This window comes from Arachis hypogaea, chromosome 7, assembly GCF_003086295.3.
Source record: "Arachis hypogaea cultivar Tifrunner chromosome 7, arahy.Tifrunner.gnm2.J5K5, whole genome shotgun sequence".
In the NCBI taxonomy this organism is placed as follows: domain Eukaryota; kingdom Viridiplantae; phylum Streptophyta; class Magnoliopsida; order Fabales; family Fabaceae; genus Arachis; species Arachis hypogaea.
In genome coordinates, this window is record NC_092042.1 from 2,482,566 (window position 1) to 2,551,323 (window position 68,758).

At 33.5% G+C, this 68,758-nt stretch overlaps 10 protein-coding genes across 27 annotated transcripts in view; 4 read left to right on the forward strand and 6 right to left on the reverse strand.

The window, feature by feature from the left end:
- Positions 1–2,892, forward strand: part of LOC112701923 (endoglucanase 11) — a 4,040-nt gene extending 1,148 nt beyond the window's left edge. The window contains exons 3-5 of the mRNA XM_025752726.3: positions 158–358; positions 1,200–1,454; positions 1,992–2,892. Coding sequence (XP_025608511.1) covers positions 158–358; positions 1,200–1,454; positions 1,992–2,660 — 1,125 coding nt within the window. The 3' untranslated portion in view covers positions 2,661–2,892. The remainder of the gene's footprint in view (positions 1–157; positions 359–1,199; positions 1,455–1,991) is intronic.
- Positions 2,893–8,381: 5,489 nt separating this feature from the next.
- Positions 8,382–9,823, reverse strand: LOC112701924 (uncharacterized). Its single transcript, XM_025752727.3, has 2 exons — positions 9,408–9,823; positions 8,382–8,762 (listed from the first exon to the last, which is right to left on the reverse strand). Exons 1-2 carry the CDS (start codon positions 9,504–9,506, stop codon positions 8,562–8,564), a joined length of 300 nt encoding a protein of 99 aa, XP_025608512.1. The 5' UTR covers positions 9,507–9,823; the 3' UTR covers positions 8,382–8,561.
- A 5,016-nt stretch (positions 9,824–14,839) lies between these two features.
- On the reverse strand, positions 14,840–16,704 carry LOC140174540 (uncharacterized). The gene is made up of 4 exons (XM_072199833.1): positions 16,259–16,704; positions 15,643–16,138; positions 15,271–15,324; positions 14,840–15,169 (listed from the first exon to the last, which is right to left on the reverse strand). Exons 1-4 carry the CDS (start codon positions 16,702–16,704, stop codon positions 14,840–14,842), a joined length of 1,326 nt encoding a protein of 441 aa, XP_072055934.1.
- Positions 16,705–18,510: 1,806 nt separating this feature from the next.
- LOC112701925 (adenylyltransferase and sulfurtransferase MOCS3) lies at positions 18,511–21,840 on the forward strand. Its single transcript, XM_025752728.3, has 11 exons — positions 18,511–18,860; positions 18,956–19,048; positions 19,198–19,253; positions 19,388–19,452; positions 19,610–19,684; positions 19,832–19,910; positions 20,441–20,479; positions 20,577–20,685; positions 20,828–20,946; positions 21,124–21,240; positions 21,328–21,840. The coding sequence occupies exons 1-11, from the start codon at positions 18,617–18,619 to the stop codon at positions 21,718–21,720; spliced, it is 1,389 nt and encodes a 462-aa protein (XP_025608513.1). The 5' UTR covers positions 18,511–18,616; the 3' UTR covers positions 21,721–21,840.
- A 794-nt stretch (positions 21,841–22,634) lies between these two features.
- Positions 22,635–25,527, reverse strand: LOC112701926 (aspartate carbamoyltransferase 1, chloroplastic). 3 transcript variants are annotated; one of them, XM_025752730.2, is made up of 7 exons: positions 25,428–25,527; positions 25,240–25,326; positions 24,500–25,021; positions 24,264–24,403; positions 23,603–23,776; positions 23,186–23,422; positions 22,635–22,892 (listed from the first exon to the last, which is right to left on the reverse strand). In XM_025752730.2, the coding sequence occupies exons 3-7, from the start codon at positions 24,981–24,983 to the stop codon at positions 22,785–22,787; spliced, it is 1,143 nt and encodes a 380-aa protein (XP_025608515.1). In that variant the 5' UTR covers positions 24,984–25,021; positions 25,240–25,326; positions 25,428–25,527; the 3' UTR covers positions 22,635–22,784. The 3 variants fall into 3 exon arrangements, with proteins under 3 accessions (XP_025608515.1, XP_025608517.1, XP_025608516.1); XM_025752732.2 differs by having other exon boundaries at positions 24,500–24,990; positions 25,428–25,513; XM_025752731.2 differs by having other exon boundaries at positions 24,500–25,003; positions 25,428–25,513.
- A 959-nt stretch (positions 25,528–26,486) lies between these two features.
- LOC112701927 (probable WRKY transcription factor 31) lies at positions 26,487–31,009 on the reverse strand. Its single transcript, XM_025752733.3, has 6 exons — positions 30,562–31,009; positions 30,395–30,484; positions 30,161–30,301; positions 28,930–29,391; positions 28,155–28,268; positions 26,487–27,430 (listed from the first exon to the last, which is right to left on the reverse strand). Exons 1-6 carry the CDS (start codon positions 30,859–30,861, stop codon positions 26,816–26,818), a joined length of 1,722 nt encoding a protein of 573 aa, XP_025608518.1. The 5' UTR covers positions 30,862–31,009; the 3' UTR covers positions 26,487–26,815.
- Positions 31,010–31,889: 880 nt separating this feature from the next.
- On the reverse strand, positions 31,890–36,498 carry LOC112701928 (uncharacterized). 15 transcript variants are annotated; one of them, XM_072198950.1, is made up of 6 exons: positions 36,038–36,473; positions 35,488–35,671; positions 35,195–35,346; positions 34,835–35,044; positions 33,895–34,695; positions 31,890–33,432 (listed from the first exon to the last, which is right to left on the reverse strand). In XM_072198950.1, exons 4-6 carry the CDS (start codon positions 34,850–34,852, stop codon positions 31,975–31,977), a joined length of 2,277 nt encoding a protein of 758 aa, XP_072055051.1. In that variant the 5' UTR covers positions 34,853–35,044; positions 35,195–35,346; positions 35,488–35,671; positions 36,038–36,473; the 3' UTR covers positions 31,890–31,974. The 15 variants fall into 15 exon arrangements, with proteins under 15 accessions (XP_072055051.1, XP_072055054.1, XP_025608521.1 ...); XM_072198953.1 differs by having other exon boundaries at positions 34,947–35,044; positions 35,488–35,528; positions 36,038–36,400; XM_025752736.3 differs by lacking the exon at positions 34,835–35,044 and having other exon boundaries at positions 36,038–36,482.
- Positions 36,499–37,365: 867 nt separating this feature from the next.
- Positions 37,366–47,043, reverse strand: LOC112701929 (uncharacterized). Of its 2 annotated transcripts, XM_025752746.3 has the most exons (23): positions 46,810–47,042; positions 46,116–46,310; positions 45,994–46,024; positions 45,704–45,888; positions 45,104–45,263; positions 44,550–44,646; positions 44,017–44,186; positions 43,340–43,506; positions 42,901–43,086; positions 42,671–42,760; positions 41,964–42,044; positions 41,219–41,362; positions 41,009–41,091; positions 40,600–40,738; positions 40,410–40,493; positions 40,104–40,265; positions 39,930–40,017; positions 39,321–39,398; positions 39,157–39,223; positions 38,950–39,046; positions 38,580–38,696; positions 38,439–38,495; positions 37,366–38,084 (listed from the first exon to the last, which is right to left on the reverse strand). In XM_025752746.3, exons 1-23 carry the CDS (start codon positions 46,918–46,920, stop codon positions 37,932–37,934), a joined length of 2,742 nt encoding a protein of 913 aa, XP_025608531.1. In that variant the 5' UTR covers positions 46,921–47,042; the 3' UTR covers positions 37,366–37,931. The 2 variants fall into 2 exon arrangements, with proteins under 2 accessions (XP_025608531.1, XP_072056010.1); XM_072199909.1 differs by lacking the exon at positions 40,410–40,493 and having other exon boundaries at positions 46,810–47,043.
- A 2,936-nt stretch (positions 47,044–49,979) lies between these two features.
- Positions 49,980–53,358, forward strand: LOC112701930 (pentatricopeptide repeat-containing protein At4g37170-like). Its single transcript, XM_025752747.3, has 2 exons — positions 49,980–50,206; positions 50,322–53,358. Exon 2 carries the CDS (start codon positions 50,483–50,485, stop codon positions 52,484–52,486), a length of 2,004 nt encoding a protein of 667 aa, XP_025608532.1. The 5' UTR covers positions 49,980–50,206; positions 50,322–50,482; the 3' UTR covers positions 52,487–53,358.
- Positions 53,359–54,201: 843 nt separating this feature from the next.
- Positions 54,202–57,711, forward strand: LOC112701931 (cytochrome b561 and DOMON domain-containing protein At5g35735). The gene is made up of 4 exons (XM_025752749.3): positions 54,202–54,701; positions 55,220–55,643; positions 56,158–56,415; positions 57,196–57,711. Exons 1-4 carry the CDS (start codon positions 54,364–54,366, stop codon positions 57,499–57,501), a joined length of 1,326 nt encoding a protein of 441 aa, XP_025608534.1. The 5' UTR covers positions 54,202–54,363; the 3' UTR covers positions 57,502–57,711.
- Positions 57,712–68,758: the final 11,047 nt, after the last annotated feature.

The following is a 68,758-nucleotide window of genomic DNA, read 5'->3' on the forward strand; positions in this document are numbered from 1 at the left end:
CGCCGTACCGGCGCGTGTGATTAAATTGCTTTTCTTTTTTTTTCTCCTTCATTAATATTAATATGATAATAACCGCCGTTAATTTTGAGTTTCATGTAACTAAGGTGTGAAGCTATATTTAATTGCTGCTGTGAATTATAAAGCTTCAATTTTTCAGGTAGGTGATGGAGACACGGATCACTATTGTTGGCAGCGGCCGGAGGACATGACAACATCTCGGCGAGCTTATAAGGTTGATGCAAACAACCCCGGCTCGGATGTTGTCGGCGAAACAGCGGCGGCATTGGCGGCGGCTTCCATTGTGTTTAGGAGAACAAACCCGCACTATTCTCAACTACTTTTGCATCATGCAAAACAGGTATGTTAGTTAGCTATACCAAGTTACAATTTTTACATAGTACTACTATTCAAATCCCATAGATGGATTAGCTAATAGAAAAGTTATTTTAAAATCTAATCATGGTTAGTTGGTTTTAACATGTCACACACACATTATTACGAAAAATGATAAATATATTCATTATATAAAATAAAAAAAGTATAGGTAGATAATGAAAATACTAAACTATGTGAATAATGGATATATTGGATGTTTAATTCACTAGGTATACGGATGGTTATTCTAATATTAAAATTTACATGGATAATTTAGGGATGTAGTGTATTTTTACTTTATTGATCTCATTTTAAAATTCGTTATTCACAAAAATTATTGTCTATCTAACAAAGTTTAAATAAAATAACTGTTTAAGTTTAATTTTAATACACTGTGTATATAATATTATAATTTTACACGAATATCCAACTAATTTATACATTTAGATGACTTTGTTTTATTAGAAAAAGTAGAGCGACAAATAAACTCCAGAGAATTTACCATTTTGATAGAGTAGTAGTTTAAACTAAGACTTTTACTCTAATTATATAGACTAATTTAAAGATAAAGTGTCTATATTTATTATCTTAAATAATTTTATTATTTACTTTTTGAAAGACTAATCTGTCCAACATATAAATTCTCATAAATTTATTTGTCATTTTATTCTATTAGAAATATACGATTGATTGTGTGTAAAGAATTAAAATGAAATTCATAAAATAAAATGTAAACTTATCCAAAATGAAAATCAAAGAGTAAGTACAAAAAGTTAGTGAAAGAAATATTTTTGTACTTATATTGAATGGATTGTGTTTTGCAGTTGTTTGAGTTTGGTGAGAAGTACAAGGGGAAATATGATGAGAGTGTTGGAGTGGCAAAAAGGTATTATGCTTCAGTTAGTGGGTACATGGATGAGTTGCTTTGGGCAGCAATTTGGCTATATAGGGCCACACAAAAGGAACAATATTTGATGTATTTCTTGGACAATGCCAAACACTTTGGTGGGACCACTTGGTTCATCACTGAATTCAGCTGGGATGTTAAGTATGCTGGTCTTCAAGCCATTGCTTCCATGGTAACTGCTAACTAACAAACATCTCTAAAAATGTTCAGTTTAATAAAACAAGCCATTTGCTATCCTAAATAAATATATTTTTTAATAAAATTTTAAAATAAAAACATAAAATAGCGTTTGTTTTGAAGTATTGAGACAGAAACTGAGACTCAGTATCATATTTGTTAGTTTAAATATTGGTACTAAAATTTCTGTCTCTATTTCCAAAATTTTAGTATTTCAGTACCTCCAAAAAGTAGGGACAAAGAGGACTAAAATTTTTAGAGATGAAGACTGAAACTTTAATAATATTTTATACATAAAATACTCTCATTTTAATTAATTAATTCCAATTTTATCTTTTGTGCAAATTAAATTAAAATTTCATTCTTGTTTTAATTTCTGTCTTCCATTTTGCACTAAACAAAATATTGAGATTTATTTTAATTTTTGTCTCTTAATCTCTGTTTTTCTGTCTCTGTCTCTACCAAACGTTACTTAATATTTATTTATTTTTTTCCTTTATCATACTAACATTTTTTTTAACAAAATTGGCAGCTCTTGATGGAAGAAAAGCATAAGAAACATGAATTGATACTCAAAGAGTATCGATCAAAGGTAGAGCACTACCTTTGTGCATGTCTTGGTCTCAACCAAGACAACAACACTAACGTAGACCGCACCCCGGGCGGTCTACTATACATCCGCCAATGGAACAACATGCAATATGTATCGACGGCCACATTTCTTCTAACGGTTTACTCTGATCATCTTCTAGCCGTAGATCAAAAGCTGACGTGTCCAAAAGGAGTAGTGGGTCCCAACAATCTCTTAACATTTGCAAAATCACAAGTTGATTACATCTTGGGTTCGAATCCAACGGGTATGAGCTACTTGGTAGGATACGGTACAAGTTTTCCAATGAGGTTGCACCATAGGGGTGCATCCATTGAATCATATAGAGGGAACAAGGGTTTTATAGGGTGCACTCAAGGGTATGATAATTGGTATGGAAGGCATGATCCTAACCCTAACATTCTTGTTGGGGCCCTTGTTGGGGGCCCAGATATTAAAGACAATTTCAAAGATGAGAGATCAAATTACATGCAAACTGAGGCATGTACCTATAACACTGCACCACTAGTAGGGGTTTTTGCAAGGTTCCATGTATCACAAACTCATTTTCATCACAATTACAATGATACCTTTCTGGTAGCTTCTAGTTAAAATTAGTTATTGTTATACTCATTTTATATCGTATACTAGATCAACTTATTTTACCAAATGAGTCTAGGTGAAAAAAGTGTAAATTTTTACATTATACTTAGTTTGGCAATTAAAAAATGTTGCTCAATAGTGAGAGTATTTTGTTTCTCCTTTGGACTTGGACAATTTATACTTGAATTTTATATGACTTTAATTTTGATGCACTGACATTTTAAAATATTTTATAATTATAATAATTTTATTACGTTATTAACAGTATTTTTGATAATTTCTGTTAATTTTTGTTTATAACTGTATTTAATGAAAGTGTCTTTGTAGATGTGTCTAACAAAAATATATTTTTTATGACTGTGTCTAATAAAAATGTTTTTATAAATATATTTTTTAGATGTGTCTCTTTATACACGTATTTAAAATATAATAATTAATTATTGTTGGTAATAAGTTGATATATTGGTACTTTATACTTTTTCTCATTATAATCGTTTTTTGAATGATCATTCAGCAGTTAATGTAAAAGGTAGTTAATTTTACTAATATGACGTTATGTGATTGAATGCACGTATAAAACAGTTTTACACTAATAGTGTATCAACATTAAATTTATTTTTTATTTCCTTTTTTTGTTTATATTTTAAAATTTTATACAATGTTCTAAACCACCAAAATTATATTTTTTTTAAAGCTAAGAGATTTGTGAAGTAATAAAATAAGAATTAATTATTATTAAATTTATAATTTTATTATGTATAAACATCACTAATTTATTAAATATTTAATTTTTATTTTATTTTAGAGAATTTTGATTCATGCTATTAATATGTCAATCATATTTGTTTGAACTCAAAAATTTGAGAGTATTTATTTAGACATTTACTTTTGGCGTGGAAAAATATTATCAATTACTAATAAATTAATAAAATGTTGCAACCAATGTGAATGCAATAATTAAAATGAAAGATCTAATTAAATTAATAGAAAAAGTAACACCTACCAAGACAAAAAGGTGAGTCTAATTTGCAACACTTGGAGAAAGAATTGAGGATGAAAAATCATATAATGTTTCACGGGATTCATGGGTTTGTTTTCACAATGTTGGTGATTATATGATCAATTTCTTGGTCCCTTTAATTGCGGTTGCAACATAATGAAAAAGAGTAAAGCTAGGAACCAAAAGCATATCAGCCAAAATCTAGTCAAATACTTTTGGATGAATTCAAAATTTTTACGAGTTAATATATATGGATGTTTCTTCTACTAAGTATTAGAATGTTTCTTTTTCATATTAAATGGATGTTCTTTTATATATTTTTCGAATTTGTGATTGTTAGAAGTTGATAGATTAATGTGAGAAAAAAGAGGAAGGTTTTTATAGGTTTTAATTAGGTTTACTTAATCAATTTAAAATTTTTAAAATTTTGAATTTAAAAAATTTAAAATTAATTAATTATTGATATAAATTAATATAGTTTTGTTTAGTTTTTGGCTGATAAGTTTTTAGTTCTTTATACTTTTTCAATGAAAAAACAAAAAAGGGTTCAAACTTCAAACCTCAAAGGGCCTAAAAAGCAATATATTTTTATTTTTCTTTTGTGTGTAACTAAATTAGCGGGGGTTAACGGGGAATGGCTTTGAATTGAATGGAATAAGGTAGTAGAACGAAAATCAAGCAAAATTTAGTGGCAACATGCTTTGCTCGTTTTGTGTCCTCAAAATTCAAGCATTGGTCACAATCACATTTCACAAACAATGTTCAGAGTTGAATTAACACTGCACGTCAGACCAATGCCATGTTACCTTTTTTTTCTTATAGTACTTTGAAGGAACAAGCGTTGATGGCGCGTGGCAGTGCTAAATAGGTTAAGTGTGTAATCAATTTAGGTTGGTCAGAGTGGTCAGTTTACTTTGAGCAACATCCTCCATTGGCTATTGAGGTGAAAATGTTGCAGATAAATATCTTAATTAATACGTATTATGTTAGGTAATTTAATCAAATGTATGATATTATCTAATAATTTTTTAGTTATCATGTAAGTAATCACATTCTATAAATCTGTATATTTTTTTTAGTAACTTCCAAGAAATAAAGCAATTAAACAAGAATATCTCTATAATTAAAAATCGATTACAGAGTGTATGTTAATTTTCCTAATAAATCCAAGTTAACGAAACATGATTATAAAGAAAATACATGGATGTATTATTTTTTTAAACCTGAATATTATAAAAAATACTGTTTGAGATGTACGTTGATTTATCTACTAAAGTGTTTTTTTTTTTTTTTTATAGATATTCATGTCGTTCTAGAAGTGAAGTTGAAATGATAAAAACTCATAATGAAAAAGACAAGAATGCATTAGGATACTAGAACAAGTCTAATTTGCTTATTATTAGTGTACCAAAACAAAAAATAAATTTTCAATAGGGAATTTATGGTTTGAGTTTTGAGAAAATGATGCATTTTTTCTCTAACTACTATTTAATAGCCAATAAAAAGGAAAAAAAAAAGACATAACATAGTTCAACTAATGGGGTATGTGGTTTCTCATGGCACAAGGGAGTGACTTAAATATTGTATTGAATGAAGCAAAATAAATGATCCCGCAACAAAGTCATGACACTCAAGAAATTCTGAAAAACATGTTATCAAAACCACAGAACTCAAGTACTAATGTACTATAGTATAAGGCACTAAGGCAGAGAGTGTGACAGAACTCATAAGGTAAATTCAGCTAGAAACAAGGGACTAGGTTAAAGACAACAGTGAAATTGGTAAAGTAATTACTCGATGTGTTGTGATAAGGATATTATCACACCTTACGTGGATGTCTGTTTTTTATGAGGTGTAGTTTCTCAAGTATGATTAAATGACTACATTTAATATGAATTTAAAAAAGTTACCTCATCTACGTATATAAATACAGGCTTAAGTCTTGACAATTACACACAACAACAATTAATACAATATTCTCTCTCTTTTTTTATACTCTTTCTTTACATTCGATATTAATCATATTAAGTAATATATATATATATATATATATATATATATATATAAGTTACCTCTATTATATCAAAATAATTATATTAGTGAATATTAATACTAAAGTTTTATTTTTTATATTTATATTTTCCTATCTTATATTTACATCAACCTTATTTTTTTAAGTTGTTTTACAACGCAATGCACCAAATTAGCATTAAAATTTAAAATAACAATACAAACTAGAGGGGAGAGGGGAAAAGCCGAAAAGGTGATAAACCTGTAATTTTTTTCGAGAGAAAACTTCATACAAGTTTTGGCAAAAAAAGTTGGTGAGCCCAAGCCCAATGATCAATTCTTTTATCTACCAAAAATAAAAGAAAAAGTTCCTTTCTGATGAAAAAAAAAAAAACTAAATCCAACTGTTTTGGGCTCGTACGCAACAGTAGCTAAGGATGGATCAATTTACGTAAACGATCTTTAAAAACGTTCCCAAGATAAAAGACAACACATTAAATGTTTTTTTGGGGCCTGAGACCGTGTCCAAATTTTTTTTTTTTAAATTTAGTAACTAATATAAGTTGTTCTAATGGTTAGTTTACTATCTCGTTTAAATAAGTGTTAGATATTCATGCATGCAACAACTCATTAGCTAGCAGCAAACATTTAAATAAAGTTCAAATTTGTGACGAATTAGTCTTTAGTCTGCTGAACTAAGAATATCGTAGGAAACAAAGAAATATTTAGTTTAGTTAGTTGAGTGGTCAGCTTACTTGCTCGTTTAAGCAAATATCAGAGATTTAAATTTCACCTTTTGTATGAAACAACTCATTAGTCAATGGCAAATCGTTAAATAGAATTTTGATCCACAACAAATAAGTCATTGACCTACCGGATTATGAGATACCGTCATATTGTAAGGGAAAAAAAGATTCATCAATTGACATGTGGCACTTGATGATTTGTGCATTTTATGACACATGTAGCATCAAAATATTGGGGAGGCTTTTTAAGCTTTTGGAAATGAACAACTATGGAAGCAGGGAGTGTTGTTGCATTGCTAAATATTGCATATTATTACTCACTAACTTCCATGGAAGCTTTATTCCTCCCATCAGCTATATTAAACTTATATCCAAGGTTTTCGAAAATTAGATCAATACTAAAATGAAAAGTTCAACTGAAATTAAATCAGATATAATAAAATAATATATTTATATATAAAATGTAATTTTATTTTATTTTATTTTAATTAGTTTTTTTGTAAAAATTAGTGCCGGTTCAATTGGTTCATCGTTTTTGACCGGTTCAATGCTTTGGATGATAAAAAATCAATTTTCTTAGTTCTATGTTGATAACTAAGAATTTTGTTAGTTGCTCCATCATCTATCAAAGCACACACACCACACAAAATAGTAGTGAAGTACAAAATCCTACATTAAATTCACATTATATTATTTTCATTATTTTCACCTACCATTTTTGCAATCTATATCCTCCTACCAAACTTTCTTATATATAACCAATTATTTCCTTTTCTAGTAATGAAATATTCAAATATAATAGCTTTATTCCCCCCTTTGAATTTGAGTGCTCAAATGTCTGGCTGGCTTTTTGGTCCACTTCTTTATTGTTTGTGTTGCAAAACATCCTCAAAAGGTAGAATCAATAGGAATTGCTCAAGACATTATCTTATTAATTATTATTATTTTCTAATAAAGAGAATATATGTATGTATATGAATATAATGTCTTAATTAATAAATTGAAGTAGTACTTAGTAAACCCTAAACACAAGTTCTAAGGGTCATATCAATCAATTTCAAAATAGATGCTACCTCCCAACTACAAAGGAGTTGGATAAGAACAAATCTTTGATTGGATGGAGGGACCCTTTAACCCCCAAATTTCTTTCATAGCAAAAAGTTTTGTGGATGAGGAAGAATTGCTTAAATGGCCACAAATTCTCCTCCCTTTGCATTCAAAGAAAAAGCTTACCAAATTTTAATGCAAGGTTATTATTATTCATTACCTCCCTTTGCATTCAAAGAAAAAGCTTACCAAATTTTAATGCAAGGTTATTATTATTCATTAATAGAGTTTAATTTCGATATACTGTGTAAAAGATTTTACACGATCATTTAATTAGGTTTATGTATTTAAATAATTTTTGAAAGAATAAATTTGAAAATTGATTATTTTGTATTAAAATCATATTTTTATTTTATTCTGTATTGGATAAGATTTGAGAAAATATTCAGTTTGGTATTTAAAGTTACACTTGAGTTTTAATTTAGTTTTTAAAATTTCAATTGCCTCAATTTAGTCCCTGAACTTTTCAAATTCTAATCACATTAGTCTCTGCGGTGATTTTTGTCGCCCAGTCAATTAAAAAGTTTAGGGACTAAATTGAAGCAATTGAAACTTCAAGGACTAAATTAAAACTCGAGTGTAACTTCAGTGACCAAATTGAGTATTATTTCGATTTTCTATGTCCAAAATATTTCTTGTTGCAAATTTAATTCTTTTTCATGTGTGATTGTTGTTTACTTAATGTCTACCAACAATACAACATAAGCACAAGAAGTTTATGAAAAGAAGAGTCTCAAATCTCAATACTCCACTTGTTACATATTCCCCTGTTTTTTTAATACACTTTTTTTTATTGTTTTTAACACATTGAATCAATACATGTAACAACCAACATCAATGTGGAATTTAAAATTAGTTGCATATGCATAGACCAACATAATCATATTATTGATAACAAAGACTTAAGAAGCTTTCAAATGTTAACAATGAAGCCATTGAAAAACAAGACAACCTTATTCTGGCTTCATATACAACAGAAACATATCTGAGAATTGACAAAGCATGTTCCTAAGAACCCCATGTGCTGCAACCTTTGTGACACAGAATCTACCTTTTCTTAGAGGAATCAACCTTAGAATCACCATTTGTGGCATGTTTTGCACCACCATTATCACCATCATTTCTAGCTTCACCTTCATGGATTTTCTTGCTCTTCTCTTCAGCAACTCTCTCGAATTCTTCAGCTGTTGATGGTGCCCTTTCTTCCGTCAATCGGCCGCGGTTAGCACTGCTTGTTTGTCCATAATTCTGAAACATGCATCACCCAATTCATTCATTCATATGATAAATCAAAATCAAAGAAAGTTTATATCTTGGCGGAAACTCAGTAGCACAGTTAACCTCAGTGGTAGTTGAATTAGTCAAATTTATCAAATCATTTCTCGACTCTTAACTATTAACTTCACGAAAAATCAACTAAATTTTCACCTTATATCTTACATTGGTTACTCCAATTTCATTTTCCTTCTAGGATCATTCTTACCCATTACTTCCTCAAATGAACACACATGACAAATCTAGTACTTAAACTCCTACATATGATAAATCAAAATCAAAGAAAGTTTATATCTTGGTGGAAACTCAGTAGCACAGTAAACCTGGTGAAGTTGATAGTTGATAACCTTTAGTCAAATTTATCAAATCACGACTCTTATCTGTCAACTTTACGACAAATTTTCGCCTTATATCTTACATTGGTTACTCCAATTTCATTTTTCTTCTAGGATCATTCTTACCCATCAATGAAAAAATAACACAAAATTCAAAGCTATAGTAGGTCATGTAAATTACCAAGCAGGCAAGTAATTCAACAACAAATAAACAAACATAATTATATCTAGGTACAAAAATTAAATTAAAGGTGAAATTCACAAAATAAAATAAAAGGTATACCTTAGTGGAATTGTTGAAGAATGGCCTAGTAGTATTAGGCTTAGCCAAGGAGGATTTTGAAGTGGAATTGAGAATGGTAAGGAAATGAGAACCAGCCATGGATGATGATGGTTTGAGTTTGATGGAGACTATTTGGTAATTTTATAATTGAAATGAAGAATAAGGTGGAGACTCTAAAGTGATGTGGTGTTGGGTGCTGTATAAATATGCCACTTCATGCAAACCCAAAAAGCAAAAGGACAAAATTGCACATTACCTCCATACACATATCCATGCTTTGCCATTTGTTCCCTCTTCTTTTATATGCTAATCCACTTCTAATTGAGTCATCATCTATTTAACTATCAGATATTCTATCCGATTTTATAGAGAAACTAAAAAAAAAAAATCATTACAAAAATTGTTTTAATAATATATACTACTTTTCTTTTATTATGTATGTTAAAGTATTTTATGGTCATAAATTCATAAATCAATACAATAAATAATGACCTTTTTTAGTTTTCCCTTATCTCAAAGAAAAATTATATTTTTAAAGGTGTTTACGTTACCCTAATGAAATTACAATCATTAATCATCAATTAATTATTAAACATATACATATATATTTAATATTTTATAAATATTTTTTATTTTATTGTTATAAATAAATTTGATTATTTATTTGCTATATATTTAATTATTTTATTATGATATATTTAATTATTTTAATAATTAATTATTTAATTAAAAAATATAAATTAATATATATAAATATAAAAAATACATAATAACTATTTTTTTAGTGCATATGTAATATTTTTGATAACATTAAACCACAAATAGAAAATAACTTTTGTGGGTTTAGTGTAGGATCACATTAACATTCTAAGATAATATACATATAAAAAATTCAAATTAAATACTAAAATTTAAAAACCAACAAGACAGGTATCAACACAATACACTGATAAAGATGTTAAAGAAAAAGAAATATTTTGCTTTTCTTTTTATGAATGTAATTGACATCTACTTTGCTTACACCTTTAACCGTTGAAATAAATGAAGGGTTTATTAAAATTAACAAATGGAACCACACCAAACTTTAAAATCTTATGATTTATTCTCACTCCAAACGATTCCTTACTTATATAAAATGAAGCTTTTTTTTTTTTTAAGTTAGACATGAGAGTTAAACTCGAAATATCTATTTATAAAAAAGGGGATTATATTATTTAAATTATAATTTTTTGACTAAAATGAAATTACTTTGTTTTTCATATTTTTAAACAATATTATATAAAAAATATTTTAAACAAATTTTGAATATGATGAATATTCTTTTATTAATTTTTATAGATTTTTTTATCAAAAATAAAAAAAATTTAAATTTATAATTTATTAAATAAGTATGAAAAGACTATGTCATTTAAATTATAATTTATTGATTTCTAGACATCTTATTAGTAGATAAGACAATTAATTTTTTTATTGATTCTAGGTCAGTTTAAATATAATTTAATTTCTTTTTATATTATATTATAAATAAATCTATTTATAATCAAACCAAGGATTCTGTGACAAGACATGTGATTAAGGGTAGATAAACAGTTGATTAATGATTTCTAGAACGTGTCATGAGATGAACTAATGGTGTATGCAAATTATTGAAAAGTTTTAGATATTCATTAAAAAATGTAAAAGTAAGTGTTACATATATTTCGGAATTGAAAGTGATGTACTTATCTCAATTAAGTCATTTTATAATATTAATTTTTCATATGAGGCGGCATAAGGAAAAAAACAAATTGAATACTTGATAGATATAATCACTACTTTGAAAACAATGATTTTTGACTTTTTCATTCTCTAGATAAAGCTTGACTATCAAATGCTAAAATATAATCAAGAAAGGAAAAATGATTGAAAAATGCTTTCTTTATTTCAATATACCTGTCAAGTTAAATTCATCTATTTTGTTAAATTAAATTAATTTAAATGTTAATTTTCTTTGGATATATATTTATTAGGATTTTAAATTTTTATGAATAAAAATATTAATTTATTTATTTTTTAGATACAAGATTAATTTTATTTATGATAAAATTTTTAACATCTTAATCTTTTAAAGATAGTTAGTTTACTCATTTATTGGTTATTATCTATAAGGCCAGGAGCGCAAATGACCCGGTTCAAAGATCCGGCCCAGATTAATTTGATGTGATTTTATCGAATTTAAAATTGGGTATGGGTCTTACAAAATAGACCTCATTATTATTTTCGGGTCGAGTCCGAATCAAGGTAAATTCGACTTTACCCGACGAATGTACATCTTAAGAAAACTAAAAAAGATATATATGTTTTAAATTAATTTTAATATTATATTATGTTAATTAGAGAAAATACTCAGTTTGATCCCAAGTTATACTCAAGCCTCAATTTAGTTCTTGAAGTTTTTCAATTGCTTCAATTTGATTCCTAAACTTTTCAAATTTTAATCACGTTAATTCCTCCCTTCCATCACAGAGTCAATTGAAAGTTTAGGGAAACAATTGAAACTTTAAGGATTAAATTGAGGCTCGAGTGTAACTTCGAGACCAAACTGAGTATTTTCTCTATTAATTATTTATAAGCTTATTATTTTATTTTTAATCATACTTATTGAATTAGAAAATAAATCAAAGAAGTATCAAATTAAAATTTATGGACAAATTCAAATTCAAATATGAATATCAACTTTTTGGTAATAAATTTATTTTTTATGAATAAGTGCATCATAAATAAGTTTCTTTATAAATTATTTTTAAAAGTTTAAAGACCCGATTTTTCACCCGATTTGGCCCAATATAGTTGTGACCCGAAAATGTTTAAGTTTCATCGAGTCTAGAATTGAGTTACAGTCTAAAAAATAAACTCGATATATATTTAGAGTCGAATTTGAATAAGGATAAACCTGATTTTTACCTGAACCATAAATACCTCTATATATATATATATATAATGTATCAAATATCCATACAGACACATATATTAATTTGTAAAATACATGACACATCTAGAGTAAAACTCCATAATGGTCTCTCAGATTGAGCCCGTGCACCAATGTTACCCCTGACTTTCGAAATGCTCTAATTGCACCCTTTAGATTAAGCTCCGTGCGAAATCCTAATCCCTCCACCCAATTTCGGCGTGACTCAGTAGCCGAAGCGCTGAGCTGGCTGCTTATTGTCCACGTAGGCAGCCTTAAACGGCTAGCTGATGTGGAGGATCATCAAACAATGTCCAAATTCCCTGAATTAGTCCTTGGTACCAATTATAAACCCTAAATTGTTCTTCCCTCTTCCTATGTGAATTGGTTCGTCGTCCAACTCAAGCTCTTCTTCCCTCTTCCTCTTATTCTTCTTCTTCGTCCTCTCCTGCCATGAGTGACAGTCAAGCTTCTCGTAGGTCGAATCGCTCATCTGTGACTGGAATCTGGAGAGGGAACAATGTGCGTGCCCGGCGTTCAGCAGTTCTAGAGTGGTGTGGTTGTGGATGTAGGCCTGTCCTTCGGTGGTCAGGGACGGAGAGTCATCCTAATAAGCCGTTCTTCGGGTGTCCGAATTATAATGTGAGTGCAATTACTGGCTGAAATTTATAGTGTTGGTTAGTTGAGGTAGTTGTTTGATAAGGTTGATGCATGTTTGCAGACTAGTGGAAAGAATTGGTGTGGGTTATTTGTCTGGGCAGATTCGATACAGGATGAGGTGCCGCTGAAGTCTGATGAAGAAGATGAGCATGGTGGGATGAAGATGAACATTGCATGGAAGGTGGGCAAACTGGAAGCAGATTTGAGAAATGTAAAACTGATAGTCCAAGTGCTTGGTTTAGGGGTATTTGTGTTAGTTGTGTTTTTGTTGATGTTACTGTTGAAGGTTTGATTAGGGTGAGAACTGAAACACAGAACCAGTGTAATCCAGTTTATGAACAATGTAAATGACATTAGTTTGTTTTTGATATATTGAATGACTATTTGGTTTTGTTCTTGTAAACATAATTGATATGGATAACCAACAGTAGTAAAAGCTTACATAAGGCACAATTCATAACTGAATGACAATTAAAATAGTTCATATAAAATTCTGCAATAATGCAGTCATGACAATAACAAGCTAAAAAACTTTGAGCATTGTTTCAGCTAGATTCCAGCAACTTAGTTAGTATTTAAAAGTTGCAGAGGTGTCTATAAATCACCATTTTCAAACAAAAGAGACTAAGATAATTATTTCACAAAATATTACAATCTTTCATAATCTCAACCTAAACCTAGGATCATAATCACTTCTTTCTTGGCGGTTTGAACACTGGGGTGGGTACAAACTTCAGGAAGTTGGCGAGCCTTGCTGCAGTTGCCTCACTAGCTCCCTCCATTGGATTGAATGATGCAGAGCCAGTTGGAGTAGGTGACCTTCTTCTAGGTGGCAGTTTCCCAGGTCTTGTAGGTGTGTTCCTGTTTTGTTCATGCTCCTGCAATGCAGACAATATTTGACATAAGGCCTATAAAGTTTGACAAATAATAAAAAGACATTACATGAAGCATTATTAAACACAATACCTTTTGGGAGTTTTCAGCTTCAGAGTATGAGGGCTGAGACAAATCAATTTCAGCCTGCTGGACATCCACATCCACAAGAGTGGCAGGAGCAGGGGCAGATGCAGTAGCAGTAGCAGTAGCGGACGCTGTTGCAATTCCAGAGCCTGTAGCAGTAGCAGAGGCAGTTGCAGCTTGAGGTGCATTGGAAGTAGTTGTTGTAGCTGACGCAGTGGCAGTTGCAGTGACATTCTGAGAAGCAGCTTTAGGGTCTTTAGCAGCAGCCTCCGCAGCTTTCTTCTTCTCAGCCTCTGCAGCTTCAGCCGCTTTCTTCTTCTGACACCCTCTTTTTGTATGACATTTCTGCAAGCAATACTTGCAAGTGAATGGTCGTAGCTGTCTCTTTAGAGTGGTGGTTGGCTTGGATTTCTTGCTAGAGTGACCCCCCTCATCTGCATCCTTCCTTCTCTTGGTTTGGAGCTGTCCAGGTTTCCTCTTAACCAAAGATGCCAATGGTCTGTTGGCCTAAGATCTTTCCCATAATTGTTGGCCAGGTAAAGAATTTATGTGGTGGGAGTAAGTGGCTTTGTAGGACTCCATTGTGAGGAGCTTGTGGCAGAAATCTTCTGGCCACTTGTTGACCCTAGAAATAGCAGCACATGCGTGCACACATGAGATTCCTGCAACACCATCATCAGCAATAACAATTAGGTGCATAGTTAATTAGACTCACTAGGCAGAGTAGTTAAATAATTAAGTAACAGTTAAAGACATTACCTGTTAGCATCCAAAACTGACAAGTACATAGCCTTTTCCCCAAATCCACTACATGGTGTGTAGGGTGTCTATGTACCTCGAACTTCTCGTATCCGGTGTCTCCAGCTCAGTTTGGTTGCCATTGCCTAGATTCCTTCCTCAGCTTCTCCAGTCTGCTCTTGATCACTGGGGGAAGTATCCCCACATGATTATCCAACTTCACTTTATTTTTGGCCATCGTCCTCATTACGAACATCTTAACCTCTTCCAGCAATGTGATTATAGGCTTCCTCCTAGCTTCCTTAATCTTTGCGTTGAATACTTCGCACGCATTGTTACATATTGAGTCTAACTTTGGCTTGTGACTGAACTGAGATCTTATCCAAGAATGTGTTGGCCACTTTTCTAGGTATGCCCATGCCTCCGGATTAAGCCTCTTTAACTTTTTCCTATGTTCCTGAATTCCTCAAATGTTGTGGCTCGTGCACAATCCCACAGCAACCCTCTTAATTCCAGATCTTTCCATTACTTGTTGAAATTCTTCCACAAATGCCATACACAGAAACGGTGATGCACATTGGGCATCACCTCCTGTACAGCATTTATGAGTCCCTGCAACACAGAGTGGATGCCAATAATAATTAACACAGATACAGCAGAGAGAAGTCTGTTGAATACACATTTATATGCTCACCCATTTAGACCCTTACTTTTTTAATTTTCACCATAATAGTCCCTTACTTTTTAATTTTCACCATAATAGTCCCTGAGTTTCTAACAAAGGCACCATAAATGTCCCTAACTTTTACTATCGTGCATCTACATTAGTCCTACTCAGATATCAGCAAGCCTCTTACAGATCCAGGATATTGTAACACAGTGATGCAAATAAACTGGAAACTAAATCAGAAGAGATTAGCAGCCATGTACCTTTTGCATATTAGATATGAAACACCAACCATGTGTCTTGTAATCTCTAAAATCTGCGTGCAATAGTTCCAGGAACCATTTCCAGTTGGCAGTGTTTTCAACTTCTACAATTGCCCAAGCAATGACATATATGTGGTGGTTTGTATCCTGCCCAATAGCTGATAGAATCTGCCCTCCAAAGACAGTTTTTAGAAAAGCACCATCAAGTCCAATGAGTGGACGACATCCTACCTTAAATCCATTCTTGCAGCCAGTTAAACACACATACATTTTCTCAAATATGACATCACCGTTTGACTGTGGGATGGTGCAAATTTTGACAGTTGAACCCGGATTTGTCTTCAGCAGTGTCTCCCCATAGTCCCTCACCATTGCATACTGTGCCTTTTCATCACCATATACAAGGTTTCTAGCATCAGACAGTGTCCTTGAGATCGAGTTCCTATTCAATGACAGATCATACTTGGTCTTGAAGAAGGTGTTTGCATCACAATGCCTGAAGTTGGGATGCTTTCTGACTTTCTTCACAAGCTTACTAGCAACTCAGTTACGATTGGCTGCTCTGTTCTTATCCCCCCTTGCACAGCTATGATCATCTCTGAAAGTCTTCACTTGCCAGCAAGTATCGTCTCGGTCCTTGGAAGCAAAGATGACCCAACTACATTCCTTCACCTTGCAAACTGTCCTAAGCCTCTTCCTATCATTTTTATTGAACCGAATACGCCTTCCCTCCTGGATGGTGTACTCCCTAACAGCCTCTTTGAAATCCCACTTTGTATTAAAGTTCATTCCAACCTCCAAGTGAAGTTCCCCGAACCTAGCCCCCTCTCTAAAAACAGGAAACACCTCATCAGACTCGGTCTCCTCTTCTAATTCGTCTTCAGAGTTGGGTGGGGTTTTCATCTCCAATGAATGCCAAGAGTTGGCACCATCAGAATCAGTCCCAGGATCGTATGCATCATAATCATCATTCTTATCAGTTCCAACTTTCCCAAAATCCACTTCTACATCAGAATTACCCTCCACATAAGCATCTTTATCAACACAAATCTTCTCCTTCATCTTACTCTTTCCCTTACTCTTATCCTGTGAAGCACTCCCCTTACTTGTTTTCTTCTTACCTTTTACCTTAAGTGAAGGAACAGGGTCCGCAGCACATGAATCAGATGAGCTGTCTTCACTTACTGGTTTATAGGGGCTCATCTTCTGAACTATCATCAGAATTAGAGGACTCCTCATCAGATGACATCAACATCACTGGGATCTTGCTACCCTGTCCTATTTTCTGAGCCTTTGTGCCTCCTATCCCAGTGGCAGACCTGAGGCAATACCTCCTATGAACTTTTGTTTGACTTGGTTTCGGGGTGTTCTTGACCTTCTTTTTAACTTTTTGTTCAGACGGCACCTTAACAGATGCTTTTACCCCTTCCTCTCTAGGTCGACTCACATTAGCAGTAGGATTCTTTTCATGATTTGGCCTAGAACCATCGTCTGGGGCAGCTGCAACATTTTCCTTAGCTTGAGTACCAAGGTCCCTTACTTGATCATCAATGTATACCATAACCTCCTCCCCTTCTATCAGTTCAGGTGACGAAACCTGATGTTCAATGTAGATATCAACAAGGCCGGCAATCTTTGAACCCATCTCACACATCTCTCTTAGGTCTGCATCACTATTTAACTTCCTCAATCCCTCCCCTATGCTCTTTCCAGGTACAAGCCATCAGACTTCCTTCATTCTGTCATAACCTAGCTCCTTATAATAGTTTCTCAGGTAAAATACATCTAACCTATCCACCTCAACATCACCTAGGCAGTTTCTGTTGTCCGGATAGTAACCAATCTTTCCATCCACACCCTTCTCAAAACTTCCTCCATGATGAAACATAATGTCCAGTACTTCATCCATCTGCCAGATAAGTTAACAAACAAATTAAACACATGCAACCTTTCTTTGAGGAAGAAAAAAAAACAGAGCAAACCAAACCCCTTCCTAACAAACAACGTAACCACAAAAATCTAACAACACAGAAATCTAAACAAAACACCAAACGAAGATCAACTCTCCTTCAATCAAGACACCACGTGAAGAGCCATCAGTGAAACCCAAAAAAAAAAAAAATTTAAACTTCAACTACACATTGTGTATTACTAACCTTGTTGTAGCTGACGATGACGATACCCTCTGCTTCAACAACTTCGTACCTATGTCGTACTTCTTTCTCCTGACAATGAACTCACTCAAGCAATAACCAGAACGTGCCCTAATGTCACACCATTTCTGGACGACAGCGAGAGGAAACGTTTGAAGAGAAGAAGGAGAAAGACTAACGAATGATCAACCCTCTCCCCAAGCAACGTTTCAATTCCCCTCCAAGGCAAAACGACGTCGTCCTGATTCATTAACACCATCCAGGCAAAACGGCGTCGTTTAAGGCTGCCTACGTGGACAATAAGCAACCAGCTCAGCGCTCCAGCTGCTGAGTCACGCCGGAATTGGGTGGAGGGACCAGGATTTCGCACGGAACTCAATCTGAAGGGTGCAATTAGAGCATTTCAAAAGTCAGGAGTAACATTGGTGCACGGACTCAATCTGAGGGACTATTATGGAGTTTCACTCGACATATCTATAAAATATAAAAAAATGGATTAAGTTTTAATAATATATCAATATTTTATCCATATTAATGTACAAATTAAAATCTCTAATATTTTCCATTATGTAAATCATTTTTAATAATTTTTACATTAATATTAATGATACATATTATTTTAAGCTCATGTAAAAAATATATATTAAAAATAACAGTGAACTTATTGACCCATAATTGTATTTGTATATAATAACTTAACCAAAGTTAGTGACATAATTTAATATTTAAAAAAAATAGAAAACCCTAATTGTTAGTTGGGTTTAGGGTTTTGAGCGATTAAGCAGAAAGAACCTTGAATTGAAGGTCACCTGAGTCCCGAAATGTCGTCGGAGACGCAGGAAGCAGAGGCCTCTCGGATTCGGCGGCAGATCAATGAGCTCAAGCAAGAAAGGGACACAATCGACGCCAAAATATCTGAGCTTCAATCTCAACTGAACCATCTTCATCTCAAAAACGGTGTCGTATCCAATGGTGGTTCTTCGTCGCACTCATCAAACGCTTTGGAGCCTCACATGATCTACAGATACAGTCGTCACCTTCTGCTTCCTTCCTTCGGTGTTCAAGGTCCTCAAAGTTCTCATTTTTCTCACTTTCACTTTCACTTACATATATATTTGATTTTATCATCATCATCATATTACAATTGAGTTGTATTGCAGGTCAGGAAAATCTGTTGAATGCATCAATTTTGGTTGTGGGAGCTGGAGGATTGGGTTCCCCTGCATTGCTATACCTTGCAGCTTGTGGTGTTGGTAAGTTCTTGTGATCATGCTTTAATAAGTGTTACCTTATAGTTTTTGTTTTAGTTCATTTTATACTTCAAAGTTCAAGCTTTTTCCAATAATATGTAGGATTGTGTATATACTCTTTTGAGAGCTTATGTTTCAAAAATTATTCTCAGGTCGGTTGGGTATTGTAGATCATGATGTGGTTGAGCTGAATAATATGCATAGGCAGGTACATGTTTGCACTTTTGCCAGAACTAACCGTTAATCTGTATTGTGTTTTTTGTGTGTTCCAAGTTCATTTGCTGAATTTGTTTATACCCCTGCTGCTATTGGTGAATTTGGCTTGTTCATGCTGTATTTCAGATTATTCACACAGAAGCATATATTGGCCAGCCGAAAGTGAAATCTGCTGCCGCTGCTTGTCGCTCGTATGATACTCTCTTACCTAAAATTCATTGCATTGATTTTCAAGGAGAAACTGAGACGAAATCACCATATCAAGTTTACTCGAATTGCTTGTAATAGTTGCATCACTGTTCTTGGAACTGATTTATTTGTTTGTTTATTTTGTGTATGGAATATCAGTATCAATTCCACTATTCAGATTGTGGAGCATCAAGAAGCTTTGCGGACCTCCAATGCTTTGGAAATACTAAGCCAGTATCCTTGCTATAATGGGATTAGTTTTTTACTTGCTTGGGGCTTCTCATCCCTCTGTGATTACCTTTCATTTCATTTGAATATTTTCTTTTAATTTTTTATGACGGTGAATCCTGGTGGTTTCCATGACTCTGAGCATTTTGTTAGATATGATATAATAGTAGATGCTACAGATAATGCTCCTAGCCGGTACATGATCAATGATTGCTGTGTGGTACTTGGAAAGGTAAATCCTAATGGTTTGTACTGAGTGACTTCATTTGAATTTGGTGTTATCTGTGCTTTTGTGTTGATACTTTAAATTTTTGTATTTCCCCCAACAAGTGTCCATTGCATGTCCATATGGTTATTGTTGTTTGGTTTGTTACTTTGTGCAATTACATGTGTCAATTCAGCAAAGAAGTCGTGTTCGAACTTCAAAATGTGAACTTTCATATTTATCCATGAACAATATTTAGAGTTTGAGTTGGATTATTTATGCTATAGATTCTGGGGAATTTCTAAACCTTTTCAAGAAGTATATATGATATTATGAGTTGTTGCCTTTGAAATCTGTGTGATTTATCTCACGGGTTTAAAATTTTAGAACTCATTATAAAATGATACGACATTTAAATATTTTGACGAGTTCTACATGTTTTAAGGTTTCACATATTCATGTGCTTTGGGTGCATACATATATAAATGGTTTAAAGGAAAGCCTATGTTTCTCCAACTTACTTTTTTGTATTTATTGCTTTTGTCTGTTACATGCAGCCTCTTGTATCTGGTGCTGCGCTGGGATTGGAAGGGCAGGTATATGTCTTTATTAGCATTTTTTAGTATTTCGAGGAGTATTGCACCAAAGTTTTTGATAAATTTCGGAGTTGGTTAATGAAAACTTGTGCTGCAGCTCACTGTTTACAATTATAATGGTGGTCCTTGCTATCGATGTCTCTTTCCAACTCCACCACCTACAACAGCGTGCCAAAGATGTGCTGATAGTGGAGTCCTAGGAGTAGGTAAATTTACCCGTGTATTCATGAACCAAATCAGTTTTAGTACTCCTTCATTTATGATAGCAAAAAGTTGAATCTACTTTAGTTTAGTCTTTCCATTATTTTTTGACAATTTTATTATTTTATTATTTTATTATTTTTTCAGTTCCTGGTATAATTGGTTGTCTCCAAGCTCTTGAGGCAATCAAGATTGCAGCATCTGTTGGTGAAATTCTCTCAGGAAGGATGCTTCTCTTTGATGCATTGTCTGCAAGGATTCGAATAGTATGTTAAATAACTCCACCACTCTGCTTATTGTGTACATATTTACTATTCTGTGTGTTCCTGCAAGATGGAACCTATATATGCCATAAATAATAAATCTTTTTTTTTGGTTACTTTTTGGTTGACATGATACTTCAACAAGAGCTTTTATGGTTACTGATTATGGTTATTTAACAGGTCAAAATTAGAGGAAAATCCATGCAATGCGAAGCTTGCGCAGAAAACACAACCTTTAAGCAACAGCAATTCCAAGAATTTGACTATGAGAATTTCACTCAAACTCCCTTGTCTGTGGTATGACTTCGTTGATGCTCAGCTTATGCTTCCACATCCTTTATATTTACATTAGATCTTTTCCAACTCAGTTGTGTATATACACAGGGTCCTTTGAGGCTAAACCTACTTGCCACTGAATCAAGGATCAGCAGCAAGGAGTACAGCGACATAGTCCATAACAAGGAACCGCACGTGCTACTCGACGTTAGACCAGCTCACCATTTCAAGATTGTATCACTCACCAAATCCCTCAACATTCCTCTGTCAACTCTAGAGACTAGGTTGCCTGAAATATCAACAGCTCTGAAGAAAGAGGAAGAACAGAAAGGTGTAGCTTCTGGCTCAAGTGCTCAATTGTATGTCATATGCAGAAGGGGAAATGATTCTCAAAGGGCTGTTCAGTATCTTCAGAAAATGGGTTACACTTCTGCCAAAGATATTGTTGGGGGATTAGAGTCTTGGGCCCATAATGTGGATCCAAGCTTCCCTACATATTAGCTTACCCTTATGGGCAATGTATACTTTCATCAAAATTACGCTTTTGATCCAGATAGCCTTCTCTGTAGGCAGTTATGTACTATTTTCTATTAAGGATGCCCTTTTAATTTTTCCTTGGCTTATTGTGTATCCATGTTACTTATTTTGTAGAGTTTGTTTAAATTTGGGTGGTTTTTAATATATTATAACTGTTTAGTAGGGCTGGAAGTGAGTTAAGCTAACTTATGAGTCAGTTCGAATTTGATTCGTTAATAGCTCGATAAGCTGAGCTCGTGAGCTGATGAGCTAAGCTTGAGCTTGGAATTGAGCTCATAAATTAAATGAGTCAAGTTTGAGTTTGGATAAACTCAGTTCATTAGCTAGTGAGTTGACTCAATTATATATATATATATATAAACTTATTAATTCACAAATTCTATATATATAAAATAATAATATATAATTTTATATATATTAATGTTCTTATTTAAAATTTTATAATTCTTTTTTATATAATTTTGATGTAGGATATAAATAAAAAATTCATAAGTAATAGATACACAATATATAAAATTAATATTTTTTAATATATATTAATTATAATTTATTAATATAGAATTATAGGTAATGTTCCTATTATTTAAGCCACTTCGTGAATTTGAGTCGGTTCATGAGCTTCTGGTGAGATAAATTTGAGCTTAAAAAATAGACTCGATTGTTAATGAGTTGAACCGTGAGCCAAACTCAATTTTTGTGAGCCAGTCCTACTGTTTAGTGTTGAAACATTCATATTATAGAAGATATTACTTAATATATAATTAGCATTAGAAGTGAGGATTGATTGAAATGAGCCCTTGATAATTACTCTTGCTATTGATAGTGCTTTTTCTATTTTGGCTAGGAAAAAGAAAACATGGGTTGCATTTCACAAGTTATTTTACTAATGTCTACCAAAACTAGTATTTTATATTTTTATTACTACTACTATAGATATTCCCATGAAGGGAGACAACAGCATAAAATGTACCAATTACACCTGAAACAACTTGAGGTTGGAACAGCATTTGGAAAGTAAATGCAACATTTTACCAACCAAGAAGCAAAACCTTTAAAAGGGCCATCCTAATATATAGACCATTCTTTGCTTGCCTAAAGTAAGCAGCTCTTGGATCATCATCAACATCCACAGTAATCTGCATTGAATTTACAGGACCAATTTAGTTCATATAGTATTGAGAAAGGTGACTACTCACGTGAAGATGATAATTAAGATGTTAAGTAGTTTAGTTAAACATGTCAAACTATCTAATGATTTGCAACTATCATTTTCATATGAAGATATTTTCACGTGGGTAGTCAGTCACCTAAAAAGAAATTGTTCGGTATACAACTCTAAGGAGTGCAAAACTCTTTCGATGTGAGGCATATCAATTCAACTCTAAGCTTATGTTCATAAACAAAGTACATGGCATATAAATATGCTTACCTCATCAAGTCTAGGAAGAGGATGCATAACCACAGCATGTTTTTGCATCACATTCAGAACATCTTGATTCACAATGTACTTGCCTCTTGCTTCTTCATAAAGGTCAAATCTCTCTCCAAATCTCTCTTTCTGAATGCGAGTTTGGTAAACCACATCACACTTTGAAGCCACTTCCATCAAGTCACCACTTTCCTCCCACTCCACACCCTTTGATGTCAAATAGTATTTTATGTCATCCTATAAAAGAAACATCATAACTCATCATTTTAACTATGGACAACACTATGATACACCAAATTGAACCGGGCGCATTATGCACCATATTTGAACCATTGAATTATCTTTGTGCATGATGTACTGAGTTCCATCTAGTGCATTTAAAATAAGAATGCCATATCCACCATTTGCAACAGTTACCTTCATTTTAACCACCTCAGGAGAGACAAAATAAATTTTCACATCCTTATACTTGGCAAGTAAGTATGCTAGTGACCGAACCGTCCTTCCATTAGCAAGGTCTCCGACGAGTCCAACTTTAATACCATCAAGTTTTCCAATCTCTCTTTCAATGGTATAAACATCCAGCAGTGCCTAATCAAGGACCAGTTTTTGAAAATCAAAATAGTTAGAATGCAAAATGGTATATATCATTCTTCTATCATTCAAATTGTTAGAGAATATAGTAAAAGAAAAAGGTTTGGCTAACTTTTTCTGTTAATATCCCATTGTCAACAAAATAGTTATCTAAATGCTTATGTGGCAGAAGTAACATATTCAAGTGATTTTTTTCCTCAAGAAATCTGATTTCCACCAAACAAAGTCTGGCCAATAATAAACTTGTTCATTGAATCTCATAGTTGTGCTTTCACAGAATTTCTCAGCAGCAAAAGCTTATCTATTATATAGAAATACTTTTCATGGATTAAACAAACATAAATTGTAAAACACATGCCATAAATGAAGATGAATTTATATGGTGAAGCCAGAGACTAGGATCTTGGAACAATGTATCATCTTCCTATCTAACAAACAATGCATCATATCATGTTGCTGAAGAGTCCATATCTATATAATATACCTGTGTGGGATGCTCTCCTGGTCCATCCCCAGCATTGATTACAGGAATGCCAGCAGTTACTGCTGCTCTTTTGGCAGCTCCGCTTTCAAAATGGCGCATCACGATTATATCAGAGTAACCTTCAACTGTTCTTATCGTATCTGTTCAAGATGTAGAGTGACATTAGAAATCAAAATTTAGATAGAATGATGAACACATAAAGCAACTCAACATTGTTAATTTAAAGGCAGACTCGCCTTCAAGCGTCTCTCCCTTAGCCGCGGAGGAAAACTCCCTTGCATTTTCAGTTGTGAGAACTTCCCCACCTAACCTTTTCATTGCAGATTCAAATGAAAGCCTAGTTCTTGTTGATGGCTCATAGAACAAGGTAGCCATGAGATATCCCTTTAGGATTTGGCTCCTTTCAATATTCTCCATGTTCCTTGCAACTTCAAATATGGCACCAAGTGTATCTCTATCAAATTGCTGAGCTTCAATCACATCATCAAGCTGAAACTTTTGCCCCACAGAGAAGGATGGCACTCTTTCAACTTGAGCAACCCGGCACAGGAACTCATCACCTTTGTGCAGAAGTTTTAATTTTTCTGATGATTCCGGACCCCCAAATGACCTTAACTTCAGATGATCAAATGGCTGAGAGCTCAAATAATTTGCAGCCATTTTGGGAGGAGCCATTCCCATATGCATGCAGCATGAGGATAACAATGAAGTAGCAGCCATTTTTGCTCTATAGAAAGTTTCTTCAATGAATTATAGATCTTTATACAATCAGAACACAAAGACAAAGACAACAACACAAAACAATTAATAGAACACGAAAAAGTTTCCAAATTCCTTATTGTATTCTTGTTAGTATAGCTAGAAAAAAAAAGGGTCATGAAAGCAACATGAAGTTCATTAAAAAAACAGAAGCAAAAGCAAAAGTGAACAAAAGAACCTTTTTTTAATGCAAAAAGTGAGATAAAAGAGGAATCACCTTAGTGTAATAAAGGTATATGCTTGCAAACTACGCTTTTGTGGAGACGGCAGAATACAGAACCGAAAGATTACTGAATACTAGAAGCTGAAAACAAAAACAGAGGAAGTGTGGTCAATTAAACATAGATATTGGGGAGATAACAAGAAAAAGCATTGAGAATGAAACAGAGGAGTAAGAGTAGATACTTAGAAGTTGGTTTGAGTGTTAGGAAGGAAGATAACGGCTACGAAGAGCAGCAGTGTTTGCATCTTCCATGAAATGGTGTGTAAATATGTGTATATATATAGTGGGCACTTACACAAAAAGAAACTTTATTAATGGGCCAAATTTTGTTATGTCTTTTCTCTTTCTTTTGGGCCATTCCAATTTTCAATTTTTTTTAAGGTTTAATTATTCGATTGTTCCTTATAATTTCACAAAATTTTTAATTAGGTCTTTATATTTTTTTTAATTGAATTTTTGCATTAATTTTTTTTTAATTAAGTCCCTATACTTTTTTTTTTATTTGAGTTCATATACCAATTTTTTTTTAGTTGGATCCCTATACAATTAAGCCAATTACTACTAAGAATGATCTAGTTGAAAAAAAATTTGGTACAAGGATCCAATTAAAAGGAAAAAAAGTATAGGGACCTAATTAAAAATTTTGCAAAACTATAGGAACCAACAGAGTAATTAAATTTTTTTTTAATTGTGATTAAAGTTTCACCGTTTGTTTAAATAAAAATCAAAGATTTTTAAATATTGTTTTTTTATATACAATCATTTAATTTATTAGTAAGTGACAAAATTTTAAATAAAATTAATATTTATGATGGATTAATTTTTAATTTATTGGTCTAAAAAATACCATAAAAAACATAAAAACAATTTAATTTTAAAAGATTACTCACATAAAAATATTTTTATATAAATTAATAATTAATAATTATTAAATAATAGAACATATTTGATTAAATTTATTGATATTATGATATAATAAGTATCCACATCTTAATTATCTTATATCTTCTTAGGTTTTCTCTTTGGTGACTTAATATTTGTTATTGTTGATATTATTCATAAGTATATTATTAATAACATTAACTATTACTGTTTTTTTTTTTTTTCAAAGAGACTCGAATCCACGACTTCTAGTTGAATATGGGGAGACCATGTCATTTGATTTATAACTGCTTAGCAAATGTTCTTAAGGTTAATATTACATAATAGAAGAGAAAAAATATTTCAAATACAATAATAAGTTGAAAAAGAGAATGCATTTAATATATGCTTATTTTGTGGATTCTACAACTATGACTGGTCATGCTAACTCATCACTAGTCACTAACCTTAAGCTTATTACCAAAAAAATAATATGGATTGATACTACATACTACTACTACTACTCACTACTAATGACTCATCAATTTTATGAACTTCACTAATTAATTAAATTTGTCTCTACCTATCTAGAATTTGATGATATGATGAGCCTAGCTAGCTAGCTATAATAATAACATTAAATTAATTAAATGAAACACTAACAAAATTGAATTAACTTTGTGATGATGATGATCTTCTCAATGTCATCTCATGCATCATCATTGTTACTGCTTTGATGATGATGTGTTGAATTTCCAATGATGGAAGATATGGCAGCAACAAGAGCTGAAGTGAAATTAGGGTCAGCAGTGATAGCAGCAGTGGCAGCATTTATTGTATCAGCAAAAGATGAACCTGTTGTTGTGTCAATTGATCCTTGTAATCCTGAAATAATCTTGCTTTGATCACCATTAAGAACATGTCCAAACATGTTTGGAGCTGACATAAATTTCTGAGCCAAAAGGGGTGTTAAGAGACTAAGTTGTTGGCTTTGATTATTAGGCAAATCCCTTAAAGAATTTGGGTTATAGTTGTTATTATTGTTATTATTATTTGTGGCGGTTTGAGTTAGGTCCAAAGTTATGGTTGGAAATGGAGCTGAAGCTGAGAGTGTAGCCATGTTTTGAGAGCAAGGAAGGGTGGCGCTTTCGAGTATGGTGGGGTTGATGAGGCCGTCGGCGCTTGGCATCGAACCGGAGAGGAGCATGGAGGCGGCGGCAGAGGTGGTTGAGGCCATTGCCTTGGCAGTTGGAGGGAGTGGATGGTTGTGTTGGCCTTCATATGTTGTTATCAACACACTTCTATCTTCAGCACACCTTTGTACCTATCATCAAATCATACTTAATTTCTACTATACTTAATACTTTAAGCAACACTACTTTTGATTATATACCTCTAGTTTTTATTACGGATAAAATATATTTTTTGTTCCTAAAATTTTATAAAAATTTTAAAAATATTTTTAAATTTTATTTTATTATAATTTTTTAAATAAATTTTTATTTATATTAAATATATTTATGACGATTAATTTTTAAAAAAATTTAGAATCAATTTAATAATAATTACATAAAAACAACCTTCAACACAAGTAAATCAAATATAATTATCATGCATTATTATTGGATTGGTTTTAAATCTTTTTAAAATTTAGCTATCGAAAATATATTTGATACAAATCTAAAATTTTTGGGACAAAATTAAAACAAAATAAAACTTAGGAATATTTTTAAAATTTTTACCAAATTTTCTGAACAAAAAATATAATTTATTTTATTATTATTTTCTATTTTTTTCATAAAATTTTAAAAATAAAAAAAATAAAAAAAAATATAAACCATTTTTAAATATAACATTTGATTTGTGTTTTTATTTTCTATTTCTTTCAAGATTTTGTTAAGAAAGAAACGAAAATAGGGAAGCAAAAAGAGAAAACAATTTTAATTTTTTTCTTTCACAAAATCTAAAAGTAAAAGACATTAAAAATGATTTAAAAAAATGCAAACTAAAAGTAGAAAACTTTTGAAATATTTGAGAGTGTATAGTACTTGTTTGCGAACAGGACAACCAGTACTCATAGTGCAACGATAATAAGCTCGCGGACATGGATTTCCTTTTGCCATTTTCTGTCCATACTTTCGCCATTGGCATCCATCGGCAATCTGCATAAACAAAAAAAATACTGTAAATACATAATTAATTAAGAACAATTTGAATTTTGATGGAAACTCAGGTGCGATTAATAGTTAATTTCATGTGAAGTTGATAGTTAAGAGTCGTAAATTATAATTTAGTTAAAGGATAAAGTATATTTTTTGTTCTTGAAGTTTGATAAAAGTTTTAAAAATACCTCTAAATTTTATTTTGTTTCAATTTTGTCCCAAAATTTTTCGATTTGTATCAAATATACCCCTAACGATTAATTTTTAAAAAGATTAAGATCAATTCAATAACAATTTCATAAGAACAATTCTCAACACAAACAAATCAAATATAATTTTTATCTATTATTCTTATATTGGTCTTAAATTTTTTAAAAATTTAGTCGTCGAGAATTATATTTGATGCAAATCGAAAATTTTTAGGATAAAATTGAAATAAAATAAAATTTATGGGTATTTTTAAAATTTTTGCCAAATTTTAAAAACAAAAAGTATATTTCACCTTTTAATTAAATGTGTCAAATTATTTAATGATTCTTAGTTATCAATTTCAAAAGTGCGTAGATGAATAGTATTATTAAGTATTTATTAAAATAGTTTCGATTTCAAGACATGCAAAATAAAATATTAAATCTAAGAATTATTATATATGGTTGGTTACCATGGAAGATTCTGATCTTGCTCGAACTGATACACGTGCCTTCTTGATCATAGACATGGTTTCAGAAGCTTGATCAACATCCCTGAAAGAATTCAACCTCGTTGAAACCTTGTTAGAGAGCCAACCGGATAATCCTTCATCAGTAACCATTGTTGTGTTTCTCTCTCTGTTTCCACCATCAACTTTATTATTATTATTATTACTATTATTGTCTTTCTCCAAAACAATATTATTATTATTATTATTATTATTATTATTATTATTATTATTATTATTATTATTATTATTGCAGTGTTCCATCAATTCAACCATGCTTTTGCTTTCTCCTCTTCCAAGTTTGATATCTGAAGATTGTTGAGAAGGATCATTATCCTTTTCACCAAAGCCAGCAACACCCATGTCTAGGAATGTTCTTGCCACCATATCTTCCTTCTTACTTTTGTCCTCTATGTCTTGCTTCATCTATAACACAATCAAATAAAACCACATGCTTTAGTTTTTTTTTTCTCAATTAATTTTCTTTCCTATGTTAAAACTTCCAACTACTTTAAAATCCATGTGCAATTCTCTTTATTAACTAAAATTATAAGTTTAAATTTAAAAAATAATAATATTTTTTTATAAATAATTTTTTTGTGTGACTTCTTTATAAATAAATTGATTAAACATAAAAACATTCATTGAAAAAGTATTAATCAACAATTATATTATATTACATGTACAAAAAAAAAAGTTATTACCGAATCAGTTATTTACACAAAATATAAATTAAATAATACATAAATTTATATATAAATATATAATAATTAATTTCATAGTTAATTTTTAGTATGCACGTGGTATTTTTATAAAACAATTATTAAAAAAGAAAATTAACATTTGACTTTATATATATTTTAATTGAATAATACTACATGTATATTAAAATTAATTATTAAAGTCAGTTACTAATATAAAATACATGTTAAAATATAAATAACATTAAAAATAAATTAAACATACATATCTTTATACATAAATACATTAATGATTGATTTTAGTTTAGGAATAGCATTTTTTATTCTATTTACATTCTTTAAACTAAATCTGTGAGAGTGGTGCACTAGTTGTGGCACTTTCATTTTGGTTGATAATATACAAAATTAATTGCACTACTATATATTGATATGTCTTTATTTGATTTCGGATTAAGTAAAAACTAAAAAGTATTAGAGAAATTATTTGTAATTACCGCATGATTTTGATCCCTTTGCTGCATGAGGTTGATAAGTTGCATGTGTAAGGTGTTATAGTTATTGTTAAGTTCTTCAATAAGATCTCTCAATCTTTGATTTTCAGCATTCACGTGTTGCAATTCTGCTAGCAATCCTAACTACAAGAAAATAACAATAAATTAAATTAGTCTTAAAAATTATGTTATTAAAATTAATAATTAAGAACACACACAAATAACTAATAAACGTACATCATTACTCTTCTTGTCATCCATAGTTTCTGATGGTTCCATTGATGAGCTATTGCTATCTGTGTTCTTCATACGAAGATCTAAGCTAGTCTACACAATTATATATAAAAAATATTAAAACAATATATAGATAATTAATAGAGGGGAAAAAAATTTAATTTTCTTACATCTACATGAAGCTCCATAGAACTGTGCACCATTTCATCATGATCATGATCATTATTATCATTATCATCTTGGATATTGTCATGGATGTTGTTGTTATCATTTTTGTTCTTGTTCTCAGCGAAGAAATCCATCTCATCAATGACCTGATGATGGTGATGATGATGATGATGTAGGTCAGTGAAGGAAGAATGTGGATGATCATGATCATGATGATGATAATGATGATGATGACTAGACTTATCCATCATGTCAATGCCATCATCATTATCATTATTCCATGCGGTTTCCATGTTGATCATATAAATAGGCTTAGACCCTTTTATTGAATTTTGATGAATCAATAATATATGTGTAAAAGAAGATCATAGAAGAGATGAAAGAAGAGAGATTTGGTGTCAAATGATTTTGAGTATGGTTTTGTGGACAAAGACAGTGGTTGGATGAGTATCAAAGAAGAGTCATGTAGTTAGTTTGTTTTTGTTTTTTTTGTTATTTCTAACAAAAGAAGAGAGAATGGAGAAACATTAGAGAGAGAAGGGTGTGATAAGTACAAGTCAGAGACAGAGAGTTTTGCAATGGACTCGGCAACAAAAAGGGTTTTGACTAAGACCAATTTGTTATTTGATCTAAACTTAATTGTATTACTTTTTTTTTTTCAGATTTGAGAAGTTGAGGTAAGATCGTGCGTAAGTGTCCAAATGGCACTTTTCTATAGGCTTACAAAGGGAAAATAATAATGATAATGATGAATTAATAATAAAATTAATAATGTGTGTAATAATTAGAAAATTGAAGACAGTTGTTTGAGGAAGTCAAATAAGATTACTAGATTAGTATCCACCACACATTCACACACAATAAGATTTGAAGAAATTTCCCATTTTTCTTCTTTTTCACATTTTTATAAGATTTTCTTCTCTCTTTTATAATTTTTTATAATGGGTGTGTTGAATTGACTAATCTCAGATTGATAGATCCATGTCTACCATTAGGAAAACAGTATGCATACATCATGGACTACAAACAATACTTGAATTTCTTGGCTTGGTTTTTAGTTGGCTTTGCAGATCATATATGATCCCATTAATTATTTGATGTTCAACGAAGCATGTGATGGTATCTTCACATAAATCTGCTCAACCAAGAATTCCTTATTTACATTATATTGCACGTTTTTTAGGGTTCACAATTGTCACGATTCTATTAAATGAACAACGAGCCACGGAAATGTGTGAAGTAAAAACAATTATCCTAAGCGCAACTTTGTTGTTCAATAATCCACAAGTTACTACTAACAACGGAATGATTAAAAAGTAAAAACGAATGATTTCAGCATGAAACAACACAAATATGATGGACTGATTGTTAAGTATGAATAATATGATACAATATAAATCGTTAAGAGGCGAATTTTACAAGTTGGCCATCAACATGGCTCTTATTTTGGCTCTAAGCTCATCAGAGACCTCAGTTGTTTCTGGAGATTGGGATGGTACCCTTGCAACAGAAGCCTCCCTGCTATCACTTCCAACCTCTTTGGCTTTTGACTTGTCTGATTTCGCTACTATCTCCCCTTCCTCAAGGTCCCTTTCCTTTTCTGCATGATATCTGCTCCTATGCTTTACATTTCTGCTTCTATGCCTTTGCTCATCATCGTCTGATGAACTGTAATGCTTATTCCGATGCCGAGAACGTCTATGTTCGTTGTCTGACGTGTTATTCTCTTTGTGCCGTTGCCGGGACGAACGATACTTATCATCATCGGAGCTATCTTTTTTATGATGATGCCTCGAGTGGTGATCCTCTTCGTCGGAGGAGCTGTCATCCTTATGCCTTTTGTGGGAATACCTGTCTTTGGAGGAGGAATGTTTTCTCTTGTGCTTGTGCTTGTGCCTGTCGTGGCTGCTGTGTGAAGATCGATGAGATCGATGCTTTTTTCTCGATTGTTTGTGATCCCTTTTGTCTTCTGTGTTTTCTTCCTCCTCCTCCTCCTCCTCCTCCTCCACTTCCTGTTTTCCAGATCTTGACCGGTACTTCCGTTTGGATTTCTGCTGCTCGTTATTATCAACGGCGAGTTTTTCCTTGGACTTGTGACTTGTATCAGAATTATCAACAGAATGCTTCTCCTCAGACTTTTGACTTCTATCTGAATTATCAACATCAAATGGAACAGAACTTCCTTCCCTTTCTTTACCCACAAGACTCCCAGCCTCAGCATCAGAACCTGAAAGTCCAGAGCCTGGGGGATCAACTGATAACCCCCGAGTGGTCTCACTTTTAACTGGAGCAACTCCATTTTTTAACATGGCTGCAAACATTTTTGCTCGTTTCAATCTATCAGCCTTCAGCTTCTCCTCTTTGGTCATATGTGCTTCAGAGGAGTCCGCCTCCCGCGCTGCTGCAATAGCTACTGTTTCAGCAATAGCCCGGGCAGAACCACTTATGTCTACCTTCAGATTTGAACTTTCAACCAATCGCTGGAGTTGAGATGAATACAAGCTCCCAGTGCTGGACAAATGGCCACCATCACTTCCAAGACCTTGGCCATTACCGCTTGATGTCTTGCTGAAGAGTTCTAAATTTGGTTTTTTAATACCCCTAGTGGCAGCCTGAAGAATAGCTGCTGCTGCTGTTGCATTCACGCTTACTACATTTTGAGACTGATTGTCTTGAGGAATCTGATCTTGATCATCCTTCTTTGACTTGCTGCCAACAATCATCTTGAACTTCTCCTTCCGGTCCTTATCACATGGTAGATCAGAACCCAGGGATCCACATGAATGTTTATCACTTTCTTCGCGTACAGTGTTTCTTTCACCTGCACGACCTGCTGAATTCTGCTTTTGGGAGACCTTGCCTGATAACTTAGACTGCAAACAATTAGAAAGCCCAGTAAGTTGAAGCTCAAAATTCAAATTAAAAACATAATAAAATAAACTAAATGGAAGCATCCAAAAAAATTAAAGGAATGTACTCACTGCCTGAGTTTCTTCTGAAACCCATTACTGAAAAATTTTGAATTTAGTGCCCAACGGAAACTCACAAATTACAAACAGAAAAGAAACCATGACTGTCTCGGAGATTCGTATCACAATGACATGCCATGTCATTAGATGAGCCTTGCTCATTCATGTCATAAACATGCAAATAAGTCCAAGTAAAAGGCATATATTTATATAGTATAAAAAGAATAATCAGAATAACCAATGTTAGGGCAATGCTGATGATCTTTTGTTCTTATTTTTTTTATTTTTATTTCAGTAGGATGCAGGAGGGCTTTTAACATAAAACAGATAAATTAGAGGAAAAACTAATGGATCCGAGAAACACACCTCTTCAGTAGTTTGAAGAACTTTCAAATAGTATGTATGATATCGATTTGACGGCACAAGGAATGGGAACCTTCCATGAGCACGGTCCTGTTCAGCAAGAACGGCCTCAAACTGTTTGCCATTATTTACGATGAACTCAGCTATCTTCTCAATAGCTCTCTTTAAGTCAGATGGTGGTTCCACGATAGGGAGACTAATCTTAGTTGTATTAGGAACAGGAGTATGTGACTTGTCCGCTGCATTAGTCACTGAATCTGAGGCATCACTTGTCTTTTCCTTAGATGCAGCTACTGCCTTGACATTGCTGATAGAATGATTGCGTTTTATGACGGGAACTTTTTCTTTCAAAGAGGATACTGGATTTTTAGAGATGCTTCCATCCTTCTTTGCTGCATCTGAAGAAGATTCTGCTTGCTCTGTTTCCATGGAAGCATTATTAGCAGCACCAACAGAATCCTCACACACCTTTCTCTCTACTTCCTGAGTATTCTCGTTTGTACCCTCCTCATCCTCTCCAGATCCATATACAGATCCAAGCAAGGATAATGCACCACCTGTTTGATCAAGACCCTGACTTCTATTCTTGTCCATAGATGAATTTCCATTATTGTCAATTGTCAGAAGTTCTTGATGATCAACAAGATACCTAAAGTATGAATGAAGACGATGATCAGGCATGAGGAACCCAAATGTAGGATTATCTCCTTGTTTCACTCGAAGAACAATCTCTGACTGGCTTCCATGTTTGCTGACAAACATTGCAGTCCTTGAAATAATCTGATGGACCTTCTCATTTGGAGGCTGGGGGAAAAAGAAGAGAAAAAAAGAATATTCATCAATAAATTTTAATTACAGATTAGTATAACTCTGGATTTAAAAGGGTCATGCCAAGCAGGAATATTTATAAAGATCTGAGTAAACAGACACAAGATAACCTCACATATACTTGGATAATCATAAAGATCAAGAAACACAACTTTATGTAGAAATGTTTTCATCCCATTGCTCTCAACAGGTAAAGAACCAACGTATTTATATCATCCTAATCCCACCTGCACGACCCCTTGTCATGACATCAAAAGGAATCAAGGTGCCTGTGAATGGCTACCTTGAGTCAAAAGAACTCCATTTATGCTCCGAGCATCTGAAACTTAGACATTGTAAGCCTTAGAATAACATATGTACCCTAGACAGTTATCACCTAATCACATTGGTTAAAAAAAAGAAACAAGAAAGGTCAATTAAATGTTAAACATTTGAAAATCACATGAAGAAAATTTTTATGACGAAGGTCACTCACCAGGTTATTGAGCAAGTTCTCTGGCACTGGGAATTGAGGATGAAAACCAGTCTCAGTGTCATCGTCCTTTATCACAGTGGACTCGTTGGGATTCTCATATGAAAATGCAACAGCATGAAAGCCAGCTGAATTCCCAGCTTCTAAATCAGCATCTGAACAAATAAAGAAAGATGAAATCCATAATCAGAACTAATATGATTCTCAATTACAACAAAGTCATCCACCTCCAAGAGTAACGGCACTAACACCGAAGAAGCTGAGGGTAAATGGAAGCCAGGTGAAAACATCCTTACTTGTATTCGGACACAGGAACCGTAGCAAATAACATTCCATCCTGCAAATATGGAGACTGTTGTTGCACAAACAAGAAACACTGTACAAAGCCTAAAGGCGGAAGTTGCACAAAACAACAACCCACCATCCCCTATTTGCGTGAACTAAATGTCATGCATGTATAAGAAACCCAAATATATCAATCTGTCCAAAACATAACAAATTGAACAAACTTCGTTAACCTTATTAGCTTCAAGTTTATGTCGGAGTGTAATAACAGAAAACTATTCACGATTCATTAAAACCTTCCACTATATTTTATATTCAACTCGCACAAAAAGAAAATTCCAGTTTCTCTCCAAACACCAACACGGAAATCACGATTTTAAAATGAAGTGGAAAAAAAAACGTATAATAACAGAAACTCATAGGTGACACATCCCATTCAAGCAATTTCAGCTCAAAGCATAGAATCATCATTAATAAACAGAACTGAATCATGAAATTAAGAGAGAAAAAACTAAAATAAATAAATCAAACAGAGGCATTATTATATGTATATGTATATACCTGGCGCTTGATCTTGATCTTCGGAGGAAGACGAAGGGAGATCGAGGTAGCGTTCGTAATCGAGGTCAGCTTCGAGAGACGGCGGAGGAGGGCGGCGCTTGGGGCGCGGCGGAAGAGGACCGGAGAGGAGGTGGCGGACGTCGTAGCGATCGATGGAGAGAGAGTTCCAGTCAACCAGAGCCTCCGGCGAGTTGGCAAACGCCGCCATGGCGTCGTCGTCGAAGAACATGGCGTGGCGGCCAACTACTTCCAGATCCATCGATTCTACACCGTACGATTGGGTTTAATGATGAACTCAGAATAATGGAGATTGAATTGGATTGGAATTTTGAGTTTCGGTGTGTTGCAATGGTTATTATGATTGCGAATGCGATGATGAATGAATGAATCCTTTCAATTAATTTTGGTGAGAAGGGAAAAGGTAAATGAAGTAAAGAATGATCAGGGGATCAATTTTCTTTTTTTGTCGTAGTAGTGCCCTAACCTTTATGGGCCAAGCCCAATTCAAGATATGATCATTTTGGGCCTTTACCGATTCAAAATTTATTTCTATTAATACACACAAAAGAAAACAATTTTCATTATGGAAGGAAAACATCTTAAAAAAAACACACAGATTTTACATAGGCATCAAGAGGGAAAAAAAAACACACACACACACACACAAGTCTATCATGTTATATATCCTTGAAACCAATAGTATACTATAAAAGTTGGTAAAAATATACTGAAAATAACTCTCATGTATCTTCATAATTAAAGTGGGACGCACTTTTATTGTAAATACACCTTAAAATGTGTTTGACTTGTATTTATGTGATTTTTCAAATTATCTTTTATTGTTTATAAAACAAATGAGCAAAAGTATATAATGGTTGATATGTATAGAAGTTATGTCTTGTTTCTTTGAATAGAACGACAAAAAGATCAAGCAAAATTTATAATTGATAAATGCTAAATAACAAATAAGATAAATTTGAGCTGTTCATTTTTTGTTTTATTAATATTACCGTAATTTAGTTTAGTGGAAGAAACACTCCAATTTGATATGCATCATCACCGTAATTTAGTTCTGGCTAAAATTTCTTAGCGGAAGAAGCACTCCAATTAGATATGCATCATCACGTTAATCTGCAGCTAGACATTTAGTAGAAATACTTTGGTAATACTAGAGAAATTAAAAAAAAAACTTTAAATTTGTCTTATTTAACATTTATTACTTATAATTAAATAAGATAAAATTTAACTATTTTTTTATTTATCTCTCAAACATTTCCAACTAAATTATGTGTGTGAATAATAGATGTTGATGTATGTATAGATTAGGATTATTTAGGAACAAACTCGAATAAAAACCAATAAAAATAATTGGGAGAATGATATCTTTACTTTATACACGCCCTTTTTTTTATTGACTAAGCTAGGTGAATGACAACTAACAAATAGTTTCGTCGCCCATAATTGGAGGGAAAAAGAAAAAGAATGAGGGTTACAATATGAGAAAGAAACCAAACTATAATGTAAGGAATGAATGACCAAATAATCTGATGACTGCTGACCACCACTGAAGTTGAATAAGTTGATAGAATCCAATGCTGAAATGGTGCAGAAAGCAAGGACATCACAAAATGCAGGAGTAACATCAGTTTCCCAAACCAACTGGTGAAAGACAATGCTTGTTATTGAAAGGGGAATTTGTTGTACTCTTCCTCCTTGAAAGCTCCTTCTCTTCTTGTTCATCCTGTTGAGAGTCTCTCATATACATTTGACCGGTTACAGTGGTTGCGACATCCTTGTGTTCCATCTTTGGGTGTTTCTTTTGTTTCTTAAACCTTAAGCTGCCTACTATACATATCAAGTGTGACATATCAACCTAGGTGAGGATGAAGACAAGTCATACAGAAACAGAAACCGTGGCTGTTGAAGGAGTTTGGGATTTCTTCTTTACAAGTTCAATGGTCGATCGGAGGTATTTATCTTGATCACTCAAACCTGACTTGGCAGTTTCAATCAGGTTAAGGCAAACGGGCAATAATTCATCATTTACCTGCCAATGACGAAGAAAGAAACCATTATCAGTAATCCAACCAACCACAATCCATGACTGGGACAGAGAAACTGAACTTCTGAGCCGTGTAACAAACATGCAGGGACAAGGACATTCCATTTTCTAAAGGAGGTATTTTTTAAAAGAACAAGCAAATAATATTTGGCTTAACAGAGGTGGAGGATTTGTGTGAATTTTGCCTGGTTAGTTATTCCAAATTAGGATATAGTTTGTTAAGAATTTATAATGCAATCCTCCCTTTTCCTTCTTAATTTTCAGTTTTACAAATGAATAGTGATGAGATCCAATAGAACTTTAAACACGAAGTTGAGTTAAAATTACAACACGGCCTACCATGAAAGATGATACAATGCAATTGCAAGCTTCAAGTGTCATTGCTCCACGTGCGGCCTTCATTTTCAGCATAGTAAATCACTACCAATTAACATTAGTCTATAAATCAGAACAAATATCAATTAAGTAAAAATGGTATACCCGTGAAGGTTCTTGTTGAATGGCACGAAGCAGGTTCTCAAGAACAAGCTTAGTCAAAGAAACAAGTTCTTGCTTATAAGAAGAATCCCCATAGAATAACAGGTCATTGCCTGGAATCTGGAAACAATATAAAAATGGATTCACTTTTGCATTTGGAATTAAGATACAGAGCAAAAACGCTACAAACTGGTCAAGAAGACTCCGGACTCCAGTCTATGAAACCATTGATCTTTGCAATGGATATGTCCAGTATAAATAAATATATAAGGAGGGTATGATGTTCTGTAACCTTTTACAGAATAAATGTAAAAATACAAAAGTTTCTTTTAGTCAAAAAAACACATGTACTGAATTGAACGGAATGCCATACCTGTGTATCTACATGATATGGTAGAGACTTCTGTGCTAAAGACGTCAACAACAATAAGATTGAAGAAAAAATTTGTGTCTTCATTTTTGGTTCAAACCTGCCAGGATATTTCAAATAATCCATCAAGGAAAGATAGATGTTATATTCCAAAAGGAAAAAAAAGGGGATAGAGGTTCCAATAATGATAAATTCCAAAAGAAAACTTACCATGAGTGTGAGCTGATCAATGAAAATAAGTTATTTGGGAAGTAGGTGCCTGCTTTGCTAAGATTACCTTCAATGAAGTTAAGAAAATCATTTTTCATGAGGAAGGGATATAAAGAATTTTGAAGTTTCCAGGTAAAACACTGAAAAATAATAATATCAACAACCTGGAACCATAACTAAGAAGCCACAGAGCTTTCTAATTGATGAGACTAGTCCTTCAACTTCAGCTGGGGTTTGCAAGCCTAAAAATCAAGCAAATTAACAACCAGATGTATTTATTGTGGTGTTGGGAGTACAGAAAATAAATCTTCTAGAGAGAAGGTACAGTTAGTGGCACAAGCAATGCAAATTCACCCTCCACTTAAAAACTAAGCAGCCAAACGTAAGATACAGATTCTTAAATCTATCGATCTCAGAAAACAATGATGACTTGGTCTTCATCTATAGCATATTGTGATTTGTAAAATTGTAAGAGTCAATGTTATATTAATTATTCCCAAGAGCTATTGCTTAGGAAATTATATGCAAGAAGAAGCATTTGTTGAATGAGTTTTCTTCCTTATACAAGTTTTAAGCAGTAACATCCACCATTATATACAATAAGGACAATGACCCCAAAATACAACCATAACCAAGGAATGGCTATATTTGCTTTCCATTTCAGTTTATGTACTGATTAATTCTCAAGTAAAATAACTGATAATTATTGATAACTGCGACAAGTAATAAATGAATAGAACATTGTACTCTACATTGTTTACAAATAAACTAACCATCCGTGATATTTAAGGTCTGCAAACAGCCAACTGCCGAATCAATCAATCCATCAGAATGAGAAACCAAGCCAACTAAGAATGCAACCTGACAAATTAATAGGATGAATCCATGACATGTATGGATGTAGCAGAAAAAACACACAAGATTGATGTGCCAAAAACTGTATCAACCTCGGCAGTCTCTAGGAAAAGATCAAATTGCTTTCTTTGAGCAGAAATAGAAGGTATTGTGATTTCACTAAATGTAATGCAGGCTTTGACCAAACTCAAGTGTTTCTTAGCACATTTCAAAGCTTGAATTGCTAAGGAATTGCTGGAATGAACAAGGGTTTCCTGCAAGTAAGAATAATTGCTATGTCATTACAAAGATTAACATGAACGGATAGAGGAATGGAGTGGTCGATTATCCTATGACGTGTAATCTTTTTAATTAAAAAGTATCGGTTTAATCAAACAACTGAGACAAAAACAGGAAACCTTTAGTTCATTAAATCTACCAAAAGCTCCTCGGCAATCAACTAGAAAAGCTAACTGGTGTTCCATCTCTGCCCCATAATCTACCTAGTGGTAGAAAACAATTGCCAACAATTCATAATCATGACAATGCCATTATCACAACTAAATAAAATTAGCATATAGGCAATTGATAAGTAAACAAAAAAGTTACCATGTGCACAAAGCGGGATATCGAATGTGCCACTTGGCTATCACCATCTTTCACATTCTTTGCTTCAATGTTATCATGTAAAGTTCGAGAAATTTCAAAAAGTAGCTGTATGCACAATGGATCCCTAATATGATTGTTCCTGCTTAACGGATAATGATATATAATTCCCAAGCAAAATGAAGTCTTAAAACATTACACTCCTAAACAGTAGACAGAATCCAGTAAGATGATGCTGCAGCAGCAAGGATGTCAAGAGAGAAAATATTTGAGAAAGCAAAAGAAAACTCTAAGATCTAATATCCCATGGAACTAAAAATTATGGGAGAGAGTTGACTTCTTGACCCCTTTAGAGTGAGGCCAACAATCTCAGGTGGTATCTTTGTCTAATACGCATAGAAATGGTACGTACCTTGTTGCCAGATTAAGGATGTGCAGAAAGACAGCATCTTGTGAGCTTCCAAACATTAAATCTAAGATCTCTGGAAAGTAATTCTACAAAATAGTAAACATCGTCACATTTCTTTTTGCTCCTAATGTATTGAAGAATAGCATAGATTAACATACAAAGACAAAAAAAAAAAAGGATGATAAGACAAACAACATATGAGTAGGAATTTACCAGACACAATACATCCTCAAGACACTTAAAATGAGACAGAATCTTCCCCAACAGAGATTGCAAGCTTGGCATTTCAGCTTCTGTCACTCCTTTATTCCGAGCACGCTGCGAAATGCCTTCCAAAATGGTATTCAGAAGATCACCCTGATATTAAGGAATTTATTTTAGATGAAAGCATTAACATTCTTCTCAGTTATTAGAGACTGGAAAGTATATCAAGGATCAGATTAAACTGTTATCGAACCACAATTTAATCCATCAAAGATCAAAGCATTTAGCTACTCATCTGTTTGAACATGCGACAACAAGCTTCATCTCAAGGAGCAAGTTCAGTCCCTTGAAAATGGAATTAAGTGTCATTGTTTATTTTATCGTTACATATCATTTTTTAAATCGAATTCTAATAATCTATTCAACTACTGTTGAGGAAGACTTGCTCCATTTTTGAAGCAATAACTACTAGCATGCTGATTCTATTGATAATATATTAATTTTGAGACGCAAGTTGACTAAAGATTGACATTAAGATACCAAATAATATTGCTATATCGACTTATTATTAGAAGTATCATCTTCTCAGTAAGTCACTAACTCAAAGAAACCTCTTTTCTTTTTATAAGAAAAAGAGGTTTTGTTAGAAAAGAAGAGAAGAGTGCAAAGGAGGATAAGGCATCCTTACAAAGAATCCATTTACCACATTATATAGAGAATGAACATCCGTCAGACTGTATACACACAAACTTACCAAGTGATTCTGAAGAATAAGATCAGCATAAGCATCTACAACCTTTAGGTACTCATCGAGGCTATCATACTGAGCAACAACCTGACATTGCAGCCAAAATAGATAAAATTAGAAAACATGGAGTTGGAAGCAATGCCATATTGACCAAAGAATTCAACACTAAGAAGCCTAATGTTTATAGAGTACAAGGTTAGTTGTTCCATGGTATAAGCTACTTCGACCTCCCCAGAGATCTGATGCAATTGCTCATTTTGTCTAGATTAAAAATAAAAATAAGGTTTATGATGGTATGACAAAAAGTTCAAAATTGATCAGATTTATGTAAATATCAGAAACAAGTCAAGAATTGAAAAATCCAGGTTATAGTAGCACATGAATGGTAGGTAAGAATACGTTATTGTTTAGCTTTCAATCTGCCACCTAGCACTGCCCCAACTGATGACCCTAACTTTTGGGGTCAATTCCTGAATTATCAGAGGTCCTTAGCAATATGTTCTCAAAATACAATAACATCTAAGCAAAAACACAATTTACAATAGTTGGGAAACAGAAGATAATAACTTGCCAGCCAAGTAGCCTGTTGATGGGATAAGGAATTAAGGATCTTGAATGAAGAGATGGAGATATAAAAATGGAATACATACAATTGCAAAGAAAGTAACAATGCAACTCCAAATAATGGAAGATGGACTAGAAATCTGTAATACCTGAATGATTTTATCTAACACAGCATTGACAAGGTCAACTGAGGTTTTCCTTTCATTTAGCCTGAACCCAAGCAATCTGTAATTCATATGCTGTATCACCAAAAAGAAGAACAATAAAACTGCATTTTGGAAAAAGCAAATCAAAGAAGACAGCTATAATATAGCAAATTACATTTTGATGTGTATCAGAAGTACCCAAGGCATGATAAACACTGCAAAATGTGTCATACCTGATCAAAGGAATAATCCTTGCTAAATTCAATTAGATGAAGCATCTGTAGAGCGTTTGAACTAACTATTTCAATAGGGAGTTCCTTCAGTAAATGATGCAGAACAACTGAAACACATGAAACACTCCCAAAATCCTGTTGATTCTTCATCAATCCCAGCTCTGCAAGAACTTCACTGACTTGTCCCTTTGGCAGAGTAAAGATATATTTAGAAAACCATAAAACACAGGTTGACGAAGGGAAAAAAGCAGGGCAAACAATCAGCAATTTTTTATTTTCCATTATAATAATGAGAAGAACCCTAATAATGTAGTTAATTTTATTAGCATAGGTAATTTCGGTTTCAAGAAGTTCCAACCAGCATAACCATTATGGGACCATGATCACATATAATATTGTAGAAAATAAGTACACTAATGGAAAGAAACTACATACATACCTGAGATAACCCATTAAATATATACTTCATAATATACTCAATGGTTGGTTCCATCAGACTAACTTGCAATTTTTTGTTGTGTTTAACATTTCCATGAGTGCTTTCATTTGCTGATAAAATTTTCATCAAAATGACTCTGATGTCATTCACACATGTTATAAGATAACCTGTCCCAGTTGGAGAAATAAAGAATTAAGTTTTTTGAAGATAATCACAAGAAAAAATTATATAACAGCAATCAGATGCATTATAGATTAAACAGCAAAATGAGTAAACAAAATGATCCATGCATCCCGCTGAGAATCCCACTGAGAACAAGGTATAAGACAGAAAATAAATCTCAAGAAACCAACCAGATAGAGCATAGAATACGAACAACAGTACAGATTGTAAAGTAGAAATTGGTGCACAGCAGTAGAGGAATAATTTGTTAACTTACTCTAGAAATAACTATGAAAATAATGTTTTTACCACCAAACTGTTCACATTCTCTACAGAATTTTGAATGTGCAAATTACAGAAGAATACAAGAACTTTAAAAACAAAACCATTGGTATACTAGAAGCAATAAGCAAAAGGTGTTTGACACTGAGGTTTTGGGGGTCATAGGTTGCCAGGGTAACAGTGTATATGATATACGTAAAAATATGCACCAGCAAACATATTAACCAAAATACCTATATCATGTGAAAGAAGCTTCTGAGCACAGTGAGCCATATATAAACGACAATATGCAGATGCTACAGGATCCCCCAATCCTCTTATCATCATTACCAAGCGCCAAAGACTGTCTTCAGGTTGGTCAAGCAGAAATCGCCAGCAAGGCAATATTGCCAACTCCAGGTAACTAAAGTAAAATTCCCAAAACACGGTAAGCACTCAACAAAATTGAGGAGGAAACTTTAAGCCAAAATGTTGAATACAGAAATTTATTAATGCAAAGAAATAGTGCATAGAAAGAGAATAAGGTTTCTTCACAAGAAAAAGAAAACATGTAGGTCCTATAAGAAAAACTGAAAAAGAAGCATGACTACTGTTTTTTTTTTTTTAAACTGGCTTTGATTTAGCTTCCAAGTGTGATGATGAAGACATTAGAATGAATAGATGGAATAAAACATTCAGAAACATACATCAACAAGACCTACAAAAAAAATTTCACGAAAAGAAACATAGAATACATTAAATACATAGAAAAGGATAAGGACTTTACATGCGTGGAAGAAGCTCTTGCACAACACCAATTTTGTTGAACCAGTTATTGCAAGTTTCTTTAGCATCACTACAAATATCGCTTGCCTTAAAGTTTTCTGCACCGTCAGTCAACAGATTTGGATAAACGATCGGATGCCAATACAAGTTTTGAAGCAACTATCAATTATCAAACACCATCAAGCTTATATGATGTATAAATTAGCTGCAACAAGAAAATAATTTTAACATTTGGAGACTTCTGAGGGCAGTTACTGTAACAACCCATTTATCAAGTTATCGATAATACATGGAGAACTTTTGGCACATTTGAGTGAACTTTTGGCAAACAATTTTTATATAGGGGTTTCTCCTATAAGCAACAATCTTGTAGCAACAATTTTTATTTGCCTTCACTGTGGTTCACCATAAGCTACCCATTTGAGGGGTACAAAAGAGGGACAGATTCCAGATTGAAGATTCTCAACCACTATTGATATTGGAAATCAAATGCCTAAGGAAACACTCTGAGTAAAACTAAATTGTGTGAGAGAGAGATTCAAATTAAGAAGAGACCTGCTAAGTTGCAGAGTAAGGCTCCATCTTCAGTAAACTCGGCTTTCCGCTTTATGCGTTGCCAAACCAATTCGCCAAGCATGTCCATGATATCTGTGACAAGGACAAAAAGTGTAGGATAAAACTCAGAAACGGACGTATCCATCAGAAGCTTAGCTGCCTGCAAACAGAACAATCAGTTTCAACTTTCAAGTTCATATAAACAACCCATATCAGGATAAGAAATGAAGAAAAATATTATTTCATCCCAAAATAAGAGAAATTATTTCAAATCCCCTCTTCCCCCAGTGGTCCCTTCTCACCCAAGCAAACTTACTATTATACATGATTTGGATTTTAATTAGGTAGCTTATCTCTGTCTGAGCCTCTTCTATTTATTTAACATACGGTTCAACAAAATTAAACAAGAATTTCCTTCTTATATGTAAACAATATACTACTAGGTCTATAAAGGAAAAAATAAAACATAAAAACAGTAAGTATATGAATTTTTGAAAAAATCCTTCTATGCAATGCACAAACCCAAAAACAAGCATTGAAGGTAATTTTTATACATTCTATAATAGCAACCCAGAAACTGTTAAATGTATCAACATCTACCTTTATAGATAACTTTAAGGATGTTACACGATCTTCAGCTAGCCAAGAACGGTTAATTTCATCTTTGAGCTCATGTAACCGAGACACATACTCTTGCCAAGTAATCACCTTGACACCCTCATCAGCAAATTTTTGTGGATCGTCCAGTTCCTCCAAATGCATAATTGTTGAAGATTTCTCATGTGCTGAAAATCATGACATCACATAAATAAATAGAGACAAATACAATTTTTTTAAAAATAAATAAGTAAATAAAAGAAGGATAAACAATGTAATAGATATGGGCATACATTTTGCACTTCTCATTAGAAGATCAGGCATCTGTAATTAAACGATAAATAATTAGCCATTATGATTAACTAAAAAAATAAAGGGTTACAGAACAAAAAGGAAACCATTTTGAAAAGCTTACCGAAGACATTGAAACCATTTTGGTGACAGGAAACCTCTGCATTAGTAATCTCCTGAAAGAGGTCCACTCCTTCGTTGGATGATGATCAACCGCATTGCTGAGGTTGTCAGGATCAGGAGATTCGACCTTTGCCTCGTTATCAGTTCCTCTCAGTGGATCAAAGAAATCACTGTTACCACTTTCCACAACATCACCCTAAAAACAAGAAATCAAGAACATCAACACAACAACTAAGTACCGAGACCAATGCAAGTAACGGAAGTTCCAAACACAATAAAAAAATCGAATCAACCTGAAAATCATAATAACATAGACAACTACTACTCAGAAATAAAAGTTCACTAAGCATTTCAACAAATATTAACAAGTCCTCAAATGAAGTTACTTAACCAAATCCTCCCTGCATTTTGCCGTGTAGTTAAACATAACAAAAATCTCTATCTATAGAACACTTTCTCTCGCCAGATTTTGTTATGAAACTCACTAGGATCATATCACTAAGCTCAACAACATTGAAATCATTAACCTACACTAAACAGAAGCTAACAGAAAATAACTAGCATAAACTGAAATACTAAGACATAATAATTTGCTTACGACGAAACAAAATCAAATCTATCAGCGTGATTCGTGGTATATCCGAAACAGTGAAGTGCTAGTGAAAGATCAAAAGAGAGATAGAGAATAATTGAACCTGAGGGAGTGGCGGAGAGGGTGTAGCTGAGAGAGGGTGAGCATCGGCGCGTAGGCGAGGTAGAGCGTGAGATTCACGCTCGGCGGTGTAGTTGCGGGGCCTGAATTCCATCGAACGAAGAAACAAGAACTGAGCTGAGAGGTTTCACAGCGAAGACTGAAGTCGCCACCAAATATCGGCACTTTCTTTCCGGCGTTGCTTCCACAGTTGGTTAAGTCTTTTTCTTATTGTTATTCAAAAATATTATTTATTTATCGATATTAGTAACTAAAATTAGTCACTATTAATTATCTATTATTATTAATAAATAATTAATATGCAATAACAATAACAATATAACATGTTTATCAATTTTTAATAATAATAGATAATAAAATTAATTTGGATTAGTACTGAAATTAATAATCTTCACTGTTTTTTTAGAATGCTCAAGTTTTGGACTGGATCAGAGACAACTTAAAGAAGGCTACTCGCTGTTATAATAGAGCATCTTGTCCTTTTTTTGTGTTATCTGATTGTAATTTATAGGCTCAGAACAATGGGCGAATTTTTGAGAATCATCAAGAAGGCCCAATGTTTGTTTCCATGGGAGTTTTTGTTTTGCAAAGGAATATCTGATGCAGCTCAAGTTTAGCTCAATCTGTTAAATCATATGCCTCTTAATATGTATATTTGAGTTTAAATTTTGGTGAGTATATCAAGTGTTTAATATAAACCCTTAAATATTGTATGAGAGAGTGTATAGTGTGAATGTATTGTGATATTTTAAATGGAGAGTTGTCCAATTCACTTAACCAAAAAAAAGAATATCAGATGGCAATAAATTTCAGTTGATATAAAAAAAAAGTTTTTTTTTTTAAAAACAATTGTGTTTAGTTTCGTTTTTTTAGCACAAATCCTGTTGAATATAAAAAAAAATAAAATTTAGTATTAATAATTAGTTGAAGTTTATTGTACATATTAGTGTCTCTCATATACAAAAGATCTATTATATCAGATGAAATTAATATAAAATTAATCATAATTTAATAACTAAGAATTGTATATAAGCCATTTTAATAACATAATAATAGAGAATTTAGTTTTCTATTATAATTATTTTAAAATTAATTTTCACATAAAAAATATAATTTAAGTTTCAAAAATGTATTCTCCATTTTTCAAAATAATCATTTTGAAAAGTCCAAATAAAAATAAAAGTCTAGAAGTTGAGAGCTAATTTTGCAAAAGTAAATACTATATTTGGTTCCTAAATCCTAATCACTTAAAAATTAGGCAATTCATCTCTTATTAATAAAAAGGGATAAATTATTTTTTTCTGTTCGATTAATTAGTCTTTTATAAGTTTATTTTTTGAAATGATAGATGATAATTACAAATGTATAATGTTAAAATTGTGAGTTAATTTATCTATGTTTTATGTAAAGAATCTTATGTAAAGAATCATTCAAATCAAGACTCAACTCAATTCGAAATTTGATTTGGACTCGAGACATATTTTATTAAATTTAATTTTATTATTTTTCTCTGGTATTATTTTTGGATTGAATTCAGGTTATGCTTAAAATGATCTAATTTGATTCGAATTTGTTTATAATTAAAATAAATATTTTAGAATGAAATTAGTAATAAAATACTATATTTTTATACTTGAATTAATAGTTTTTATATTATAGAGTATTTTTTATTTTAAAATAATTTATTTCACTATAAATATAATATAATGTTTACTAACTTTAATTTTTAAAAATAAAATTTTATGAATTTATTATTTAAAATAATTTAGTTCGCCAAAAAATTTAAGTTAGAGTGATGAAATTTTTTTTATGAATTTTTGTGTATCCATAAAATTAGCAGACATATTTACCAAGTCTTTTATCTCTTCAATTCTTTTACTTTAATCTTTTTAAGTTTAGTGTTCTTGACCTTTTCATTCTTCAGCTTACCAGAGTATATTAAACCATCTTTTTCTCTTACCGACACAACACTAAACAAAATTACATCACTCTAATACAAAAATAAATTCAACCCAACAAATAGAATAAATTTCTTTGTCACACACTTTTTTTTCATTTTGTTACATTCACAACTTATTCACATTTTTTCTAAAACCAAAGTTAATTATGCTAACTTATTTTTGACAGTTAATGAAATTAGTTAGAAGATTTTATTATTTTAGCTATTTTGTATTTCCAGTCAATTTTGTATAAACAAATAGCATTGTTCTTTATATAATGTATAAAAAAATATACACAATTCAATAATTCTTTGTTTTTATCTTTTTGTCTATCTCAAGTTTTAGTATTATTTAACCTGATTTATTTAAACATCGTCGCATCAGATAAAAAGTTATGGTTACGAAAATTGAATTGGATCGATCGATTCGACCAGCTTAATAATCAATTTTTTAGTCGGTTTGATTTACCTAAAAAATCACCTTTTAAAAAATCAATAAAAATCAATTGAACCGACAGTCAATTAGTTAAACTGTATAAATCAGTCCCTTTTTTAGGATTATCTGGTTGAACTGGCAATTAATCGGTGAACTGCATAAACCGATCCAATTTTTGAGGGTTATATGGTTCAGGATTAAATCCCCTAAACTACGTCATTTTAATTTTAAAAAAACCAAAACAGTTTCTCTTGACCGTAAACGAATCTCCCACTATTAGAGGTGAGCACGGATAGCGAATATCCGATTATCCAGCCGAACCAGAACCAAAACAATTAAATTGATTCTGAAATTAACGGGTAATCGGTCCAACCAGAACCAAATTGATAGTTTTGTTAGTGATTGTTTCAGATATCGGTTTTGAGAGTGCGGAACCCGAACCAACCCACAAACCTGATCATATTAATTAAATAATATATATATATATATATAGTTTTTTTATTAGACAATGATTATTCATTATTAATATGTTTGAATTTTAATGAGTTTAGTTTTTAATGTATTTGGTGTTTAACATGTTTGGATTATTTCTATTGATGTTACATGTTTATTGTACTTGTTGAATTTTTAAGATAAAAATTTGTTTTTTTTATGAATTTCAAAGTCATCGAATACCCAATTATCCGAACCGAACCAATTCGTTCTTAATCGATTTGATTTAGTTCGGGTATATATACAAAAAAATACAAAATCCGAACCAAACCAAACCAATTACATTGATCGATTCGATTTTAATTTTACCATAAACCTGAATCAAACCGACCCGTGCTCACCCGTACCCACTATCCAAACTTGTCACCCTCCTCAGCCAGCCACCACCAGCTGCCACTCACCCTCTTCTCCTCGCCGTGGAATCTCTGGTCGGACACATCGCCGTCGCTCATCTTGTCGGCTGGCCTCTTCGGTCTCCGGCCTCTTCTCACGTTGCCGTTGCTCACCTCTACGGTAAGCACTCCTCGGCTCCTCCCTCACTAGCCACTGCTTGCTTGCATCAGTGCTTCTTGAGTTTTATTTTTAAAAATTTTATTGATTTATTCTTCAATCTTCAATGCTTCTTCAGTGCTCCTTCTCTCGGTCACCTCACTCGCGTCCCTCTCCTTGCTACTGCACGGTTCGTCTACTTCGTCTCTGTTGAAAGCGCTGCGAGCGGCAACAGAGCTACTAACTAAACTACTGAAGAAATTGGTAAGATCAATTTGTTATGGTGTTGAGGAAAGAGGGATGCACAAGTTCAGAAATTTCAAGAGGAGCTTTTCATTCCTGAAAAGTCAGAGTCTTACTCAGTCTCGATTCAATGAACGTTGCTATGGTAACAAACTCGAAGAGGCCATCGATGTTTTGTGTCAACAAAACCGTCTCAACGAAGCCATTGAGTTGCTCCACCAAATTCATCGACCCTCCCCTCGCATTTACTCCACCCTCATTGCCGCTTGCGTTCGCCATCGAGCTCTCCAAGAGGGTAAAATGGTCCATGCTCACACCAAAGCTTCCGAGTTTGTTCCTGGGATCTCCATCTCAAATCGTTTGCTTGATTTGTATTCCAAATGTGGCAGCCTCGGTGACGCCCAGAAGCTGTTTGATGAAATGATTCACAGGGATTTGTGCTCTTGGAACACCATGATTGCTGGGTATGCCAAAATTGGACGCCTTCAACAAGCTAGAAAACTGTTTGATGAAATGCCCCAAAGAGATAACTTCTCCTGGAATGCTGTAATATCTGGTTATGTCAGGCATGGTTGTCCTTGGGAAGCTCTGGAGTTGTTTAGAAGCATGCAGAATCACGAGAGTTCGAATTCGAATAAGTTCACCTTGTCCAGTGCTCTGGCTGCTTCAGCTGCGATTCTGTGTTTGCGTCTTGGGAAGGAGATTCATGGCTACTTGACACGAACTGGTTTGGACTCGGACGAGGTAGTTTGGAGTGCACTTTTGGATTTGTATGGCAAATGTGGGAGCTTGAATGAAGCTAGGGGTATCTTTTATAAGATGGCAAACAAAGATGTAGTTTCATGGACTACCATGATTCATAGATGTTTTGAAGATGGAAGAAAGGAAGAGGGATTTTCCTTATTCAGAGAGTTGATGGGGTCAGGCATTAGGCCAAATGAGTATACATTTGCTGGAGTTTTAAATGCATGTGCTGGCCATGCTGTTGAACACTTAGGAAAGGAGGTTCACAGTTACATGGTCCGAATAGGGTGTGACCCGTGTTCGTATGCCGTGAGTGCACTTGTTCATTTGTACTCAAAGTGTGGGAATATTGAAAATGCCAGAAGGGTGTTCAACCAAATGCCTCGGCCAGGTTTGGTATCATGGACTTCTCTTATTGCTGGTTATGCTCAGAATGGTCAACCAGACGAAGCTCTTCGGTTATTTGAATTATTGCTTCGATCAGGTACTAAGCCCGATCAAGTTGTCTTAGTTGGGGTTCTTTCTGCTTGTACTGATGCTGGGTTAGTGGACAAGGGTTTAGAATATTTCCATTCAATAAAGGAGAAGCATGGGTTGATGCATACTGCAGATCATTATGCATGTGTTATTGATTTATTGGCACGATCTGGATGGTTTAAAGAGGCAGAGGATATCATTGATAAAATGCCAATAAAACCTGATAAGTTCCTTTGGGCAGCCTTACTTGGAGGATGTAGAATACATGGAAACCTTGAATTGGCTGAAAGGGCAGCAAATGCATTATTCGAGATAGCGCCAGAGGACCCAGCTACGTACATCACTTTAGCTAATATTTACGCTAATGCCGGTCTGTGGACTGAGGAAGCCAAGGTTAGAAAGGCTGTGGAAAGTAGGGGAATAGTGAAGAAGCCGGGTAAGAGCTGGACAGAGATCAAGAGACAGGTGCATGTCTTCCTGGTAGGAGATACATCCCACTCCAAAATATGTGATATTCATGCATTCCTAGGAGAAATCTCAAAGAAAATGAAGGAGAAAGGCTATATTCCGGACACAAACTTTGTGCTACGTGATGTGGAGGAGGAGCAGAAAGAGCAAAACCTTGTTTACCACAGTGAGAAGCTTGCCGTTGCCTTTGGAATCATTTCAACCCCTCCAGGAACTCCTATCAAGGTTTATAAAAATTTAAGAACTTGCGTAGATTGTCACACCGCCATGAAATATATATCAAAGATTGTTCAAAGAAAAATAATAGTGAGAGATTCAAATAGATTTCATTATTTTGAGGATGGAAGCTGCTCATGCCAAGACTATTGGTAACGTAGTGCCAAGCATGAGTGTAATGACATCTTCAATATATGATTTTGCCAGAAAACAGCCTTGGGGGATTGCATTGACAATCATCTTTTCCTCTATCCCTATCATTTAAGAGGGTACCTCTATCAAGCAAAATTTTCGGATGCCACATTGCAACGAGGCATGAAATGTTCAATAAATGATGGAATTATGCTGTACAGGATCACCTATTGATAAAGAGAGGGATCTCAGGAGAGTATATGTCTCAGGAGTATTATTCATTTATGAATTATGTATATACAGCAAGGCAGGGTTATTTGTGGGTTCTGTATTTAACTCCATGTAAAAGTGGTAACTTATTAGCATTTCAATTTATCTGTTGCAATGTTCTTCTGGAAGATGTCCCTGTTGCGAGTTAAAGTCAGTTTTTCTTGGCCTTCTGCATCTGCCCCTCAAAGGGTAATTAAGGTGGAAAATGGTTCAAGCTCTTGCATCAAAAAGTGTCAAGGTGATAAATGGTGATTTCTAACAAGAATTGAATATGGAGATGAGGCCCAAGTAATGTTAGCTGCAAGAATCATCTGGAAACTTCAGGACATGTTAAAAAACAAAATGAAGTTATATTCTTCAACCTTTTATCTGATTTCCGAAGTCAGATAAATTCTTCAATAAAATCATAAGTTTCTAATCTTTGAAATCATATTATTGTTTGTTCCTTTCTCTCTTCTTTCACAAAAAATATGTGAACTGCATTTCACTGCAGTGCCTCCTCAGAGTCACTTTTACTGTATAGGAATTAATTTCTACAAATATAATTTTATTTGTTAGATACTGTATTGTACCTTTTATGTGATGTATGAGAAGAAGAGCAAGAAGAAGAAGAACATTTTATCTTATAGATATTCTCCTTACTAAGTACTTACTGCAATTATAAAGAAAGGTATCATTTTTATAAAATATTTGTTAGCTGAATCATTTCTTTCTTATTTTTCTCTTATGGGTTTAGGTAGCTGAATATTTTGGTACGTGGGTATATATGGAATTATGGATAAAGATGAGCAGCCACTTTGTCTCGTATTCCAATTATCCAATACAAGATTTGCATGAAATGAAACGTAGGTGGCTGCCTCTTAAAGGAATGAATACATTTATGCATCAGCAACTTACTGTTTCAGGATCTCAGGACATGTTTGAGAGAGTTTCCTACCTATCACGTAAGCATAATAATCTCCATATTCCTGTATTCTTTAGTTTCTCTTTTCAGAAAGTGTTCTGAGAAAACGATTCAATGTGATACACGACCTAGCTTGCTTCATTTATCTTTTTGAAGACATGACACATTAAGATATAATACTTATGTCTTATTTTTTATGTTTTTGTTTCAATGTAATCAAACATATTTATGTTCTATGGTATCTATGGATGCTAACTCAATGCAACCTTAAACGTGGTTGCTATATTTATTATCACTTAATTGGAAGATAAAACAAAAAAGAGTTAGTTTGATAATAGAACAAAGATTATATTAAAATCTAAGAATAATATAAGTGTTTGCAGATTAAATGATACATGATGATAGTTATAATCATGTGTTCAAAGTATATATATTGGTGAATTAATATTAATTAATTTGACAACAAACAACACTCTAATTTTGGTAATTAAAAATGACTTTTGTACCTAACATATATTGGTGAATTATATTAGGTGTATAAATTCTTATCCTCTTGGATGGGGAAGTATCTTGCCAATCTCTTTGGAGAAAAAGAGAAAAAGCAAAAAGGAAAGAACATAGCTGTTATAAAACTCTTTGTTACACCAAAGAAAGACTTAAAGTACTGATTTTTCTATCTATATATATTCCCTCTTACCATAAAAAACCAAAAGAAAAAGAAACAAAGATGATGAACAAAGGCCAACAAAGCATGGCATCTTCTTCTAAAACTACCTTACCACTACTAATAACCATTTTGGTTTTGGGTTTTCTCTCCATAGTTGCATTTGGTGATAACAATTATGGTCCAACAAATCCTCTATTATACTGCAGTGATGACTTTGCTGATCAACTTCAAGCAAGGAAATTCAATGTATCAGGCTGCAAGAAATTGCGCACTCTAGACGCCGAGTTTGCCTGGAACTACAGCAATTTGACCACCACCAACAACAGCACCAACACCACCACCGTCAATGGTACACTCATTGAGATCTTTTTCAGGGCAAAGCTCAGAAACTATGAAGGGTGGGTAATTATTATTATATGATGCATGAATACTTCTAGTCTGATATGCATATCAGTGTTTAATTCCAATGTACCAAGTCATTAACATACAGTTGTTTTATATTATTATCTTATGAATGCAATCAAATTTATTCATTTTTATCATTAAAATAAGTAGTTCATTAGTTATAACTTTTTTTTTGTTCATTGATGATTAAAAGTTTAAACCTTATTCATTGCATTTTTTAATTATAACATAACTATTTATATATGTTGGAGTCTATGGTGGCTATCATTATATATGCTCACAAGTTAATCAGGCTTATGAAAAGATAGGTCGGGTCAAAACTTAGATTGTGTCTGGTCTATTTCATCCCTAATGTTAAATTTCATTTTCTATAAAGAAAAATGTTAATGTTGGCTCAAATATAATGCAAATGATATAAGAAAAATTTACTCACCTAACATTTGTCTTTAATCTTTTTTTCTTATTTATTATAAGAACATATCGGATTCAAAACTTGTATTTATGCAAATAGGTGGGTAGCATGGGGTGTGAACCCAGGAAAGAAGCCACAGATGGTGGGAACCAAAGCCATCATAGCCATCAAACACAACAAGGGGACGACGGATGTGCACACGTATGACGTAACCAAAGAGACAAGAAAGGGTTGCAGGCTTTGGCCGACGTCTGCATCAGAGTTTGGGCTAAATGTGTTGGATATGCAAGCATGGAGCAATAGCACTAAGCAATGCACTACTCTGTATGCAAAGTTGATCCTTCCTTTTCCAGAGTATAACATAACTAGGCTGAACCATGTGTGGCAAGTTGGAGATAATGTTAATGGTGACCAACCATTGCAGCACAGAGTCACCCTTCAGAATGTGGATAGCACTGAGACAATTAACATCACTTCTCCCGATGGCCAAAGCTACGGTCAGAACCGGAGTTTCCTTAGATCAGTAAGTTTCTTATCACCTTTATATTCCGAGGTGGCTACTGATGTCTTCATGTGAAAATCATAACCAAGATGTTGCATTGTATTATGTTAGATAATTTAGTTAGACATATCAAATCATCTAATGGTTCTCATCTGTTATCTTTACATAAAGACATCTCCGTATATGTTCAAATAATACAACTGATATAACGTTTAATATGATTTGATTTATAACTAATTTTTTTCCCTTCTAAATTTACATACATATCTTTGCATGATGGATTCTTCAAATTTATATGTTGCTTTTTTTCCTTCTTAAGACGTACAAGTGTATTCATACCATGAACCTTACTTTTTTATTTCATATACCTCATTATTTATATATTTATACCCAGTAAGCATGCATCATCAATAAACAATAGTAATGGGTATTATATATTGAGAATAAATTCTTTGCTTGTGTGCTTTGTAGAGACATACAATACATATATACATAAGTAATGTTTTTTGTGGTTGGAATTGAATGAATTAATCAGGTGCATGGAGTTCTAAACATCATAGGGTGGGGAACACTACTACCAATTGGAGTAATAATAGCTCGGTACTTTAGAGTGTTTCCATTTATTTGGGACAAAGTTTGGTTCAATATCCACGTTGGTTTCCAATTAACTGGTTTTCTAATTGGCACTGCTGGTTGGGCTATTGGTCTTAGTCTTGGAAGGTCTTCAGAGTATTACACCTTCCACACGCATCGAACCTTTGGCATTCTCATTTTCACATTTAGCACAATCCAAGTAATATTCTTCTTCTCTCTCTTTTTTGTCTATAGTTTGATTTCTACAATTTATATCTTAATAAAGCCATGCATGCACATATATAGTTGGATGTAAGATGAAGCTAATTTTTATGCAGATTTAACCAATAAAATTTCAGGATAATGATATATTATAGTAAATAGTTATGACATTAGTAGTTAACTATTTAGGGTGATTTGAGGCTTCGATTTACAGACAATAAAATGAAATATTAAGAAAAACGATTTAAATTGTTCTTATTGTCTCTATTTTATCTGCTTAGATATTGTTATTATACAAAAATATAGAGACATTTGATACAAAAACTAGTTTAATTATGATAAACTGAGTTAGACACACTGTGTGTTTGGAAAAGGAAAAATAACAAAAAAGATGAAAAATAAAAGAATAAAAAAGGTAAAAGGTGAAAGTGGTGTGTATGAAAATTCTAATTTGTAATTTTCTTTATATATATTTTTGCAGTATTCACTCTTCTTTTATAAAATAAATAAATAAATAATCTGGTCTGGCAAGCTGTTACATACTACCAAACCACCCCCTTCCCCGAATTTGGCAGTACGAGTTTGGCGGGCTTAAAATATCTGCCTTTTGACGGGCTTAACGGACCGGCCTGACAAATTTGGCTCATTTTTAGCCACATCTAGGCACACACTGACACACATACAGTTAGTCAGTTACCCTTTGTCTTTGTCTCAACCCTGTATTTTTGTATTGAAGCATGCATACTAATCTAGTGTAGTGAATTTTGTGCATTTTCAGATGTTGGCATTTCGGTTAAAGCCGAAGATTACTGATGATTATAGGAAATACTGGAATATGTACCATCATTTTCTTGGCTATGGACTACTTGCAATCATAGTCATAAACATATTCAAAGGGATTTCAATGTTGAAAGGAGGAGTTGGATGGAAATGGGCATACATTGGAATCATTGCGTTTTTAGGTGCCATTATACTCACTTTTGAGGTTGTCACATGGCTACGTTTCATGTTGAAGCTACCAGCAATCTCAATTCCACCAAAAGAAAACAAGACTAGTAATAATCCCACACAAAACAAACAATAGCCATGCATGTACACAAGAGGCTGCAAAAATCTTGCTTCAATAATGTGTTCTTTTTTTCTTTTTGCCCATTTTATAATTGAAATTAGAAGTTGATTTTTTTCTTATTATTTTTGGGTTTTGTGGAAAATAAGGAAGCATTGCTTTGATATTTGTCTAAGACAATAATATAATTTTTTTTAATGTTATATATCAATAAATTTTTGTATTGAATTTAATGGGAAATTAAGTAAAAAAAAAAAAAAAACTATACTAAACAAACTACTTAAATGATTTTGGAAATGTGCATTAAATTTAATAGATTGATTTATGTTGAACAATCCACCCATCCAAACTTTTGTATATCAGATTTTTTTTTTTATTGTGTAATACTTCTTTTGAGTAAAATCCTAGAAAAGGTAAATTGAAATGTAATATTGTAAAACATAACCTTTTAGTTTTGCTGTGTGTTTTTGTTAGATATAATACATGAATAGAAAATTTTGGCTGGTGAAACGCTAAACTAGAAAAAACAAATTAAATATTGAAAATTTGAAATTAATAATAATTTAGTTAATAAATTAGACTACCTCATTTTTCTTTTCTGTAAAGGACATCTATTATGTTTTGTTATGTTAGCATTTACTTTCATAACATTATAAAAGACTTTTAAATTTTATCCATAGTTGTCAAAATCGAACCGGTGATCAAATTGGTTAGATTATTAAGTCACTGAGTTATTGGTTCAACCGATGAATTACTAATTGAACCGGTTGATCCGGTCATATGTAAATAAAAAATAAAAAATAGTTAAAAATTTAAAATTAAAATTTAAAATACATGTTTTCACTAACATTTTAAGAATATCAAGCTATTTTAAAATAATATAGAACAGAAACAATAAATATTTTGTTATTTTTACTCTATCATAAATATTTTTATTTTATTTTTATATTAAAATAACTATTATTTTTAAATTTCAATAATTTATTAATTAGTTTATATCTATTATACTATTATATACTACAAGTATGAGATAATATTTAATTTGGTCCCTGAACTTACATACAAGCCTTAATTTAGTCCCTAAAGTTTCAATTACCTTTATTTAGTCCCTAAATTTTATTAACATAACTCATATTAGTTTTTTAAACAATTTTCAACGTATAAACGTTAACAGAACACAACACTGTCGTGAACAGTCGGATGTCACACTAAACCTAGTAAAATGATGTCGTTTTAGTTTTGGCACTTAAATAATAAAAAAACAATATCGTAAATGGTGTTTATTAAAATTTTATCTAACAAAACAAGTGATACGATGCCGTTTTTGAGCTATTTAAATGCCAAAACCAAAACTGCATCATTTTACAAGTTTTAACGTGACATTTGATAGTCTATAACAGCGCTCTGTTAACGTTTTTATACTAAAAATCGTCTCAGGGACTAATACGAGGCACTTTTATAAACTTTGGGGACTAAATAGAGACAATTGAAATTTAAGGGACTAAATTGAGACTCACGTGTAAATTCAGGGACCAAATAGAGTATTAACTCTACAAGTATTTATTGAAAAATAATATTAATAGATATTATATAATTATAAAAAGAAAAAATAAGTGAGTTTATAATTATTGTTAAATAAAAATAGAATTAATTTAAGAATAAGTAAGTTTATAACTAAAATTAAAATAAATTAAATAAAAATAAATTATTTAATTATATATATATATATATATATATATATATATATATATATATATAAATTAACAAATATCATAACAACCTAGTGGCTGTGAAGGATACTTCTGTTTATGAGGATAGGGGTTTGAATCTTGTCTAACAAATTTTCAATTTCAAGTAGTTCGGTCGAACCGATCTTTACAGAATTTGATCGGTTTGTAACAATTCACTCCGAATTGGATCGATATAGAGTTCGATTCATTGGGTTTTTTTTTATCAAATCAGTCGATTCGATCCGATTTTAATAACTATGATTGTATTTGACCAATAAAAGACTATTTTCTTTATAAAAACTAAAAAAAAGGATTTCATATGCTCATTTTTTATAATATGAAAACATTATTGGTGTTTTGGTTGGAAATGAATGTATTTGGTGTATTTGTAAATTGGTGGATATGTCAAAAGGGCAGGTTCAACACATGGGGAGCGTGCTGCCAACATGCGAGGGAGTGTGCTGACTCAACACATAAGGGGCGTGATGACATGTGTCTCAAACTGGTTGTTTGGAGATGCAACACGTGGGGCCGTGGTAACACGTGTCTGAATCTAATTGCTTGGAGATGCAATACGTGGGGGACGTGCTAAGTATTCTTCCTATATAAGGCAAAGTTCATTACAATTTTATTGCGAAGAGAAGAATTGTTTGAGTGTGTTTTTGATGTGGTAGAGGGTACCATAAATTTAATGATGTATCATAATGATGAAATTATACAGAATACTTATGAGGGAGTGAATTATATGTATGAAAATCCGTTTTCGTTTGTAATTCTATGCACTATGATGTTCACAGAGTTTTAGAACTGTTTCTGTCAAAACATGAAAAACGATATATTCAGAAAGAGTGAGCAATATTCTATATCAGAATTTCATTATAATTTTTTGTAGTCTAAAAATATCAATTATTGACCAAGTAAAAATACAAAATAGAGTTAAGCCCCATTTGATCCTGAGATTGGCGAGTTGCACTGAATTAGTCCTCGAGATCCCAATTGCACTAAATTAGCCTTTCAAATTCGAAAAAATGCACCACGTTAGTTTTTCTTCCGATTTCCGCCACCAGAGCACTGACGCCGTCAGTGACGTGGCCAGTTCTTGCCACGCTGGACAGAATGAGACGAGGTGACGTCCTTTGTATGTGATGAAAGATAAAACGTTAGGCACCCTTTGAACGACTGCCTTGGCTGATAATACTTCACCACCCAACATCACAGAATCAACAAATCCTGATAAAGCTATCTACGACAAAGAGAGACCAGGAGTTACAATAAGATATCACTTCAATGCATCTCTACTATAGGAAAAAAAGAAGGTTAATTGTGATTGTAGTGTGATGGTTTCGATTTCAAATTGTTGGGATTTTTAGTGGCCAAAGCAATTGAATGCCCCACCTGAGGTTGTTGATCCTTAGATTGCTGATATAATTGAGTTCGAAAAAGCTAGGCAATGGAAGGTAATTTATTTACATACATGTTATTGGTCATGAGACTCTTCATTTATGCAGCTACAATTGTTGCGTGCAATGTGATTGCAGAGACCATGGAACAAGAATTACCGCACCTAGGGAGAACATTACATAAGGATTGGAACTCATTTTTTTCCTTTTTCAGTAGCTTGTACTTATTAGAATGACTTATCTGAATATCACTTTTTTGGGGGTGAAGGGGCTTGAATTGATACCGTCAGAGAATTTCACTTCAGTCTCTGTAATGTAAGCTGTTGGCTCGGTCATGAGGATATCCTGGTGCAAGATATTATGGTGGAAATGAGTATGTCACTCACTTTTCTTCTTTGTGTTCGTTCACCTCTCGATAATTCAAAAAACACAATAATATACAGGGGCTAGCATTTTGGATTTTATTATTGGACTCCTGCTTCTAGTCCAATTAAAAAATTGTTGCCTTTCTTGTTATGTCTAGATTAGTTAATTAATGTTTGTTGGATTGCAAGTGTTTGCTGGCTATTTTTCTGGGTTGATAGCTACTTCAATTGAGCTCAAAATCCCTGTTTGCATATTATGCATGCCATATGTTCCATAAAATGCTAATGTGAAATTGTTTTGTTTAATTCTTATGTTTGGCCAACATTTATCTTAAATTCTATTCTCATTAGGCATTATAATTAGAAATTGTGCAGTTTTATGGGTTGAATATAAATAATCACACATAGTTACTTGTTCTTTGATGTTGTTAAGCAATTCAACTTGATTTTCATCAAGATTGTCACTTTTGAAACAAGACCTGTGTTAATGTGATTATTTTTTTGTTTTTGTGATGAATAAGTAAGCTTCTCTACTCTTGAATGGATTATGGTTGTGGTGCTAGGCAGAAAGACTATGTCAGAAACGTGCCCTCGAGGCATTTAGGTTGGATCCAGCTAAATGGGGAGGTAACTACACAATAACTATATTGGTATACCCTTTTATTTGGTTTTGTTGATTGCACATTATTTCATCTTGTTGGCCATTGGCCTGTTGTTTTAATTGTTCTAAACTTGCAGGTGGACATGATCTATTCATTGTGATTACCTTTTTTTATTTTTTTCCTCTTTCTTCTTCTACCACTTGAGGCATACGAGTTTTTGTTCAGAATTCAGAAGTAGCATTTAGGTTGAATTCTCTTGTAGACCTTTTGCTGTTTAAATTTCAAAATGAATGCTCATGAGCTTTTTTGATATTCAGTAGATTCTTTTAAAATATTTAGGTGTCAATTTTTCTCATATGTTATTACCCATAAACTGCAGTGAACGTTCAGCCTCTATTTGGGTCTCCTTCAAATTTTTAAGTTTATACTGCATTGCTAAAACCTCATGACAGAATCATGGCACTTGATCTTCCTCATGGTGGACATCTTTCTCATGGATACCAGGTATTTTCAATTTCCATCATCCACCATTTCCTGTGATAATGAAATCTATCAAGTTCATGGATTATTGGTAATTTCTTTTGGCAATTTCTTCAAGGATTAGATAGAAATCACTTTGTAGTTATTCATAAAAATTTAATGCTTTTATTACATATCTATTTATGTATAATTCTTATTAGTTGAGACTTTGTTAGGGTTAGCCTCTGTTGTGGTCCACCGGAGAACAAGGCGGCAGCCACACCCACACCACTCTAGAACACTCGATGCTTTATATGCTTTATTGGTTCCTCTGGAGATCCTTCTGTTTGACCGCCGGAAACTCTGGCTTCCACTTGCACTCATGATCCTAAACCCAAAAAGCTGCACAGTGAGGAAGAAGACGAAGAACCAGGAAAAGTGGGTAGAAGAAGAAGAGGAAGAAGTTAGGGCAGAAATCTTGGTTATAAAAGGGGACAAGGACTAAATTGGAGCTAATCAAATTTATTGTCATGTCATCTAACCGTTGCTGGGTCCAGCGTGGCAAGAACTGGCCACGTCACTGACAGCGTCAGTGCTCCGGTGACGGAAATTGGAAGAAGGACTAACGTGGTGCATTTTTCCGAATCTGGGGGACTAATTTAGTGCAATTGAAATCTCGAGGACTAATTCAGTGCAACTCGCCAATCTCAAGGACCAAAGTGAAGCTTAACTCATACAAAATATGTTCTATATTTACCGAGAAACTCAAGACAACTATAAATTGAGTTTTATGTCGATTTTGAAATGTAAAAAAAGAGATGAGAAAGCAGGAAAATCCCTGGAATTCATGCTCACACAGCTCGAAATAAAAGTCAACCCAAAAAATTGCATTACAATAATAAATATGAGAATTCGACCTATGTGAAGAAGATTCAACAACTAAATATTAAACTAGCCTCCCTCTTCCGATTTCTACCAAGATCCGCTGTAAAATCTCTACCACTATTCTCCATGCTGAAGAAAAACAACTCCAGTAGATCGAAAAACGCGAACAAGCATTCAGTAACAGACCACCATGAAAAAGGAGTATTTTGATAAGAAACTCTTTAAAATTTCATTTGCATGGGTTAGATCAGTTCATAAGTTGTAAAAAAAAAAGAGTTGATTCATAGTTTTGCCATTTCTCCTCGTCGAAATTTACCTTTTTCGGCATGGTGTGGCGAAAAAAGTGTTTGGTGACCTAAAAACCAAGTAAGTAGACTGGCCCAGTCACTAAGAAGCCTATGACCTCAACAAAAAAAAAGTATTTTGTTAAGAAACTTTGTATAATTTGAATTTCATGCATTGATTGCATGGCGATTGGCGAAGATAGTGTTGTGACCTAAAAGCTAAAACAGAAAGCAACATGCCAATCATGTCGGCACCCGCACTCTTCTCCACCGTGAGCGCCGCCACGGCCACTGCCATAACCTTGTTCTTAATCTGCAAGTCTCGTCTCATGCGCGTCAGCCCCTACGAAAAGAATCTCACAACACACCATCACCAACAACCCAAACGCAATCCCGAACAACCCAAACGCGATCCACGTGGCAAGATACTATTCGTTTCCCAAATCGGAACTTCAAAAGCCCTAGCGACGTGCCTCTGCGATTTGTTAGAGTCGAAAGGCGTCGTTTTGGACGTCGTAGATGCCCGGAATTACGAGCCCGAAGCCCTACCCAAGGAGAACCTCGTCGTCCTCGTTGCTTCAACTTCGGATGTTTGGAACCTATCTCCCGCACGGGATTTCTCCTCCAATCACGACCTAGCTTGGGGAGCAAGGTTCTTCGTCGATTGGATCAAGGAAAAAGCGAAAGCCTTTAAGGTTGGAGCGTTTGTTGTGAATGCTTGCAGTCTCAGTGCCTTTGTGGTAGGCAGACAGGTTACTGAAGGTGGCAAGAATTTGATGGCTAAGGCCGCTAATGAGATTAGGGTTTTGGGGCACACTGCTGAATCGAACGCGGATTTTGACAGCTGGTGGGGAAGTGTTGTTGCGGTTTTGCAAGGTGCTGTTTTGGGAGATGTTGCTGACGGAATATGCGAGAAATCTGAACCTGAGGTCCGTTTCTGCATCCTCTTAACTGGATAACTATGGCGTTTCTATTTATTATCATCACACTGCAGAGCTTTCTATTTAATATTTACTTGCACTAAACTTATGGTGACTTAATTCTGTCGTAGATAACATGACGGTGGAAATTCAAATACAGTCGACTTTGCGTGAAATTGATAGTTGAGAGCCGGTAGATAAAAATTTAGTCAAATCAGTCAAATCATCTAACAGATCTCAACTATCAACTTCTTCACGTGAAGTCGAGTGCACCTGAGATTCCACCTAATACGATTGTTTTCCTATTTAATAGTTAATTGTTTCCCTAATTCAAGGATGCTGGTTCTTCTGATCCAAAGCGTTTATATATGTTGGTGGAAAATGGGGATTGGATAACAGAGGAAACTGAGACTGGTTGGAGCTTCACTGATATCATCAAGCACAGGATGTTAACTATCAATGACGACAACTTTATGAAAGATGGCACTATTAAACTTGATGAAGTAGGTGGTGTAACTCCTGAATGGCCACTTAAAGATGATCTATTCGTCCACAACAGTCGGTTACCAACTTCTCAAGGATTTTGTTCTGTTGGTCACTGCCTTTTCTTTGCTGGTGGTTTTGTGGCTACTATTTTACCAGAATGGAACTTGAGTGTGGACGATCTTTTCCCATCAAACCTGTGGTGCCTCAAGTTTAAGGATTCTACTTGGGTTTGGAGTATATGTGGAAGCATGTTCTGCCACCGATCAAATCCCTTAATAGTCCCACACCATGGCAAATTGTACATCTTTGGGGGTCATGAAGTAGGTGCACATTGGGTTGAGATCTATAGCCTAAAATCAGGTCTTTGGGAAAAAAGGGAAGTGCCCAATTCTGCTCTCTTGCCAGATCTCACGTGCCCTCCTAGCTCTTACTTTTTTTGGGAGGATAGCAACAAGAGTCACCAGAAGACCCGCATTGTATTGTATTCTGTTGATTATAAGTATAACCGTCAGTGGCTCATGTCATATGACGTCAAGGCTAACAGCTGGGAAGCAGTTGAATGCAATTTTCCGTCAGTTCCTGAATATTGTTCTCGAAAAGTATTTTGGTTGGGATGCAGCCATTATGTTCTGATTGTTGACTTCGGTGAAATGGGGTGGACGTGGTATATTTATGACTTGTCCAAGAAGAAGCTTGTGGCAGTAGTGCCCATAGATGATTTGGACAACAGTGGGATGGTATCAAATTGTAAATCATGTTGCTTGTATGCGAAGTTTGTATTCGTAGGTTTTGATGAATGACAAACCAACAAACGACATGAAAGACAAACCAACAAACAACTTGAATGAACAAGCATGTTGAAAGATCAACCAACATTCAACGTTGAGGAATGAAGAGTTGAAAGCAACACAACAACAACAAGAAACTCAAGTCCACAACATTTGAAGACAAGTATAGTGTCTTAGGACTTAGGTAACTTCTTGTTAAGAACCAATTGCTAAATCTCTCAACACACACTCACAAAATGTTTTGATGCACATCTTGCAATTCGATGCTAGCCAAATGGTTTAAAACTTGTTTTCAAAGGTACAAAAGCATAGGAATTGACTCCAACAAGTTTGAGATCAATCCTAAGTATTTTAAAGTGATTTTAAGCCATTCTTTAAGGTTTGCATCGATGCACACTCATCTTGCATCGATGCAAAGCATGCGACGACTTGTTGAATCGATGCAAAGATGTTTGCATCGATGCAACCTAGCTGAAAATTCAAATTTCAGCTTCAAAGACACATTTGCATCGATGCAAAGTGTTATGCATCGATGCAAATAATTCAAAAACATAAAAAACGGCTAGTTTTGACAAAAAGCCTCCATCCCATTAACTCCCCAACGTTTCTAAGGTTTGGGGAGTCTATAAATAGATGGATTGAAGCCTTATTTCATATACTTGAGTATTTGCAAACTATCTTGTTCATATTCTTTCATTCTACACATTTTTTAAGGTGTTATAATACACAATTTGAGAGAGCAATATCAATTGGTTCAATAGTGCTAAACTTGTAATCATACACTCTTCTAGAGAGTACTCATTTCATCTCAACAATTCTTTGAGAATTGTTTTCTTGTACACTTTGTAAATTGGAGTGTGATCTCCAAGGTTGAGTCAAGAGTTATAAACACTATAGTCGGTGAGGATACCAAAGAGGTATACTAAGTACTCAAGGCAAATCTTAGAGAAGGTATCTCTAAGTGGAGTGGGTTAGTATACGAGTGGTGATCATATACCGTGAGGTGTTAGAAACTAAGGACTCGGATTGTAAAAGGTTTTGCGCAAGCACCTTGAAGCTTGGCAATAGTGGAACTTCTCAATTGCGATTGAGAAAGAAAGTGGACGTAGGACAAGGATTGTGCCGAACCACTCTAAATAGCGTTTGCATCTCTCCAAACTCATCTCTTCAATATTATTGTCTTTTACCCTTGAGCAAATAAATTGTGATTGAAAAGTAGCTTCGTAAGTACTTAAGGAGTAGCTTAAGTCCGATTGGTGAAAAGCTTGATCAATTTATTTGAGTTGGTGTCTATTGGAAAGTAAAAGCTCCTTATAAATGCTTAGCAATTGAGTTAAGCTCTTGGAAAAATACTAGTACAATAACACTTTTGTATATTGTCTTTAACTTTCGCAAAAAAATTTATTGTTGTTGCAATACTCAATTCACCCCCCCTCTTGAGTAATTGTGCATAGGTTCTACAAGTGGTATCAGAGCTTAACCCTTTGAAAGACTTAACCGTTTAAGGGAAAAGATCATGGCAAGCACAGGCTTTAACAACAACAACACTAGCGAAGGTAACTCAACCGCTAGACCTCCTCTTTTTAGCGGAACAAATTACTCTTATTGGAAAAATAAGATGAGAATTTGGATCCGTTCTCAAGATGTGAGAATTTGGAAAGTGATTGAGAATGGAAATCACATTCCAATAAAGACAACAAGCGCTAAAGAAGGAGAAGTCTCCGTCTCAAAGCAAGTACCGAAAGGAGAAGATGAATATAGTGACGATGATTGGAAGAAAGTGGCAATGAATGATAAAGCCATCAACTTCATTCATTGTGCACTTAACGAACATGATTATATGAAGATCTCTACATGTGAAACCGCTAAAGAGATTTGGGATAAACTCCAAATCACTTACGAAGGAACCGACCACGTTAAAGAATCAAAGGTATTTATGTTGGTTCATGAATGGGAAAATTTTAAAATGAAAGATGAAGAGAGCATCGAAGAAGCTCTTGAAAGACTCTCCAAGATCTTCAACAATCTAAGCTTGCTTGGCATAAAATACAATGTTAAACAAATTGTGACCAAGGTGCTTACAAGCCTTACACCAAAATGGAACTCCAAAGTGAACGCCATTGTGGAAGGAAGGCTCTATGATCAACTTACATTTGATCAACTACGAGGTAATCTTCTCACCTATGAAATGACTATGCTAAATAGACAAAAAGGTGAAGAAAGCAAGAAGAAAAGTCTCGCCCTTAAAACAACATCACTGCAAGAAGAGAGTGATGATAATGAAGAAGAAGGAGATGAAGAATTTGCACTCTTATTAAAAAGATTCAATAAGTTTGCAATGAAGAAAAACTTCAAGAGCAAAACAAAGGTACCAAAATGCTATGAGTGTGGAGAAGTTGGACACATCAAACCCAATTGTCCAAAACTTCAAAAGGAGGACAAAAACAAGAAATTTAAGAAGAAGGAGAAAGCATACATATCATGGGAGAACGAGGATGAATCCGACTCCGATGACGACGAGGTTGCAAATCTTTGCTTAATGGCAAGCGAAGAAAAGGTTAGTGATGACAACTCCACTTCTTTTAATTTACAAGATGAATATGATGCCTTACTTGAGGTGTACACAAAACTTACCCAAGATTATTCTCTCCTAAAGAAAAAGAATATGGATCTTTTAAAACAAAATGAGATGTTGAAAAACGAGAATATCAATCTTGGAAAAGATAAGTGTAGCACAAGTAGTGATCCATACAAATCTTGTAAAATGCATGAAAATGAAATTAAAAATCTTAAGAACACTTTAGCTAAGTTCAATGAATCTTCAAAGAATTTAGATAAAATGTTGAAAAACCAAAAGCATGTTCATAATAAGGAAGGTTTAGGTTTTGAAAAAGGAAAATTTAAAAATGCTAAAACTCCTATTAGGCAACCGCAAGCCCAAAAGGCAAGCATGCCTAAAAGGAATGAAGCCTTTAAACATCCTCCTCAACATGCTTCATTTAGAAATTATAATCACAATGCATATAGATCAAAAGATGTTGCATTTAGGAAACAACCTAGGCAACCATTTAGAAACATGCATAGGATGCATAATCCAAATGTCATATGTCATTATTGTAATAAAGTAGGTCATATAGCACCCGTATGCTTTACTAGAATTAAACATATAAACTTTCGTAGTCAAGATACGAGATGGGCACCTTATGGGCATTATGCTCATACTAACCATCAAGGACCCAAATTCACTTGGGTACCTAAATCCCAATTTTAATTGTTTTGTAGGTACGTGTTGGAGCTAAGGATACAAATTGGTATGTTGATAGTGGATGCTCCAAACACATGACCGGCGATGAATC

What these genes read in the sequence shown, in the direction of transcription:
- LOC112701926 (XM_025752730.2), bottom strand. Translation starts at nt 24,983, where the DNA reads ATGGCTGCTACTTCATTGTTATCCTCATGCTGCATGCATATGGGAATG. An exon ending in TAAGGGAGAGACGCTTGAAG is followed by an intron (nt 24,404 to 24,499) that starts GCGAGTCTGCCT and finishes CATCTTGAACAG; the next exon opens with ATACGATAAGAACAGTTGAA. An exon ending in CAGGAGAGCATCCCACACAG is followed by an intron (nt 23,777 to 24,263) that starts GTATATTATATA and finishes GTCCTTGATTAG; the next exon opens with GCACTGCTGGATGTTTATAC.
- LOC112701925 (XM_025752728.3), top strand. Translation starts at nt 18,617, where the DNA reads ATGTCGTCGGAGACGCAGGAAGCAGAGGCCTCTCGGATTCGGCGGCAG. An exon ending in TGAATAATATGCATAGGCAG is followed by an intron (nt 19,254 to 19,387) that starts GTACATGTTTGC and finishes GCTGTATTTCAG; the next exon opens with ATTATTCACACAGAAGCATA. An exon ending in GCTGCCGCTGCTTGTCGCTC is followed by an intron (nt 19,453 to 19,609) that starts GTATGATACTCT and finishes ATGGAATATCAG; the next exon opens with TATCAATTCCACTATTCAGA.
- LOC112701924 (XM_025752727.3), bottom strand. Translation starts at nt 9,506, where the DNA reads ATGGCTGGTTCTCATTTCCTTACCATTCTCAATTCCACTTCAAAATCC. An exon ending in TCTTCAACAATTCCACTAAG is followed by an intron (nt 8,763 to 9,407) that starts GTATACCTTTTA and finishes TGCATGTTTCAG; the next exon opens with AATTATGGACAAACAAGCAG.
- LOC112701931 (XM_025752749.3), top strand. Translation starts at nt 54,364, where the DNA reads ATGATGAACAAAGGCCAACAAAGCATGGCATCTTCTTCTAAAACTACC. An exon ending in ACCGGAGTTTCCTTAGATCA is followed by an intron (nt 55,644 to 56,157) that starts GTAAGTTTCTTA and finishes TGAATTAATCAG; the next exon opens with GTGCATGGAGTTCTAAACAT. An exon ending in TCACATTTAGCACAATCCAA is followed by an intron (nt 56,416 to 57,195) that starts GTAATATTCTTC and finishes GTGCATTTTCAG; the next exon opens with ATGTTGGCATTTCGGTTAAA.
- LOC112701928 (XM_025752734.3), bottom strand. Translation starts at nt 36,296, where the DNA reads ATGGATCTGGAAGTAGTTGGCCGCCACGCCATGTTCTTCGACGACGAC. An exon ending in AGATCAAGATCAAGCGCCAG is followed by an intron (nt 35,347 to 36,037) that starts GTATATACATAT and finishes TTATTTGTTCAG; the next exon opens with ATGCTGATTTAGAAGCTGGG. An exon ending in TTCTTCAAACTACTGAAGAG is followed by an intron (nt 33,433 to 33,894) that starts GTGTGTTTCTCG and finishes AATTGTTTGCAG; the next exon opens with TCTAAGTTATCAGGCAAGGT.
- LOC140174540 (XM_072199833.1), bottom strand. Translation starts at nt 16,704, where the DNA reads ATGAAGGAGAAGATTTGTGTTGATAAAGATGCTTATGTGGAGGGTAAT. An exon ending in GACCGAGACGATACTTGCTG is followed by an intron (nt 16,139 to 16,258) that starts GCAAGTGAAGAC and finishes TCCCAACTTCAG; the next exon opens with GCATTGTGATGCAAACACCT. An exon ending in ATGTGCATCACCGTTTCTGT is followed by an intron (nt 15,170 to 15,270) that starts GTATGGCATTTG and finishes TGAGGAATTCAG; the next exon opens with GAACATAGGAAAAAGTTAAA.
- LOC112701927 (XM_025752733.3), bottom strand. Translation starts at nt 30,861, where the DNA reads ATGATCAACATGGAAACCGCATGGAATAATGATAATGATGATGGCATT. An exon ending in CTATGGAGCTTCATGTAGAT is followed by an intron (nt 30,485 to 30,561) that starts GTAAGAAAATTA and finishes ATAATTGTGTAG; the next exon opens with ACTAGCTTAGATCTTCGTAT. An exon ending in ATGACAAGAAGAGTAATGAT is followed by an intron (nt 30,302 to 30,394) that starts GTACGTTTATTA and finishes ATTTTCTTGTAG; the next exon opens with TTAGGATTGCTAGCAGAATT.
- LOC112701929 (XM_025752746.3), bottom strand. Translation starts at nt 46,920, where the DNA reads ATGGAATTCAGGCCCCGCAACTACACCGCCGAGCGTGAATCTCACGCT. An exon ending in CAAGAGCTTCTTCCACGCAT is followed by an intron (nt 44,187 to 44,549) that starts GTAAAGTCCTTA and finishes ATTTTACTTTAG; the next exon opens with TTACCTGGAGTTGGCAATAT. An exon ending in GCTTCTTTCACATGATATAG is followed by an intron (nt 43,507 to 44,016) that starts GTATTTTGGTTA and finishes CAACTGGGACAG; the next exon opens with GTTATCTTATAACATGTGTG.
- LOC112701930 (XM_025752747.3), top strand. Translation starts at nt 50,483, where the DNA reads ATGCACAAGTTCAGAAATTTCAAGAGGAGCTTTTCATTCCTGAAAAGT.